Raw genomic sequence first — 60,948 nt, forward strand, 5'->3', positions numbered from 1 at the left:
TAACTCGTTAACGGTGCCTCGGAGGACATTTTTGTAAAGGAAGAAGTTGCTTCGAATGATCCGAGGAACCCGCCATTTCCGGATTGCGAGACATTTTTGGGACACCCTGTAGACTGTTGTAAATCGATGCGAAGACAAAAGAAGTGTGAAACAATGCATATGAAGACGATTATTTGGTTCAAACGATGAGCGAGTGAGCTACTAGAGCAAGCCACTATAGTGGCGCGTCGTGCCTAAAAGATTATACGTCAATTCGAAATATAATTTCCTTCGTTCCATAGAATTTGTTTTTTTCTAGTGACCCATTTCTCAAATCAAACTTAACCGTCCTTAATACGGCTTGAAGACGTCCCGAACTCGACGTCCGTTTAACGTCTGGAGTAAGACGTTTTAAAGACGTCAATTTTATATCCATTTTATGCCTCAGTGTCGTATGCCCTGAAATGGACGTCTTTAAGACGTCTTGTTTCAGATGTTAAATTGACGTCGAATTCGGGACGTCTTTAAGACGTATTAAAGACGTCCTAAATTCGACGTCCATTTAACGACTAGAATAAGGCGTCTTAAACACATCCATTTTAGGGCGTACGACTTTGAGACCTAAAATGGACGTAATATGGACGTCTTTAAGACGTGCAATGCTTATTGGAATATATATGTTAATACTTTTTTGCAAAGAATACCAAGATACATTACTCGATGCAATAAAAAATATCTATCTATATATATAAACAAAAACGTTAAAAAATGCTATTAAGATCAAAATGTACTCCTCTCGAAACGATACAACGAACTATTTTTCACTATGGATAATAACAGTCATGTAGAATCGAAGTTGTGAACTACCCTGTATATTCTTTTGTGTAGTGAGAGAATTTAATATACACGTGTGTCCAATTCCGTGTGCTCCGGAGAATTCTTCTCACACCAATTCACTGTTCCACCACGGACCCGATTGAAAGAAATTCTCAAAATTTCTCTGAAAAAGTCTTTCGATTCGTCTGAAAAATTGCGATTTCTCGAAAAGCTGAGAACAACGTCGAATAAATCATCGAGAAATGAACGAAGCGAGAATTTATCGGGCAACGTTATATCACGATGTTCTATCGGGAGACTGAATATCCACGTGGATCGCGTCTGCCAGACGTGATTTTCCAGCGGAAGCTACCCCGGGAAGCAACATAAACGAGGAAAAGAGCAAAAATATCGGGCGCTAATTGCCGATTCGGCCAAGTATTTCTGAGGAATTATCGAGCACTCGAGGTTTCTTCGCTGCTCAATCCGACTCCATTAAACGCACAGGCAGCCGGGTAAATTCAATAAGCGAATCGTTTTAGCGTGCGGAAATTAATCGTTTCACCCATTAAGCACCGCCATTGAGTGTAATTTAACCGAGTTTCTTTTATCCGCCTGCTCGGGATAGAATCTTTCGACTTTCGAAAATAGAAAAAATGAGATCGCGTTCGAGCTGTGCCGCGGGTATTTTCGTGGAACCTGTTTGTCGGACGTTGCCTCCAAAAATATTACGTTATCCAACAAATTTATATTATGACGTTTACGTTAATTTATAAAACAAAGTCGTAATTATTGTTAAGTATAAACTATATTTTTGTTGACTGTAAACCCTGTGCGAGAAGCTATATTTACCAATTCAAAGCAATCTGACATCATTTAAATTGTTTACGATTTTGATAATCTATATCAGTTTCCGTATCGATGCGCCTAATCGAATGGCTAGCCTAATCGAACAAGCTTTACTTTCAAATAATTTTATTGATCGAACAGAAAGCAATGAAAAATTAAGTAATACTATCTCAAACGTGCTATAAATTGATCCTCAATTAATTAGTCACGTCAATAAACATTTACGGTCTGGTAGACTAGTTTCGCTATCATCTAAAAAAATATTCAAGTCCAGTTATAAAAAAGTGATTGCGTTTTAAAAGCTGTTCGCTCAATTTTATGAGCAACTGTATACTATAACGACTCGCATTAATATTCGCACAGGTTTTAGAACGTGATAACTTTTTCCAAATTGAACAAAATCACTTGATGTTTTTTGAGATGTTAATAAGAACGAGTTTACTGTTCAATGAGTAATGCTTCTTTTTTTTTTAGTTTTGCTATTACTTGGCGTGACAAATAAAATAAAGAACAACTGAAATTTAAAAAATGCGTTTTGCGTATCTCTGTCACACTTTTAAGGGGAAGAAATGTAAATATGACATTTTATTAGAGCAGTTCTCTCTAATGTGAACTTTTAAATAACTTATTATATTATATATTATTTTATTTATTATATATTTATATATAATAATATATTATTATATTTATATATATTTTTTCATATATATTTAATATATAATTAATATAATATGTAATATTTATATATAATAATATATTATTATATTTATAATATATTAATATAATATTTTTATATATATTTAATATATATATTATATATATTATTTTCTAGAAAGAGAGAGAGAAGGAGAGGGAGAGAGAGAGAGAGAGAATAAAATTTACGAAAGCATGTTGAATATTAAACAGTTATTGGGGCACAGTATCCAGTGAGCTGTCGCAGCATTTGAAGCACAGTATTCAGAGAGAAGGCACAGTATTCAGAGAAAGGGCACAGTAACTGGCCGCAGAACTCTCTGTTTCTTTCTCCTAGTGTTCGAAGAATATTTGAGATACTCGTTCCACGAGAAAATTCATATCGATTAAGGAAACTTGGAACATAACCTTTATGTTCTTAAGGTAAATGTCAATTAAATTGCCGATGCCGCGTCGTGTTTAGCAGCGAGAACTCTCGAAGTCCGCCAACACGGCGAAGTAATTGGCTCCTCTGCCCTGCACTACTTCGATTCTGTATAGAACGTTCTTTCTCGTACGAAAGGTATCTGGCAATCGCGCAAAGCGATGTGCCAGAACCGAGAGAACAATTTTCGCGAAATTACGCACCGTTAGCGAACAGCGAATTTTTCGGTCCCGGTTCTTGAACAATCGTATCAGATTGGAATTTCGCGGGTTTCTTGCGGATAAGAAGGCACCCATTCGCCGGGGCAACGGAACCACGATTACGAGACGTCTGCAATCAGATTCTGCATTCAAGGCAATCGATGACTGGGAGAACAACGCGATTCCGTCTTGCAGCGCGATAATAGAGATGGATACTCTCGTGCGGATAATTAGGAGAGATCGATTCGCCGAGCAACGTGTATCGCTGCGCGAGGCTGGGCAAACTTGTGTTTCTCGCTCGCAGTATTTGACGCTCGTTTCGATTCCTTTCCAGCCTGCAGATCGGAGTTCACGGAAAATCTGATTCTCGAAAGCGATCGGTTTTATTCAAATTATTTTGCTCGCTAGTTGTCACACTGTAATAATAATATATATTATTATTATTATATTATTATATTACTATATTACTATATTATTATATTATTATATTATTATATTATTATATTATTATATTATTATATTATTATATTATATTAATATATTTATTCTCATATCATTATATTATTATATTATTATATTATTATATTACTATATTACTATATTACTATATTACTATATTACTATATTACTATATTACTATATTACTATATTACTATATTACTATATTACTATATTACTATATTACTATATTACTATATTACTATATTACTATATTACTATATTACTATATTACTATATTACTATATTACTATATTACTATATTACTATATTACTATATTACTACATTACTATATTACTATATTACTATATTATTATATCATTGTATCATTGTATCATTATATTATTATATTATATTAATATATATTATTATTGTAATAATAATACGTAAGACTGTAATAATAATTTGCACTAGGAAATTACGTAAAATAAAATTCGCGTACAACCTAACGCGATTATCGCGATTAAATGCGTAATAAACTGATTGATTTTTTTGCAAACTCTAGAGCGTCAAGTTAACAATAATGAACATTTACGATTTAAGAAAATCATGTCGGAGATGTTAACACGACATTCCATTGTTTGCGAGAGATTAATCGTTTCGTCGCTTGCAGTACGCGACCTTTAATTGTCAGGCAATTATTATGCGGAACGTATAAATCAAAATTGAAACCGCATAAGCTTATAAACGCGACCGAACACACACACATCAATAAATGGAAACAATTAAAGCGCATAAAACGCGTGAATTATAAACGGTTAGTTCGTTTAGAGTAGTTTTATTCGGGAAATACAATGAGTTTTCATCGGTCAGTCTGCAAGCCCTTTTCCGGAGATGTAACTACATCGAACATTAGCCTGACTCACGAAGATTATGGTTGTTATAATACGCTTGTGTCCAGAAGCATTTCAAAGCACAACGTTGTCTCCTTGAACCAGCTAGATAATTAATCATGCTTCACGTGTTAATTTTGGTATCGTATATTTTGTAAAATCGTTTTAAAAAACAATGGTTTCGCAAATAATAGCGTAAACATGAATTTCTTTGCGTAGGTCGCATAATAACCGAACGTATTAACAAACATCGAAATACATTTGATACGGAATCTACATTAATACGAATTTATTTTAATATCCTCTTCCCAATGTAGCGCAACATTCTATTCATGCATCTGTTGAATAATCGAATTGAATTATTTCGACTTTGTCGAATCAATAGAGCGTAAACACGACCGCGGCGTGTATATGTATAATAACTCGAAAATGATTCATGAACGACAATGGCACCGCGCCCCGTTTCTGCAAATTTTTATATTCACGGAATAGTTTGCGGCTAAAAACACGGATCCAAAAACTCGTTTTACAAAACACGTCGACAAATTATTGTATTTTATTATGACAATCATTTCGATCAGGGCGATCGATTTGAATTATTATTCATAGCAATCGTCGGTGAGGGAAATGCTGATTTCGTCACTCGTAACATCGAATTATTGTAGGAAATTTTATTTTGGCCAGCAATGATCGATCTTTTGGTCGACGAAGAAAATTGATTTATCTTTTTAGGTAATTTGAAAAAAGCTACTCTTTATTAAAGAAGATTCCAATATTATATATAATATATATATAATAATAATATAATATATAGTATAGTAAATAGAATATAGTATAATAGTACAGTATAATAGTATATAGTATAATAGTATAGTATATATAATAGTACAGTATAATAGTATACAGTATAATAGTATAGTATAATAGTATAGTATAATAGTATACAGTATATAGTATAGTAAATATATATAATAATATAATATAAATCGCTTTCTATTCGAGAGACTTCTCAATATATAATATATATAATAATAATATATATAATATATATATATATAATACATATAATAATATAATATATAATATTATATATATATATATAATATAATATATATCGAGAAGTCTCTCGAATAGAAAGCGATTTATTTAACATACAAATACTAACTTGAACTGCTGACAAGATTTCAGAGTGATTGACAAAGTTACCAGATTACGCTCCTGACCAAGCTATACGCTCTGTATGTGATGTTTATGAAAGCTAACCGTTGATTGGATAGAGCTATGCTGGAGAGGTATCCCATTCTACGGAACTGTACTGATTATCTTTATTGCCAAGTTCGTAGGAAATGATTGTGAGAAGTAATATGTGTGTGTCGCACAGGACATCGATGCAATCGCGTAGCATCCGTTTGATGAGTCGGCGTTATCTCACCGCGCGAAAAACGATACAGTAATTTCATGCTAATTGACGTTCAAATTGTGCAGAGAAATGGACAATTTGGGAAGTTTTTATAATGATTGAAAATCGGTAACTATATACAAAACGAGGCTCGAATAATCGTATCTCCTGTTCCCAAATTGTCCATTTCTGTTCGCACAATTCGAGCGTCAATTAGGGAGAAATTACTGTGGTAATTAGAAAAAATATGTAATTAAAATATGTGTAATTAGGAAACGCTGAAATTTCCATTTGAAAGAGACGATTAAGCGTGTCCAAAAGGAAATCGAACAGTAAAGGTGAACAGCGTTTTTCTGAAAAATATCACTCTTACATAGTAAAAAAAAAGTCCAGAATGTTCACGCTTCGTGATTTGTTCAATACTTCGAGCGCGGCTCGAGTCCGTCCCTACCTTCCGTCAAAGCCTCGTGCTGCGGGCTCTCGAACTTCGCGCGCTCGCCTCTCATTGGTCAGCGTTTTTCGCTAATAACTCGTAAACGAAGCCGCAGATCGCATTTTCGCAAAGGAAAAAGTTGCCTGGAACGACCTTAGCTACCCCACATTTCCGTATAGCGAGACATTTTTGGGACAGCCTGTATATACTTATGAATAATTAATTAATAAAAACAAGGTCAAGACTATCGGCGACTTGTCCGCGCTGCATCGAGTGCACACAGTGCATCCTTCCGATCCCGGCTGCAATAGTTCACGGCGCGCCGGCGCGCACGCTTCTAATCCTCGATATCGAGGCCTCGCGCGCGGCGAGCATAAACGAGCGGGTAGCGGCGCGTCGAGTTCGCTCGTTCCGATCGTACCTACAATTATTTTTTTCCTGTTCCACGCTGCGTGCCGGCAGATAATAATTACTTTGAACGCGGGGCTCGTGATTCTTCGGGAAGTCGTCGGTAACACGTGAAGCCGCGCGTTCGCCGGGCCGTGCCCGCTCGCAGCGGCGTCGCGCAGAGAGCCGCGCGTATTGTAGTCGGCGGCGGGCTCATTCCGCTAATCTTGCGTAGGCACGCATGTTGTTTGTGCTTGTCGGAAACGCGACATCGTCGACGTCGTTCGTCACGGCACAAGAAGGCCTTTCGTGGCTATGGTTGCGCACTGCACACGCTTTTTTCTCTCCCACACTCTCTTTTGCTCTCTCTCTCTCTCTCTCCCGCTCTCTCTTTTGCTCTCTCTCTCGCTCTATATCTCTCATTTGCTGTCTTCCTCTCTCTCTCTCTCTCTCGCCCTCTTTTGCCCTCTCTCTCTTTCTCGCCCTCTTTTCCTCTCTCTCTCTCTCTCGCTCTTTTTTGCTCTCTCTCTCGCTCTCTATCTCTCTTTTGCTCTCTTTCTCTCTCTCTCTCTCTCTCTCTCTTTTGCTCTCTTTCTCGCTCTCTTTTGCTCTCTCTCTCTCTTGTTCTCTAGCTCTCTTTTGCTCTCTCTCTCTCTCTCGTTCTCTAGCTCTCTTTTGCTCTCTCTCGCTCTCTATCTCTCTTTTGCTCTCTCTCTCTCGCTCTTTCGCTCTCTTTTGCTCTCTCTCTCGCTCTCTATCTCTCTTTTGCTCTCTCTCTTTCTCTCTCTCTCGTTCTCTATCTCTCTTTCTCTCTCGTTCTCTATCTCTCTTTCTCTCTCGCTCTCTCTCTTTCTCTCTCGCTCTCTCTCGCTCTCTCTCGCTCTCTCTCTCTCGCTCTCCGCACACAAACGCGCGCGATACCAAGCGATCTCCCGGTTCGAGGCACACTGTTGCACGGAGCGCAACTCGGCCGACCACCACCGGGAATATCGTGAATTAAGCCCCGCCGACGAAATACGCCCGCCATCCATTATTTTTCTAGTCTGATCTCTCGTGGGTACCCATTGTTCCCGGGCCGAGATTTTCGCTGGATTAACGGCGATCCGAGCGTGCCCGATTCCCAGACAAATTGTTAATTGATCGGGAACACGCACCGAGCAGCCGCCGCCGCCGCCGCGCCGATCCCACCTGGTAAATATTAGGTCGGACCAGCGGCGCGCCGGCGTTCCCAAGATGTGTGCGGAATCGAGGAATCGTATCGATGCCGCTCGAGGTCGATCCCGGCTCCCGGGATCCGACATCCGAAGACACCGAAACTGGGTGGCGACTAAAGGCTGCATGGGGAACTGCAACGACTGTTTGCAAGACGCGTTCGAACGACCGAAACAGTTTTGCACGCCGGCTGCGCGTCACGCACCATGGACAATGACATTTCTTTGGGCTAGCTGTTTCTTTGTGTCACGAACGCCGCTCCTACGCTTCGTAACGTCGCCGACGACGTACGTCGATCGACGGAAGTTTCATGATTTCTTGGCATTTCGGCGGTGTAGGGCGAGCGCGGGTGTTACTGCGGTCGTCCCGAATACTGCGGTATTTTATTGAAGCGATGAAATGTAATATTTTGTAATGTATGGTCTTTTAGAAATGAATATACATTATTATATTATATATCGGTATTATGTGTCAAAGTATATTTAATATTATATATATTTATATATTATTATTATTATTATATTTATTAAAGTGATGAAATGTAACGTTTTGTATTGTGTCATCTTTCAGAAATGAATATACATTATTATATTATATATCGGTATTATGTGTCAGAGTATATTTAATATTATATATATTTATATATTATTATTATTATTATTATTATTATTATTATAATTATTATTATTATTATTATAATTATTATTATATTTATTAAAGTGATGAAATGTAACGTTATGTATTGTGTCATCTTTTTGAAATGAATATACATTATTATATTATATATCGGTATCATGTGTCAGAATATATTTAATATTATATATATTTATATATTATTATTGTTATTATTATATTTATTATATTTATAGGTTTGAAGTGTATATATATTTATATATTTAATACTGATAATTTATGACATACAAACAGATAATTGGAAATAATAATAACATTGGAAATAACTAAGTCACTAACGCGCAAATTTTTCTGTTGACAATTTAACAGTCTCGCCGGATTCGTGTGTTAATAAATTTGTTTGACACCAAAAATGACGAAGAAGCAATTGTCTTTTCACGGCGCTTTTATGGCACTTGCTGTCGAATTTTATCGTTGCATATTACGGACAAATGTCCGTTTTATTTTGCTGAACGATCGATTTTCTGAGTATTTTATACAAATAAAAACTTGAAAGGATCGCATTCACAACAATTGCGACGATGTTTTTTAGAATCTGAGAATATTTAGAATTGCATTCTGGTAGCATGAAAAGAGATACATGTATTGTTATGCAAAAAAACTTGGGTTTCTTTTCTTCATTTTATGTCAGGATCATCGATTTTCGTTTTCCTGACCAGGCGAGCGCGTTGAGGTTAAGATTTAACCCTTTGCACTCGAAGCCATATTAACTGGAAAATTTAAATTAACTTATGATATTTCCATTTTAGTGATATATATATATATATATCACTAAAATGGAAATATCATAAGTCAAGAAAGTTAATTTAAATTTTCCAGTTAATATGGCTTCGAGTGCAAAAATGCATATATATGCATTTTATGCATACGAAATCGAGTCTTGTGACTCGTACAACAGTTAGGCTTTTAACAATTCTTTATACCCAAGCTTTGATATTACAAAAATGATCTTGGAACGTGGCGTAACACTTTTAGCGGTGTCTCAGAGTCGCCGCTCGAGTGCAAAGGGTTAAAGTGGTCTATTCGACGGGCACACAACCTGCAACCCTATTCATCCCTTCGGCGCTCGCGCTCTCGCGTGCCGGCGGAATCAAGAATACGAATGCAAAAGTAAACACGATTGCGTGAAATCTGATAGAAGTTGCAAATGTCGCCCACATTAGAAACAAAAATATATATGCGAACCTTAATCTCTCGGATCGCCCGATCTCGTGCGAGCTCTCGGTTTCAAGAAATTGCCCAATCCATTCTACTGCACACAGGTATCATAGGTTTAGCAGCACAAGTATTGCTTCGTGACAGACTATTTTCTTTTTGAATTTTAAGTAGAAATTATAAGGCCATTTCAGATTACTCTGGCTAATGCTATATTATTACTAATAATAACACCACGTGGATATTGCAGTCGGATAGAATTATTATAATATTTAAGCTTGAACTTTACATAAATGGGTTTTGAAGCGGTTACGTTCTTGGACGTGTAACACCTTATTGACACGTATGCCGGTGTGTTTAACTGTTGTATAGTGTATAGGTGAGATAATAGTGTTACATAAATTATCTGATATTAAAATCTAAATTTTTATTACAACGTGATGGAACTGTAACTTTTGAACTGAACCGATGAATTGCAGTTATCAAAATTATTCAGTGGCCAATGTACTGTACAATATATACAAAATATATATAAAATAATACTATTATATATATAATAGTATTATTAATAATATATTAATATATATTAATACATTGTACAATAATTGTACAATAAAAATACTAATATATAAAATAATACTATTATATATAATAGTACTATTAATAATATATTAATATATACTAATACATTGTACAATAATTGTACAATAAAAATACTAATATATAAAATAATACTATATATTTTATATTATATATTATTATATTATATTTATTATATTATTAATATATATTAATATATTGTCCAATAATTGTACAATAAATATATAAAATAATAATAATATGCATTGTATATGAATATTGTGCAATATATATATTAATACATTGTGCAATAATTGTACCATAAACGTATAAAATAATAATAACATACATTGCATATTAATATTGTGCAATATATATAGAATTTAAGTATACTGCCGTGTTATTTCTGACATATGAATATAGTTGAGTGAAAAAGATGCACTTTCATCGAACTTCAATTATCGCGTATTTAATATTCAATTCTATAATAGTATCATTCGCTGCAGCGATTCTCTTCCTCTCGCAGCAAAGTTTTCCGGTTCGTGTAAATTTAACCGTGCGCCATCGCAACAGAAGCACACATTTCGTGGATTCAGGGCGGAAAGCAAAAATCTTGTACGCAACCGTGTTCAAGGTGCACGCGAGAATTAATAAGCCGAGCTCCAGTTACAATACCTTTCGAAAATGTTTCGCCGGAATCGGCACAGAGACGGCGGTCGATAGAAAATCCATTTCGCGGCGAAGACAGCGACGCTGTCAGAAAGAAACGGCATCGAAGCAACGGACGGACCAACAACATCCAGCAATCTCGCGGCGGACGTTCGAAAATGCTCGCGAGAACGCTGCAAAGCGAACGCGAGGCAACGCTCGCGTGTGCTGCAGACGCGTGGCGTGTGTTTGCCGAAGCGTCTTGGCAAGAAAAAAAAAGATGGTTCGCGAGCGAAACACGAAGTTCGATCTCGGCCGGGCTGGTGGACTCAATTTAAACCGGTGGAGGGCCGAGGAGGAATCGAAGTTCCCATTACGACGGGAAACAGAAGCAAATCAGTTGGGCAAACATTGTTTCCATTCGGCGATTCATCAATTAAATAAATTCGAAAAGAACGAGCCGGAACCGAGTATTAGTCTCGAGTGCCCGATTCAATTTTCTCGTCGACGACGCTCGCCCGATAACACGACGACTCGCCGATCGGCGGAGGTGTATCGAGCAATGTACATACATACATACGTACATACATAGGTATATCGAGCGAAGAGCTCGGGATCCGTTCGTTCGATCCTCGACGAGATCAGCTCCGTCGAACGCCTGTAGAACCAACCCGAGCACGATGCTACGCTCGCTTCCGGCGTCGATAAGATCGCGGATCCGTCCGCCGCGTGGAGATGCAATTAATAATCACGCACGCATTGCGTCACGCTATTGCGTATCGACGTGCCGGCGGATCCTGCGTCTAACTTTTTTTTACGCTCGAATCGAACACCGTTATCGTCGGCAACGCCTCCTATAATCGCGGAACATCGAAGATGGAACGCTTCGTCCTCTCGCGCTCGGGCAGACGAGGACAGCTCGCTGTTCAAAAGTTTTGTGTACGAAACTGGTGAAAGTAGAGTAAGCGTGCTAATTACTGTGCCCGTCGAAGCGACATCCGAAGCTTTAAATAGGTGATTATGTCGCATTAATATCATTATATCATTAATATCACATCATTGTATCATTAATATCAAATTAATCACAAGTCTCAATTTGTCATATCATCAATTTTTCATATAAAGTGGAATATATATATATATATCAATTCTTTGCACTCGAAGCCATTTTAACTGTAAATCTAAAATAATTCTTCTGACTTATATAGTATGTCAAGGTTATATGACAAAGTGCATTTTATGCGAATGAAATTGCGATTCATACAACAGGTTATACTTTTAACAATTATTGAAATCTAAGCTTTGATAATATAGAAATGATTTTGAAACCGTGATGTAACAATTTTAGTGGTGCCCCGAAGTCGCCACTCGAGTGCAAAGGGTTAATAGTAGTTATATATTAATATTATATAAACGTATATATATTTTATTTTATTATATTTTAATAATATATATTATATATATATATATATATATATATATATATATATATATATATAATATTATATTATTATATATATTACATTACATTTAACATATATATTTTAATAATCCCAAAAATGTCTCGCAATCCGGAAAAGGCGGGTTCCTCGGATCATTTGAAACAGCTTCTTCCATTACAAAAATGTTCTCCAAGGCACTGTTAACAAGTTATTAACGAAAAACAGTGACCAATAAGAATCGAGTACGGCTGACGCGAGGCAGCCCAGCCAACCAGCGCGCGAAGCCCAGTTCCGCTCATTGGCTCGATCGCCTCGCGCCAGCCGAGCTCGCCTCTCATTGGTCACAGTTTTTCGTTAATAACTCGTTAACGGTGCCTCGGAGAAAATTATTGTAAAGGAAAAAGTTGCTTCGAATGACCTGTGGAACCCGTCACTTTCGGATTGCGAGACATTTTTGGGACACCCTGTATATGTATGTATATAGGTAATTATTATATACGAAGAAATGTTAAAAAAGTAGTCTGATTTGCTTTGTGAGCTCCCTGTAGCATCTGGGTATTTTTTTCGACAAGAAGGAAGTGACCCGAGAAATTCAGGTCTGTTAAATTGACACACAAGATCCTTCTTGTAACAAATATTGTCACATCTTTAAGTTCTATTTCTTTTTTTCATTGATATTCATAGATACATGTGTTAAATCATATGTGTTAAAAGACATAAAAGTCATAAAGACAGAGATCAATTGTGCTAAAAATAGCAGAGAAAATTATATAAAATTATATATTATTGTTACAAGACCACTCTATACAGTAATGTTTCCCTAATTCGCGCTCAGATTGCGCACAAAAATGAACGATTTTGGAACAGGAGATACAGTTGTACACAGATATAGTTGTTGACAATCTTTTACTACAAAAATAATCGTACTACAAAAATACAAATAATCGCACTATAAAGATCAAAACAATCGTATCCCGTCAATCGAAATCGTCCATTTCTACGCGCACTCTGAGGAAGAAATGCGAATAAGGGAGAAATGACTCGCTAAATAAAACGCTCGAGATTTCAAATAGACCGTAGCTACCTCCGCGGTGTAACTAGAATAGTAAGCAGCGATGTGAATAAGACAATGATTCACCGCCGGCGAAGACAAGCCAGACTTCGCTATAATAATACAATATTATGTGGAAAATTAAACCGAGACACCGTCGACGACATAACATTATTATATCTGATTTCTCCCGTCGCCATGCCCCTAGCCGCAGTAGCCACGCTTTACATCCGTATCGCTACCTATCTATCTTTTCTTTCTTTTTGCCCTCCCTCTTTTTTTTCCATGATCGCGACGCCACCGGCACCGACGGATCGTCGAATAAATTTTTTATCGCCCCCACCGACGAACCGAGCTAGCAACGGCCTTTTTCTCCTTGTTTTTATCGATTCCTCTAGCTTCCTCTTCCGCAGCCTACCATGCCCCAGCCGTGGTGTCCCCTGTTTCTGTCCACCCCCTACCCCCCTAACCCCTCCGCCCCCCTTCATCCCTCGGCGCGTCCTTTCAGCAGCGCAGCCCACGATTCTGTTACACCGGGAGTCTCCGGGGTCATTTTCGGGCACGTTAAACGCTCCCACGGGATCCGGCACTTATTATCGATGATATCGTGATTCGACCCTGTTCTCCCATTCGTTCCTTTTCTCCGTTTTCTTTCCCGCCTTTTTTTGGCCCGGCCAGTTTCGTCCGTTACCGCGGACCGCTGGTCCGGGGCGAAACACGCCGTCGTCCGCTTATTGGCGGGAAAGAATAATGTTGCTCCGCCGGGCGCGCTGACATTTCCACGGACGATCGATGGGCCGTGCGTGTCTTCGCGAGTTGCGTGAAGGATTTTTGTTATTCCCTTAGCCTGTGTTCCTTACTTAATGGACACGCTCGATTCCAGCGCCGCGCGGAAATTCTAGCCGAGCTCGGGCTCTGAAACGGAGCGAGGACGGGCTCGAAGGATGCAACCAGGCTTCGCCACGTTTCAGACGTTTCTTTGAAATGTTATTTCGAATTTTTGATAACTGGCGCATGTATTACGCTGTTTTAAATTGCAGCTGTTTAATTTTGTTATAAATAAATGAAACTCGCAGAGTCGAATCGCGAAGAATCGCCGCGGAAATTTCCCTTCGTCTGGTTTCCATGATGCACCATTTTTTTGTATGTACTTTTATTAAGTACGAAATTTAGAGAAACACACACTCTCTCTCTCTCTCTCTCTCTCTCTCTCTCTCTCTCTCTGCACAAACGTTTAAACAGTAAACAGTAATGTCTCCCTAATTGACGCTCAGATTGTCCACGAAAATGGACAATTTGGGGAGAGGAGTCTTGTGACTTGTTTTTATAGTTCCCGATTGTCAACGATTATAAAAACATGGTGCAAAATAATCGTATCTTCTGTTCCCAAATTGTCTATTTTTCTGCACAACCTAAGCGTCAGTTAGGGAGACATTACTGTACATTGGATTTAACACAATTTAAATGTCATTCATTTGTAAAATTGCTGCTTTAATTCAAAAGGATGTTGGTTTTTTTAATTTATTTTTCTAATTTATTATCTCATTCTATTCATTTTTGTGCAAATGAACAAAGTATTGTTCGACGCTCAGCTTTATTATTTTAATTATAAATATGATTTCAAGTTGCAGCAATGACTGCAGCAAATTGTGCGAAACAACAATAATTTTTATATAAGTTTTGTACAATTAAATGTGTATCGAATTATGCATTGACTAGTGTAATTCAAAATGTACAACTTAAACTGTACTTAACAATCTGTATTGAACAGTCTGTCGTTGCAATATTGCAAAATAATTGCGATGCTATGAAATTGTCGAGAGATTAGATTCTTGAAAAATGCACCAGTCGTATTAGCGAAAGATTTTCTTATGGTCGCTAGCTTTTCATTGACAAAGTAACATTGAAAAGAAATAACATGAAAATTAACAACTTAAACTGTATGTAACAGTCTGTCGTTGTAATATCGCAATGGTATGAAATTGTCGAGAGATTAGATCCTTGAAAAATGCACCAGTTATATCGGAGAAAAATTTTCAAGTCGTCATTAGTTTTTCATTGACAAATTAACATTGAAAAGAAATAACATGAAAATTAACAATTTAAACTGTATGTAACAGTCTGTATTAAACAGTCTGTCAAATTGTCGAGAGATTAGATTCTTGGAAAATGCACCAGTCGTATTAGCGAAAGATTTTCTTATGATCGCTAGCTTTTAAATTGACAAAGTAACATTGAAAAGAAATAATATGAAAATTAACAACTTAAGCTGTATCTAACAGTTTGTCGTTGTAATATTGCAAAATAATTGCAATGGTATGAAATTGTCGAGAGATTAGATCCTTAAAAAATGCACCAGTTATATCGGAGAAAAATTTTCAAATCGTCATTAGTTTTTCATTGACAAATTAACATTGAAAAGAAATAACATGAAAATTAACAATTTAAACTGTATGTAACAGTCTGTATTAAATTCTTGAAAAATGCACCAGTCGTATTAGCGAAAGATTCTCTTATGGTCGCTAGCTTTTCACTGGCGAAATAACATTGAAGACAAATAATATGAAAATTAAGCGATCGGCTGAAAACAGTTTCGCGCATTAAAATTCTGTGATAAAAAAAATGTACGCGAAACACGCGAAAACGTAGAAACAGCGTAGCACGTATTCTCCTAAATAACACCCTTGGCGGGTTTGTATACTCGTTGAAAGGAGAGTAATGAACTACTCGAGGCGTTCTCAAGTAGTGTGTAAAGTGATACCCTTAAGCATTGCGACCCGCCATATGTTTTTCGCCACTCATTACAGAATCACGATACCTGCTGCAGTATGATCAAGCGGTTAATGCGCAACTGCCTAAAAATTATATAGAATTCGTTGGAGGCCTTCCGCAACTGTCTGTAAATGGAGCTACTGTAAATTCTGCCTAATTGACGGCCCGGATTGTGCACAAAATTGGACAATTTGGGAAGAGGAGATAACGATCGTTCGAGCCTCCTCAATTAGATTGCCCTAATATTTTTGATCGTCCAACAATTGGAGCTACAAATTGATAAAATTATCTTCAGAAAAGCGAAGACAAATAAATGTGGTTATATTTGAAATTTTAGGAACATTTTTGTGCACAATCTGAGCGTCAATTAGGGAGAATTTACTATACTGTTTCCATGTAACCGTTTAACCATTTGTTAGAATCGAACTAAGAAGAATTACACGATTTGAACAATTTATATATATATATATATATATATATATATATATATATTTATTTATTTCGTCGTTTTCTTTATAATATAATAAATATATATATATATTTATTATATTATAAAGAAAACGACGAAATTTGTTAGCGTGTGGCAGGTGGTTTTACGGAAGTATTTTAGCGCGCTGCTTTTGGGACTGTTGCACGTTTGGCTGTCGAATTCGACGAAGTCGTGAATTCCGATTCGTTCGCTTGCGACAGTGTAAAGAACGCCGGCGAGAAGTTGGGCGGCAACAACGCCTCGTTGAAATGAAAGTACACTGTTTAATGTAATTATTGATATAATGTCTGAAACTTGAACGCAGTACTAATTCGCGTTTGATCGTTATTTATTGTTTTGTGATTCGTTTTGTTCTATTCGGTTTTCTGTTTTATGATGTTCTGTCGATTATGGTTGTGTTATTTGGCTGTCGAATTCGGCGGAGCCATAAATGGTTGTGTTATGTTCGTTGTCCGTTCGATTCTGACGTGATAGGCTGTTCTAAAAATTGTGTAGTGGTTGTTGAATTATGTTATTGGTGCTTAGGTGTGTTTGGAATCGTCTTCGTTAAAGGAGAGGGAAAATGACAGTGGAATTAACGCTGGATTTATGGAGCACAAGAAACAGCTGTTTTGTATTTAGTTTATAAACAATAAGGCAAGACACGATGAAACATTTAGCCTGATTTTTAACAAGTGTTATTGTAACATTTGTTGTAAGTATCATATAAATTGAATAAATAACTCATAAATGTATCTTTACGATACGAATAATCGTAAAGATAAAATAATCGTAAGATAAATCATCTGTATTAAGAAACTTGATTAACAAACATGATTCAATAGTTTAGGAGAAATTATCCAATATTAGCTACACTAGCGTCACGTTGTGAATCTTCAGAAGACTTGTTATTATATTATATATATATATATATATATATATATATATATATATATATATATATATATGTTTTATTTTTTATTATATTATATGTATAATATGTTTTATTTTTTACAAAGGGACAAGCAACTTCAACCGTGATATTTTGTAAAATAAGTTACTCGAATCACTAGATCCCATTAATTAACGCCTAGCAGCAGGTCATTAATTTCTGATAATTGTGAAGGTTTCCGATACAGAATTAATTCCGTAACGCATAATGATCATTACCGAATTTGCGTATACGTAAAAGGATGTTCAATTTAATGATAATTAGGAATATAATTGCTGTTCTATTCGATAATGCCTCTTCATTTTCAAATACTTTTCCATAGTTTTCGCATGAAATTCCCGATCCTCGTGTCGAAGAGCAAACGACAATAATAAAATTCATTTGTTGAATACTTCAATGTCAACCAGCAACGAACGTTAACTTAAACTTAAGTTAAACCGTATAATTTATTCGATGCGCTTTTGACGTTTCTATTGCAACGAAAAGTAAACTAAGTTATAGCAATCAAAGCTTACAATATATATATATATATATATATATATATATCAAATGTTAATGATGTTTGTATTATACTTTGCAAATTTTTGTAAGCTTTGATTGCTATAAATTAGTTTACTTTTCGTTACAATAGAAACTCTTCTGCTCTCTCTCCCTCTCTCTCTCGCTCTCTCTCTCGCTCTCTTTTGCTCTCTCTCCCTCTCTCTATCACTCTCTATCGCTCTCTCTCTCCCTCTCTCTCTCTCTCTCTCTCTCTCTCTCTCTCTCTATATATATATATATATATCAAATGTTAATGATAAAAATTCGCAAAGTATAATACAAACATCATAAACATTTGATATATATCAAATGTTAATGATGTTTGTACTATAATTTGCGAATTTTTATAACATATATATTACAAAAATTTCCTATAAACATTAAAAAACCACCACTTTCCATCACGGTAAAGTGACTTATGCCACTATCAAAATAAACGGCCCAATCGTTGACCAGCATCGCCGAGGCTGCCCGCGAAACCGAAGCCACGTGTCCGTCAGATTTTTCACCGGGCCGAAAGTCTTCGGCGGCTCATGCATAATCAAGATCGATACTCGGCGAAGGTGCGCGGCGTATCCGGGTAGCAACAATGTATGCCCCGGCATGCGCCTCTTTCCTCGTTTCTCCATTACCGCGGGGCTCTCGTTCCCCTCTTAATCATCCAGAATACGCACCGGCGGCCCTGTCCAGCAATAAATAAATTCCTAAGCAGAATCCCCGGGCCGTCGGCGGCGCGCGGCGGGAATATTGGCCGGGAATTACGCGGGCCTCGAATCAATGTAACGATAGGAGGCAGAAGACCCGGCGCGCTGCCAGGCGGTAGCCGTGGCCCGACCCGGCCCGGCCCGGCCCGGCGCGCCGCGCCGCGGCCCCTCTTAATTTCCACGGATCGGCTACCGTGTGCGCCACCGCATCGCATCGCATCGCATCGGATCGGATCGGATCGCAACGTGCCACGACCCCGACGATAAGTCGAAAACAGCAGGCTTTGCCACCTGAAAGTTCCGGGGCCACGCGGACACGGGATAAACCCGCGCGCCTCGGCTTGATCGCCGGTCGAGTTCGTCCGTTCGTCCAGCGATGCATAATCGGTACCGCACGGCTACCAGGCCAGCCCATCTTCGTGTGATCGAGGATTTCCGGAACTTGGCGCTGGGCACGCTGGTTGGCTGCCGCAAGAGGCTCTGGCTCTCCCCGTAGAGGCCACTTACGAGAAGTTCGAGTTCGGGTTCGGCTCGGCTCGGTTCGCACGGTCCGCCGGCGCGATAATCTCTGAAAATTGGCGCGATCGCGAACGACGGGCCGCATTCCAAGCCCCCTGTGTACCCGAAGAAAAATCGCAGCCGGAGAAGAGCCCGCGTATTACGCCCTCTGCCTTTCGTTATATGCATGTGTGCACGCCCGGCGCATCAAGCGTGTTGCGAGCGGGCTGCCGAGCCACGTCGGGCCTGACCGGGCCGGGTCTCGCCGGGTCGGGCCGGGTCGGGCCGAGCCGGGCCGGCCCTCCTCCTTCTCCTCCGACACGGCGCGGCGCGGCGCGGCGTCGTTTCGCAAGTCAGGTATTTACAGAACCGAGCAAATAGTTCCCGGGGCCTCCGCGCTTCTCCTCTCGTGACTACTGTTTTCAGTTCGTGGTCGACTTCGATCGACCTTTGATCGATCGTGAATGCACGTTTAATCGAGCGTGCATGAGTCGCGCGGACATGCACGCCGTTCTCCCTCTCCACTATGCGATTTCTCTCCCTTTCCAGCTCTGCCTCTCTTTCTCTCACTTTCCAGCTCTGCCTCTCTTTCTTTCGCTTTCTCGCTCTCTTTGCCTATCTATCGCTTTATTGCTCTCTTTCGCTTTATTGCTCTCTCTTGCTCTCTTTTGCTCTCTCTCCATCTCTCTATCGCTCTCTCTCTCTCTCGCTCTATCGTTCTCTCTCCCTCTCTATCGCTCTATCACTCTCTCTCGCTCTCTTCTGCTCTCTCTCCCTCTCTCTATCGCTCTCTCTCGCTCTCTCTCACTTTATCGTTCTCTTTTGCTCTCATTCCCTCTCTCTATCGCTCTCTTTTGCTCTCTCTCTCGCTTTATTGCTCTCTTTCGCTCTCATTTTCTCTCTCTCCCTCTCTCTATCGCTCTCTCTCTCTCGCTCTATCGCTCTCTCTCCCTCTCTATCGCTTTCTCTATCGCTCTATCGCTCTCTCTATCGCTCTATCGCTCTCTCTCGCTTTATCGCTCTCTCTCGCTCTCTTTTGCTCTCTACCGCTCTCTCTTTCTCGCACTCTTTTGCTCTCTCTCCCTCTTTTTCTCGCTCTCTTTTGTTCCCTCTCCCTCTCTCTATCGCTCTTTGTCGCTCTCTTTTACTCCCTCTCCCTCTCTCTATCGCTTCCTCTCGCTCTATCGCTTCCTCTCGCTCTCTCGCGCTCTCTTTTTCCCTCTATTTTTCTCTCCGGCCCTCGCACTCACTAGCTGCTATCCCCCACGGCTTTTTTGCCCGTGTCCTACGTTTCGCTTCTCGTTCTTACCGGCCCTTTTGTCCGCGCTCGACTTTACTCTGTCTTTTGCGTCCGCCAAGACGGCACTCACCGCGGCTACAAAGCGACGCGTTTTCTACCCTCCGGTACACACGGCCCCCCGCGTTTTTCCTTGCGCGGCTACGCGAACGCAACGGCCTTTCCCGGATATGATTCTCTATTGATAATTCAGCGCGCGTCACCGTGACGTAGCATCGATCAAAAGTATCGATGACCGGTCGGCGAACGGGGGTCGGTGGGTGGGGGCTAAGTTTGCTCCCCGGAATGTTTGGAATACGATGTACAATGTTTTCTTCGACGACGGAGAAAGAACTAGGACGAAAGAACTTGAGCACGGCATTCGATTCTATAGTCTTCATGTTTTACGCTGTTACCCCGGCTTCTTTATCTATCGCTGAAGCGTAAATGTTGCGTGTTCGCTAGATTATCTCGGGCGGGGCGAAACGAAATCGCTGCGTGCGTGTGTGTAGTGTAAGGACGAGAGTGGTAACGTCTCTTAATACTTAACGGACGGCTTGTTTTTTCGCTGTCTTTCTCGGGTTTTTCGGGCTTTATTTTTTAAAGGGAAGATAATGTACAGGGTGTCCCAGGTTTTAATGTTCAAACTTTGCCAGTGTATTCTATGGCACAAAGTAAGAAAAAAATGTTATGTGAACATAGGTCATATAGAGCTGTATTAAGAAGTTATAACAAAAATTCAGAATAGGGATAGTAATCAACTAAAAAAAAAATGAAAAATAAAAAAAAGTCTTCGATCGATGTCGATCATGTATTGTCAACAACGGTTATTAATACATTTCGAAATGTATTAATAAACGCAGCTTACATAAACACACGGCATGCGCTGATCTATTCAAGCCGATGCTCGCAGTAACAGCAAGTCGATTACTATTGCTATTCTGAATTTTGGTTATAACTTCTTAATAAAGCTCTATATGACCTATGTTTGCATAACATTTTTTTCTTACTTTGTGCCATAGAATACACTAACAAAGTTTGAACATTAAAACCTGGGACACCCTGTTTATGAAGATTGATATTGTATGACCATATATGACCACCATGACCACCATGGCCATACTATTAATGTCTGGTCATTTACAGACATCAATGCGAATATCAGAATTTTCAACGACGTTTCGGCATATTTGCTCGTTTAATTCGCCAATTTGAAATCCTCGACTTGTCGTGAAACAAACATGGCTATTCCTATTCTGAATTTTTGTTATAACTTCTTAATAAAGCTCTATATGACCTATGTTTGCATAACATTTTTTTCTTTGTGCCATAGAATACACTAACAAAGTTTGAACATTACAACCTGGGACACCCTGTATGTGTGTGTGTATGTATGGTTTTAGAGCGTTGCTGTTTTTTTTCGGATCAACACTGCTTTTGATAAAATTTTGCGAAGTTATTTATTTACGTTCTTGGTATTGATAAAATATTAATAAAGAATTAGTCAAGTATTAATAAAGTGTTAATAAAAACTCTAGAGGAAAATTGTGAATCTACGTGGCTCGTCCTAGGAAGTCAGAAGAATCGATATTCCTTATTTTTGCATCATCGTCAACGAAACCTTCGCCACCGTTTACGCGCCCCCTATTACAATCGTATAATTAATTATAATCGTATAATATAAATTAATCTTGCTCTCTCTCTCTCTCTCTCTCTCTATCGCTCTCTCTAGCGAAATTTTAATAATAATTAAAAAAATATAATTAATAATATAAATTAAATATAATCGTATAATTACACAAATAAAATTGATAATAAAATCACGTAAATTATAAGTTATTATTCCGAAACATTAACCGCTCGTTACTCGACCAATCACAACCGCAAGATCATGATTTCCCAAGAACAACAGCGCGAATGGAGATCGAGGAAGTCGATCGGCTGCGACGCGAGGGATCCGTGTCCCGTGAACGGTGTTCCCCCTTTTTGCCCTGATCCTGCAATAATTATACCGTGCTCGGTGTCGGCTTCGCCAGAAAAACAAGGCGAAAGCTATGGTAAAAGTTGCGTACAAAAGAATTCAATGATAAGAAAAGTAGCAGTGTTTTGCTTCGCCCGATGCAAGCCCCGCCGACGCTCCGCCGTTCGCTGGTGTGGTCGTCGAGCCTGTTTAACGCTTCGCTGGCTCGAGGGGTGACCACCCCGGGGCCCATTGGGTCCGGCTAGAATCCGGACAGTAACGAGGGTGGTCCCAGAAGTACCCGGGCTGAGGTGTAGATGGCGGTTGTCGTTTAAAAAACGATGACTATGGTCGAAAGTACCAACCTTGCGAAGCTTAAGAAGCTTAAGTTTCAAGTTTGAAGACGCTTTAGTATTTGTTTAACTGCTATTAACCCTCTGCACTCGACGCCATTTTAACTGTGAGTCAGACAATAATTTCTCCGACTTATAGTATTTCCATTTTATACGACAAAGCGCATTTTATGCATATGCAATTGCATCTTGTGGTGATCCGTAGTTACAATTACACCTTTAGCAATCTTTTTTTTAAATCTAAGCTTTGTTAACCCATTAATGTAGTTTTTTTGAAAAAGGCCGGCCAAGAAAAATCAATTTTTTTTAATGTAAAAAAACACAATTTAGAACGTTGTCTTGGGAAGAAAATTACAAAAATACAAAAATAATCAAAATTTTTATTGCAATTCTAATTTTCAGATTATTATTATTATTATTATTATTATTATTATTTTATTTTATTTTACATTATATTTTAGTAAAATATATATTGAAAAATGAGCGAATCAGAATCTGAATATGAATACGCTGTCGGAAAGCGGCTCACAAGGAAGAGATAAGTCGTAAGTGATAAGTAGAAAAAGGATATATTTTATACTTGAATAAGTAAGTGCTATAGCTTATACAATCCCATGTAAATGATAAATATCAATAAAACGATTGTTTTTCTTTTTTGCTTTCACATTGTTATTTTCAATTCTCGATTGCATTCGAGTGTGAAAAATTATAGCAACATAAAGTACAACTCCGCTCGAATTATCTCGAGTGTGCACAGTTTGGCCAGTTTAGCGCGCTCGAGTTAACTCGAGCGTGCACGTTAAGGGGTTAATACAAAGATTATCTTGGAACGTGATATAACAATTTCAGCGGCGCCTGAGAGCCACCACGCAAAGGGTTAATAGCGAACGCTCCCGGTGAGTTTATAAACAAACAATTGGTCATCGCTACGTGATACAACGTTTTCATTCGAAAGGTCTCGGTTCAACAAATATCAAAATCGAGTGTTTCTTCACGTTTTCCCGACGAGATCAAACAGTGAAACTGTCAGATCTACGGAGATCGTAAGTCTCCGATTCAAATTTATATGACAACCGAGTCTGCGCGATTCCGTGTGACTCTTTCCAATGATACGGATGATAGGTTGATGTAAAATGGTTTTAACACTTAGGTGACTAATTGTATTTGGTTTAGAATGAATCGAGTTGAACTGACACTGGCTGATCGATGACGGACGAATGACTAAAGACTAATCGACGATGAACTGACAAGTGACAACTGATCTAGAGAAGAATCGGTTTCGAGTTTTTATACAGTTTCGTGGACAGAAAACTCGAAATTCGTTGGCCAGTGACGCGATGGAAGGGGATGTAGAGTGACGTAGCACGCAGTGCCGCAGGTAGCAAGAACCCCTGGACGGTGCGGACCGAAGCGGTGGATGCTAGCGACCCTGTCGTAAGAAATGCTGCCGACGAAGGTGTGCATTGTTCAAAAATACAGAAATGGCTTTACTGCCGGAAAGAAGACGGCTCGAAAATCATAAATTTAGAAATGGCAAGGAAGAAGACTATGGCTCTACGAAATTGAAAGCCCAACGAACGTGACCCTCTGTTGGTTGCACGTTGTTCGTTGAAGGACTGCCAATTTGTCTCGCTGAGCCGAAGATTTCCCGTTGATAAATGTTCTTTAGGGATAAAAGGAAAAGGTCATTCGTCCCGGAGAGAGTTAGTCGGGTGCAGCACGAAAATTTCGTTGCAGGACGGAACACCAGCCTTACGAAGCTTAAGTTTCAAGTTTGAAGACGCTTTAGTATTTGTTTAACTGCCATATCATCCCTTTGCACTCGAAGCCATTTTGACTTTCCCTTTTTCAAGATAATCAATGAAAATTATTCCACGCGCGGGGAAGGAGCAGACTCCCCTAAAGTAGAATCTAGCTCGATTTTGATATTTGTTGAACCGAGATCTTTCGAATGAAAACATTGTATCACGTAACGATGACCAATTGTTTGTTTACAAATTCACCGAGAGCGTTCGCTATTAACCATTTGCACTCGAACGGTGACTCTCAGGCAGCACTGAAATTGTTACATCACGTTCCAAGATAATCTTTGTATTAACAAAGTTTAGATTTTTTAAAGTCAAACAATAATTTCTCCGACTATAGCATTTCCATTTTATGTGACAAAGCGCATTTTATGCATATGAAATTGCATCTTGTGGTGATCCGTAGTTACAGTTATACCTTCAGCAATTTTTTTAGAAATCTAAACTTTATTAATACAAAGATTATCTTGGAACGTGATGTAACAATTTCAGCGCTGCCTGAGAGTCACCGTTCGAGTGCAAAGGGTTAATAGCGAACGCTCTCGGTGAATTTGTAAACAAACAATTGGTCAACGTTATACGTGATACAATGTTTTCATTCGAAAGATCTCGGTTCAACAAATATCAAAATCGAGCTAGATTCTACTTTAGGGGAGTCTGTTCCTTCCCCGCGCGTGGAATAATTTTCATTGATTATCTTGAAAAAGGGAAAACAATAAAGGGCAAGTATTACGCGAATTTATCGCAGCGTTTCCGTGACAAAATCAAGAGAAAAACGGCCGCATTCGGCGGCAAAAATAAAGCGTTACCAAGACAATGCCCCAGCGATGGCCAAAATCCAGGGGGTTGAAGTTCGAATATCTCCCTCGCGCACCCTGTTCGCCTAATATAGCCTCCTCGGATTATTTTCTCTCTCCAAACTCGAAGAAACGACTCAATGTTAAAAAATTGTCCAATAACGATGAGGCGGAGTCCGCCGTTAACCTTTTAGGCACGACGCGCCACTATAGTGGCTTCTGCGGATGTCATCTTTCAGAACGACACGTCACTATAGTGGCTTTCGCGGATGTCATCTCTCTGGACGACGCGCCACTATAGTGGCTTGCTCTAGTAGCTCACTCGCGCATCGTTCGAACCAAATAATCGTCTTCATATGCATTGTTTCACACTTCTTTTGACTTCGCATCGATTTACAACAGTCTACAGGGTGTCCCAAAAATGTCTCGCAATCCGGAAATGGCGGGTTCCTCGGATCATTTGAAGCAACTTCTTCCTTTACAAAAATGTCCTCCGAGGCACCGTTAACGAGTTATCAACGAAAAACAGTGACCAATAAGAATCGAGTACGGCTGACGCGAGGCGGCCCAGCCAACCAGCGCGCGAAGCCCGGTTCCGCTCATTGGCTCGATCGCCTCGCGCCAGCCGAGCTCGCCTCTCGTTGGTCACTGTTTGTCGTTAATAACTCGTTAACGGAGCCTCGGAGAAAATTTTTGTAAAGGAAAAAGTTGCTTCGAATGGCCCGAGGAACCCGCCACTTTCGGATTGCGAGACATTTTTGGGACACCCTGTATATACAGTATCAGACTCTGCCGTCCAGAGAAATAGCCTCGCGCAGAATTTAGCCGTACCTAAAAGGTTAATGGCTATTTTGAGGAGTTCGATGGTTCTCGTCTATAAACAGGATGTCGAAGCTGTCGAACACCGCTGGGAAAATTATACCTAGCTAAGCGGAGATTATGTTGAAAAATAAAGACGCTTGTTCCCGAATATCTTGTGTTTTCTTCGTTAGAGATCGGCTACTTCCGGCGCCGTCCCCGCGCCGCGGACATCATTCGGACAGAAAGACGAAAGAAAATTCTCGCTCGTCGCGATAACGCTGCACGCCGCGGGAACGTTCCGATACGTGTCGTCGGCGCGGAAGTTGGCTAGAAGGCGATGGAAACGAGAGAACGTTCGTCCGTGCTGTTGCAGCTCGAAGGCCTGGCCCGGAGGCAAACGGATCGCCGCGTGCACGAGAACGTAAATTCCGGCTAAGGCGGCAGCGGCGGTGCGCGCGAAGGAACGCACGCAGTCGGGCTTAAATTTAATTTCGCGTTTTAATTCAAGGTTGCCTTAATTCCAGCTGGAAATGCCATGTGTCGTGTTCACGAATTTCTTTATTACGGTCACGTAATACATGGAAACCGGCCGCCGCCGGACAAAAGAATAGATCGCGAGGAGAGAAGCGCCGCGGCCGCCGGAAGCCCGTGTATTATTGCCGTGTCGACGGCGTAGCGGCGAAACGAACCGAAAGGTGTTACAACAATGCGCCCGGGTACTGGCACGCTAAATCACATTATAGTATTAACGATAATTAACGCGGTCTGCGCGTACGCGATGCGACGCGACGCTGCGCGGCGCGGCGCGGCGCGCGTCGGTAGGCGAGAACTCGAGAACGAGAGCCGCGGGGAGGAGGCCGCGGAAATATTATTACGCGTTACACAATTAGAATAGTGTATAAAACAAATAATCGAATGGATCGCGGTAATAGGCTTAATTGAATAGCGAGCGCGCGAGCTTTTGTGGAAATAATTAAGTTGTCCGTGGCCGGTGAAATATACGCGCGGTTACGGTTCCCCGACGAACATTTACAACGTTAGAAGGGGTGTGGAATGGAGGAAACGGGACGGACAGCCGAGCTATTGGCAAATATTTAAATGCTGTATAATCACCGGCACGATTAACAAACGTTCGGTTTCAGCCGGTCCGTTACGCGCGACGCTCTTATTATTTTATCGCGAGCCTAGCCGGGCCCGGTTTCAAGACGAACGGTTCGCCAGTTTCCGGCTTGCGTCAATGTTCTAATTTACGTTCGTTCCGCTCTTTTCTGGATCATTTTACCGACTGATGCTCCGATCGAAGTCTTTGGAATAATTCTAATTCATTTTTGCTGTACAGGGTCGGCTGTTTGAAAAGAGGCACCTGAATAACTCGCTTGTTTTTGATAATAGAAGAAAAAGTGTCAGACAAAAGTTGTTCGATTTCAAAGGGTTCATTATATAATGTCAATAATCTTTTTTTGGGTGGAGCCGTAGAGGACATTCGAAGGTCAAACTTGATTTTTTAAATGGGATGACCTAATTTTTTATTCACATTCTGATAGAGCCTTTCGAGACGAATACAATGACCTGTCAATGAAGGTCAATCAAGGTCACTACGCATTATCCTCCTTAGTTGAATTGTCCTAGCATTTGTGAACATCCAACGAACGAAGCTTGAAATTAATAGAATCGTTTTTAAATTTTTGAAAATGTATTACATTTGGAACTGTATAAAGTATACAGAATGTTCTAGCTTCGTTTAAATGGTAGTGAAAAAAAGCACGCGATGTTTCGAATACTTGAAAATACCCTGAAATGTGGCGAATTGATTGATAAAACATTTTCAACCGAGAACGGCGATTCTCTCTGCTTCGTTTTCAATTCTTCGTCGGCAACTCGTGTTCCCCCGTTTCATCGATTGTACCGCTGCGCACAGGAGAACGTTGTGCTCACGTAAATGCTGGTTTCCTTATTTGCTGCGAACGATCGATCGTCGATTTTCAGGATCACGAAGAACAAGGAGGTCGATTTTGCCGAGACCGAAATTGCCGGAATAGCCGGTGAATATGAAAGAGCGATGATCGTGCGCGATTTTGAGACAGTCCGAGCGTTTAGAGCGATCGCCCGAGGCCGCGCAGGTATAGGAGGCCTATCTTTAAAAACGAAAAATCCATCTGGCTCCGGCTCGGAACACTCCGGGGCTGCGTTTGAATAGCTAATGTTGCGTGCTCGATGCAACCGCGGCGCGGCGGCGCCTCTCTGTCTCTCGTATCTCTATCTCCGTTCGGCTGCTCCCGCAGAAAACGGCATGCGTGAATGCGTTCCGCCGATCGCCGATGCGTGTACAGCTCTTTCCAAACGAGGTGGACGCGCTGGATTCAACGGAATCATTTCGAATCGTCGTAGAAACTCCGATCTTTACGCGCGCACAACGAACTACAGTATTGTCTCTCTAACTGGCGCTCGGATTGCGCGCAAAAGTGGACAATTTGGGAAGAGGAGATGCGATTATTCGAGCCTTGCGGTTTATTTTTATAGTTATAAATTGTCCACAATTATAAAAACGAGCCGCATTATTGTACAGTATTGTCTCTCTAACTGGCGCTCGGATTGCGCACAAAAGTGGACAATTTGGGAAGAGGAGATGCGATTATTCGAGCCTTGCGGTTTATTTTTATAGTTACAAATTGTCCACAATTATAAAAACGAGCCGCATTACTGTGCAGTAATGTCTCCCTAATTGACGCTCGGATTGCGCGCAAAAATGGACAATTTGGGAAGAGGAGATACGATTATTCGAGCGTTGCGGCTCGTTTTTATTAACTGTCGACAATCGGTAACTATAATAAACGAGGAGCAAAGCTCTAAAAATTGTCTCATTTCGGTTCTTAGGCGAATGAATGCATATCATAGTTGTAAATTTAACGATTTGTGAAATAAAAGCTGCAAACTGTTTGTGTTAACAATAGGTCATTGAACCTGATGTCTGGTGTCATGTTCTCTCTTATGGTCTACAATAATGTCTCTCTAACTGACGCTCGGATTGCGCGTAAAAATGGACAATTTGGGAAGAGGAGATGCGATTATTCGAGCCTTGCGGTTTATTTTTAAAGTTGCAAATTGTAACAACAATTAACAATTGTAACAACAATTACAACCAAAAATCTAAGAGCAGACAAAGAAGTTTAATAAAGGATGAGTTTATTTTTTTAAACATTTACAACTAATTGCAACTTTCGCAAAAATCTTTTCATTCATCGTCTAGCAAACTGTCATTTGAATCTGTCTGTCATGTGAAACAGTTCAAATCATTTGGTCCAATTTTAGAATTTATTTTCTTGTAATGTGCTCGAATACTTTCGCGAGCCACTAACAAATTGAGCCTCGACACATGATCGCTGCCAAATAAATAATTGAATGGCGTCCACCGAAATCAGGCTCGAACGTTCGCAACGTATTTTCTACTAATCTCCCGGCGTTGCAACGCGGTTCGAGTAAACGAGAGGAAGAAAAGTCGAATGACAAACCGACGTCAAATTTCTAAAGGATCACGTCCTCGCGTGGCCTGCCCGCCACGAAAGAACCACTTGGCTCGTTTTAGCCTATCTGCACTGGGTAATACCCAACCTAACGGTCGTGTCCTTCGACCACGCAGGAGCCAGACCGCCTGGTTCGCCCTCGCAGGATCTTCTGTTCAGGGCAGGCACGCGATCCAATGCAGTCTGCGCCACACACCGATACCCCTTCGAGACCCTGAAATGTGGGACCCTATTCATTTACAGTATTTCGCTGGTTCTGCTATCTCTTAGCGGCGATCGATTCTAGAGGCAAAACGGAGAGAGAGCCGCGGCGCTGCTCCAGTTACGAAATGTTCCGAGGAAACAGGCGCGCGTTACGCGTCGCGCGCCTGCATACGCGCGTTTATTATAATGTTACAGAGCGTTAGGTGTGTTAACGCCGCCGTCGCGTCGCTGCTACACTTGTTACCGGTGGACCGTGAGCTACGCAAAATTACTGCCGGCTGTAATCAGTTCGTTGTACGCAATCTCTGGCGAAGAGTTTCCGATCTCGTGCACTTATTATTTACTATACGCGCGCATGGATCGGCGATTTCGGAAGAGGTGACGCGATTGTTCGAGCCTTGCGACCACTTCGAGACTTATTTGCCTTTTATAGTTACCGATTGTCAACGATCGTCGCATATATATCATTTCTCGCTTGCACAATAATTTTGGGACATCCTGTATATTGACAAGAATTTAATTTTGTATACAATTAGTATATATATATATATGCTATATATATTATAATATATAATATATAGTATAATATAATATATAAATTATTAATAATAATAATATATAGTAAATATATATACTAATTGTATACAAAATTAAATTCTTGTCAATATACAGGATGTCCCAAAATTATTGTGCAAGCGAGAAATGATTCCTCAGGTCATTTGGAGCAACTTTTTCCTTAGCGAAAATTCAATCCGCGGCTTCGTTTGCGAGTTATTAACGAAAAACGCTGACCAATGAGAGACGAGATCAGCTGGAGCTCTTCTCTTGCGGCCAGTACCGCGACGCGCTGACCGTCTGACGTAACGGCAGTAGTCGCGAGGGCGGGCCGTACTCGATCTCCCATTGGTCAGCGTTTTTCGTGAATAACTCGTGAACGAAGCCGCGGATTGCATTTTCGCTAAGGAAAAAGTTACTTAAAATGACCTCAGGAATCATAAATAAAATTTCCGGGTGTTATCATAATTATGGTACAATCTGTATATAATAATCGTGTCACCTCTCCCCAAATTGTCCATTCTTGCGCGCAATCTGAGCGCGAATTAGAGAGAAATTACTGTACTCGCGTTTTAAGGTTATAAAATGGTCTTTCATGCAGTAAAAACAAATGGAGAACGTAGGTGGGATCTAAATAGAATAAATAAATACAAAGTAACGCAGTTTTTCATTTATTATCAAATAGAAATTCTCGGATAGTGAACAATTTCCACAATTATAGAATTATCAATGTTTATGACCATTCTCAGGTTTATTTATTGATCCTTGGACGCCGGCACCATGTAAGAAAATCTAGTCGTGTTCAAAATAATTTATTGAAATTATGCTGTATAACAATGCCATATGATAATAATGCCATAAAAATAATATCATAATTAAAAATTAATTTCATCTTATCTTCTATAATCTTAGCAAGTTGAAAATGCAGTATTGGCAAATTTTATTCAAAATTAAGATGAACACGAACTATTTAAAATAATTAATTTCATATTAAAGATCATAAAGGATTCGTGAAAGATCTCGTTTTAAGAAATTTTTTAAGAAATCATTAAAATAATATGCAGCGAGGAGATTCTATTTTAAGAAATCATTGCAGCGATATGCTGCGAGGAAAAGCACACACACACACACATTCTTTCTCCTCGAAAAGTTCATCCTTAAGAGGTGTTTGTCCGGGCGTCGCGGAAGAAAATAATCGCGGCGAGGTACGACATCCTTTAGAAAAATGTTTTTTACTGTCGAACAATCATTCGACATAGACCGATCTGCAGTTTTATATCCCAGAAATGACATCGACGAGGATTTCGGTGCTTATAGATCAGTCTCGAAGCTGACAATTAGAATTATATAATTTTAATTATATAATATGTAATTTTATATAATTATAATATTATATAATTATATAATTTTAATTATATAATATATAATATATAATATTATATAATTATATAATTTTAATTATATAATATATAATATATAATATATAATATATAATATATAATATTATATAATTATATAATTTTAATTATATAATATATAATATATAATTTTATATATAATATTATATAATTTTAATTATATAATATATAATATATAATTTTATATATAATATTATATAATTTTAATTATATAATTTCCAATTATAGAATTTCACAATTGTCCCAAATATCGATTTCAAATAATTGTGAAATAAAGTAACACGTTATTTCAAAAAAGATATTTCAAATAGCGTTTTTTTCGTATTGACCGGTGATATGAAAATAACTGTGAAATGAAATAGCACGTCGCTTGAAATAATATTTCTGAGAATGTTGCGTTCGATAAGCATATCTATATGTTGTAGATACGACACGTTGCACCAGCAGCTTCCCACAAGTGAAATAATATCTGTGGTTGCGTAAAAAAAAAAGAAAGAAACGCGGTGCGTCAATAATTTCGAAATTGCATCGGTTGCGCCGCAGAATAGAAGATTTATGCATCCGAAGGAAACGCACGGAACGAAGTTTATAGACTAAACAAAAATTATGCAATCTAACCGAAGTCCGATATTCGATTCATGCGCCGCGATCTATTGAAATAAAAATGTCGTGCTCGCCGAAAATTTTGTCCCGCGTTCACATGTGTTATTTCAAACGAACCGTCTACCGCCGAATCCTTTAAATAGCCTTTGCAATATTTCCCGTCGTTTTAACGAGCTCCGCACGCGCCGTTATTACGGCGAGAGAATTTTTCTTTTATTTATAAAGAGCACATTTCGCGCGTCCATTTGTTTCATCGCAGATATTAAATATGTACGTACCGCGTAAAAAAATTGCCGACACACTTCGTATATTTATTTATACGGTACGATGTAGCATGCGTTGACAATAGATTTAACCCTTTCGCCACGGGCGGATTTTCCGCCGCGGTACTTCTGCTGGACGGCGCGCTGCGACATCGCTGCACGCTACAAGACGCCGATCGTTGCGGGGGTACCGCAGCGGAGAACCCGCCCGTAGCAAAAGGGTTAATCCAAATGAAGTTAAACAAAATTGAAAAAAATAAGGCATATCTATTTATCCGTTGTTGAGAGAAAAATAAGGTGAATTAGCTTTCTGCAGTAAGCACTGACTTTATTCGCTACAAACGATAGTGGCCTGTAGTACCTGGATGGCATCTTATGGAAGGCCACTATAGTGGCCCTTAGTACCTCGATGGTATCTTATGGAAGGCCACTATAGTGGCCCTTAGTACCTCGATGGTATCTTATGGAAGGCCACTATAGTGGCCCTTAGTACCTCGATGGTATCTTATGGAAGGCCACTATAGTGGCCCTTAGTACCTCGATGGTATCTTATGGAAGGCCACTATAGTGGCCCTTAGTACCTCGATGGTATCTTATGGAAGGCCACTATAGTGGCTCTTAGTATCTCGATGGCATCTTATGGAAAGCCACTATAGTGGCTCGTAGTACCTCGATGGCATCTTATGGAGGGCCACTATAGTGGCTCGTAGTATCGAAAGGGTTAATAGAAACTTCATTTTCGCAATTTCCACTTCGCCTTAGTTCGCTAATCGATTGTTCTCGATCAACGGCGATCTCCCAAACGTCTCTGAAAATTAGCTCTTTTTCTATTGGGCTGTCCGAAAAGTTCGTGCCGATTTTACACAGCCAAGCTTCACAATACGATCGTGGACGGTTGATTTTGATTTATTCGGCATTCCTGCTAATTGACGTAATGTTGAGCGTGGGTTATTCTCGATTTCTGTTCTAATCGTATCTTCGTCTGTGGTGGACGGTCTACCTGGGCGTTCTTGATCTTCAAGGTCGAAATTTCCAGCTTGAAACCGAGCAAACCACTTCCGCACAGTTCTTTCGGCTACAGCATCCTCGCCATAAACAGCGCGTATCTTATTTGCCGCTTGTGTGGCATTTTGGCCCTTTCGGAAAAAGAAAAGCATTAAATGCCTGTAATGCACTTTATTTGCCACCGCATTCTAAGGCGTACGAAACTGATAAAAATTAACGAATCGTAACCAAACTTTTTTCCAAATGTGGCTGAAGTTATCTCTTTTAGAATATGTACACGTGTCATTTGTTTTCTGCCCCCTAGCCTGACACGCTGTACAATTGCTGTCGTGTGGCACTTTGGGGGCAAAGCAAACCACAAAACTCCTTTACACGGACGCGGAGTTAAGACTGGGTCTTCCGTACCCAGCCTAATGAACGATGAGCGAAGGCGGCGATTTACCCACGTTCGGACCCCTCGTAGGTGTTCCGTCGGGGGGTGGGTACTAAATTTCTTGTGTATGCCAGATCTGGCGAGGAAACATATCTGCGCCACCTCCGCGGTGGCCAGATTCGCAATAAATGTCATTTGTTTTCAATGTTTTGTCCGTACGTTCGGTTAGTCGCCTAACGTACATGCGCGACCGAACTATTGTACGCTCGATTCGCGCTTCCTACGGCAAACTAATGACGTGGAAGGGTCTCTAGTAGTCTTAGAGAACTTTATTTTTTGTGTTGCGCTCTCTGCGAGCGCTGGTGGAAGAATGCTCTTCCAACGCTGGAAAATCGTGGAAGAGCACCGTGGATGGGGGTAGATTGTTTATTATTGGTCAAGGCACGAATCACCCCTTGGAGGGGGGTGTCTGCCTTGACCCTTGTTGGGGCCTGAGAGGGTTTCCCCAATGGTGGGACCTTTTTATGGCCCTTGTCTCTGGACGCAACATTCAATAATTGCGATATATTCGATCAGGTCTCTCACGCTACCCACCGAAAATCGGCACGAACTTTCCGGACAACCCAATATTAATCCCGACGAGTTTTTCATTGAATCGTTAAGAAACGTCCGGCGTTCAAATTCATCGCGTTATCTGTCACGTAGAAAATGCGATTCGCGTACAGTTATGCTCTTTTGATTTATTATACGTAATACATTATCTCTTCCGTTCCGTGGCATCGAATCGTAATTAAAATGCACCGCGGTGCGTCGGTTTTATCTAGATACCGGATGAAAGCGCCTCGGCCGGCGCCGATGAATTAATTAAGTAATCACTCCGGCTGAATTGAGATTTAACCGTACGCCGTGTGTGTCGTAACGCGTCTTTAGCGCGACAGACAGGTGAGAAGTTGTACTTGCCGTTCCATTAACCTACAAGTAGGCGTTATTAACGTGTGTCGGACGTTACCGTGATAAATTCAATCGTCTTGTCTTGCTTAAAGCCCGACGCGACGACAATTTACATCGACGAAAGTGAAATGCGACGATTAAATTCGACATGTGTCCGTTCCGGTCCTCGGATCGAAGAAAATTGCATTCGATGTTTTAACTTGTTTGTGGTCATCGTAGCTTCGAAATCTGTGATCACTTGATATTTCAATATTTCACGGAAAATTCTGATGAAAATTGTGATGAAAGTTTTCAAGTTGTGCGTTACTTTGTTTCGTGAAAAAGTATAATTGTGCAAACGAAAGTGAAATGTTCGGTTTAATCGTGTCGACGCAATTTTTAAGAAAGTTCTACGTTATTATTAGATCTGGCGAATAGCTTAGGGTTTATTTAAACAAGATGCAGGGTTATTTTATATTTATATATTTTTATATTTATCTGTCGAACGCCGTGTTTGCTTCGCGACAAGTCGAGAATTTCAAATTAGCGAATTAAACGAGCAAATATGCCGAAACGTAGTTGAAAATTCTGATATTCGCATTGATGTCTGTAAATGGCCGGACATTAATAGTATGGCCATGGTGGTCATGGTGGTCATATATGGTCATACAATATCAATCTTCATATACAGGGTGTCCCAGGTTTTAATGTTCAAACTTTGTTAGTGTATTCTATGGCACAAAGTAAGAAAAAAATGTTATGCAAACATAGGTCGTATAGAGCTTTATTAAGAAGTTATAACAAAAATTCAGAATAGGATATATATATAATATTTATTAATAATTAATTATTATATAATATTTTTATTAATAATTATTATCTATTATATTATATAATATAAACGTAGATTATAACAAAAATTCAGAATAGGAATAGTAATCAATTTGCTGTTACTGCGAGCACATTGGCTCGAATAGATCAGCACATGCCGTGTGCTTATGTAAGCTGTGTTTATTAATACATTTCGAAATGTATTAATAACCATTGTTGACAATACACGATTGACATCGATCGAAGATTTTTTTTTATTTTTTATCTTTTTTTTAGTCGATTACTATTCCGATTCTGAATTTTTTTTATAACTTCTTAATAAAGCTCTATATGACCTATGTTTACATAACATTTTTTTCTTACTTTGTGCCATAGAATATACTGACAAAGTTTGAACATTGAAACCTGGGACACCTTGTATAATATCATATAATGATCATAGATGATACTTAATAATTGAATAGAAAAGCCAATAAATTAGCCAATAAAATAGCTTGTTTCGTATTTTAAAAAAAACTTCCTATAATCTATTTTGAACAACCCTGTATAATTACTGTAAGTCTGTTAATGAATTCTCAATGATCGTGCTCTATCAGAGAAGCAATTATTTATCGAAAGAGAAATTATTAAAATTCGATGCAATAGGATTTATTAAAAAGTCTTGCGTTGTAAATATCTGAATATTATAGAACAAGTGCTAGTTATTTAAAGTTCTCTTCGTGCATTTATCAGGAGCATACGTCGGACATGCACGGACAATGAAAAACGCGAATCACCGGCAACTGAAAATATCCTTGGTTAATAATGTCGCGAACGTTTCACGTTGACAGCGGCGTTTTCTCAAATTTCCGCGGTTCCGAATGAATCTTTTACCGCATTGTTCCTCGCCGCATATAGCTTCAGCGTGCCAGGTCGAACTTCGTGATCGATACCTCGCTGAAAACAGTTGCCAAACTTGTCGGCAATGTAACGCCAGATAGGTTTAATGCTCGACGAATGGTTCTATTTAGCGAGCAGACGAGATACCGATATAAGTGCATATACACGTACGTTCTTTCGGTGCACGAAGCTGTTCGAAGCTGATCGACGATCCACGCGCATGGTTTTCATTCAGTACTTTCACTAACAACGTGGCAACAAAATTATGAAAGAAATAATCGCAAAACGTACCTTTGTCTTTTCAGATATTCGAATCAAAGGAGTACAAATTACGAAGACTTTGAGATTATTTCATTATGTATTAGTTAAAATTGAATTAATATGATTTAGCTGACGACTGGATTGTTGATTAATTGATGGTCCTATATTACAATGAATCGAATTTGGTGTTGCAATCATGTTTGTCATTGTTCTAACGAAAATAACAAATTTTGTAAATTTTGTAAATTTTGTGAATTTTATTATGCCTTCTCTTCTGATACGTTTATGTTTTCAGGTAAACAAATGGGAAAATATATTGTTAAAATTTGCCGAATTTTTGCTGACCTGTTAATAATTTTGTTGCAATATTTAAAGCATCAAGTACAGGTGAATTTTTGCGTCTAAAAGAAGAAACGTTACTGAACCTGTTAAAATATATTTCTTAATAAAAATTTTAAAAGTTTTAAAGCGATGTAAATTATAAGTTGAAAGATGCGATTGTTGCAAGATCGTATACTTCGTACGAGAAGAAATTAGATTAAGCAATATTCAATGTTTGCTGTTCGTTCGTTATGGAAATTTAGTTTTCATTAGGCGTGTATGCGAATGAAGAAAGTGGAACATCAACAACATCATCAATAATCGCATCAATAATTACATACTATATCCGATGGAAATCTTTGCTTTCTTCGTGTACGTTTACTAAGAAATACTGCAACTCTGGCAAGCAAGAGCGCACATTTCGAAATCAGAGATCGCGAAGACATAATTCATTTCTAACCAACATTCATCACCGTTCACCAGTTAACAAAGATTTGTTGCTCTTGATCAAATTACGAAACGCGAAGCAATGTCTTTCGTCGTTTTAAATATTATAAACGAGCAAATATTGTCAAAGGCCTGATAAAATATTAATTTATGCAACGACGCGAACGGAAATGATTTTTGTGGAAAAATATATCTTAGAATTTTGTTTTGCTTGTTTTCGTGAATTTTTCAAATACCTATAATATAGTATATACTATATATATATATATATATATATATATATATTATATACTATATTATACTATATTATTATACTATATTATACTATATTATACTATATTATACTACTATACTATATTATATATATAAGTATATATTAGTATAATATAGTATATACTATATTATACTACACTTATACTATACTACTATATTATATTACATATATAAGTACATATATAAGTATATATTAGTATAATATATAGTAGTAGTATAATATAGTATATATAATATAGTATAATTCGTCGATTAGTCAACATTAATTGATGCAATCATCGCCGGCAATCGTTATTCCATCGCTTCCTATTCCCCTGCTAATTAAAAAGCAATCAAAAGGCCTAAAACAATAATGAACTGAATTTCGATACCCATGGGTAAGACCTAATTGTTACTTAGGCTAGCCACTGCTTTCTGGAGAGTACTATTAAAGTTAGATAGCTGTCGACGAACAATATCTTCGCGAACAGAGGGGAACACGGTTCAAGGTTGCCCAACAGCCTTGAACGTAATACGTGTAATTAACTCGATGTGCGTCAACAACTTTCAACAGATTTTTCATATCTACGGCTGTTGCGACGATGTCAGAAAATTTACGAACGTTGCTTGCAAATAACAGTTGAGATTTCAATGATTCTCTGAGATCGTTAAAAATTAATTTAACCGAGAAACTTAAAATCTGGTTAAACATCCGATTTCAGTTCTAGGAAACGATTATGCGATTTTAGTCGAATATTTTTCTGTCATGGCTGTTACTTTCTCGATTCTACATTTTTTGTTATTTTATTATTATTATTATTAAATTATTATTACTTTATTCTATTATTATTAAATTATTATCGAGCAGCAGATTAGTATACCAGGCGATTCTATAAGAATGGCACTTGAATGTTTCTGTTATTCTTGTAAATATGAAGAAACTTTATTAAAAGAAGTATTTTAATATAGCTATTTTTTTTTTTAATATAGCTAATTAATATAGCTATTTTTTATATTATAATATAATTAATAATGTAGCTAATTTAATATAGCTATATATATATATAACTCTATAATATGACGGTAATAATTTTCTTGCAGCTGGAAAATTTTCGTAGATTTTAAGATCGCCTTCGCTTTTTTAAATGGAATCATATATTCTTATACAGGGTGGGTCTTGTACACCTGAATATCTCGTTTGTTTTTGACAACAGAAGAAAAAGCGTCAAGCAATAGTTGTTTGATTTCAAAGGGTTCACTATATAATGTTAATAATTTTTGTATATGTGGAGGCCTAGAGGACATATGAAGGTCAAACTTGTTTCCTTTAATGGGATGACCTATTTTTTTATTCACATTCCGATAAAGCCTTTCAAGACGTGTACAGTGGCCTATAAATGAAGGTCATTCAAGGTCACAAATATGAACTACAATGGAAAACTTGGCCATTTGCTTTTTATAGTTAGAATGCTTGCTTGTTACAATTAGTCACGAAAATGACAACTTAAAGTGTCATGCTAGAAAAATAAAATCGTTCGAATCTTTATATCTTGAAAGAAAATTACTTTATGGATTATATTCGTTTTTTCGTGCCAATTCTATATAAAATTCTATATGAAATATATAGAATTATATAGTATAATATATAATATATATAATTAATATATATATATATACATACATATATATATAATATTATTAATTATATATATAATTATATAATATCCAAATTCTATATAAACAATGTTTAGGAAATATTCTTCTGCAAGAAATATTTAGACGCAAACGTTTCGGTGAACCACCATGTATATTTTAAGCATTCGCAACATTCCACATCTATGAGGACGTAAATATTACCAAGTATTTAGTATAAAAGTACAATATAATTAACAATAATTAATTACACACATTAAAACATAATATTCCTTAATATTCCTCTCTGTTTCTTCGCATCATTCGTAGGTCCTCGTTATCATCGAGCGGAAGCTTAGCTTAGATTTCACTGCAAAAATAGAACACACAAAAGAGCGGATATTAGAACTATTTCGAAACCGATATCGATTTAAAAAACGCGACCTCTCCAACAGCGATATGAAAACCAAATCAGAAACCGCAACCGAAACAGACGCAACGCAACGATTTTCGGCGTCGCTTGTTCAGCGTTAAAGGACTTCCCGCAAACTGTTTTAATCGAAACGTTTATACGCAACAGTTCCGAACAATTATTTTCGAAACAATTCCCAGCCCTTTAAAGCTCTCTCACTCTCTCCAGCGTTAAAGCGCATCGAAAAGACATCGGAGATGCGCACACGCGTCGCTGCAATTGATGCATCGCGCTCGCGCGCGAGCTGTTTAAAGGAGCATAGCGACATAACTTTGGAACAGTAATAGAACAACTATAGCCCGGACAAATGCGGTCCGCGGACAATGTATTCGGTAATAACGCTCTTTACGGTGGACAGAATTACACGGGAGAATTAATAATCGATAATGTAATTTCGTTCATGCTCCATAATTCACTGCCGGTAAAACTCTCCGGGCTCCCTCCGACTCGATTGTTCTTCCGACTTTCCTTTACTTTACTTTACTTAGATGAAAAAGATATTACTGCAAAGGGGTGGCTCGAAGCCGGAGAGAGAAAGAAAACTTTAATAGTCTTTGAGATTCTTTTCGGATGTAATACGCCGAACGAAAACGGATATCGCGTGCGAAAAAAACAGGCGACGCGAATGTTACGGCCGGTGGAAAAAGGACGGCGAACAATTGTAATAAAATCCGATGGAACATTCTCATTGTAAAATTTTTAATTCGCACCGAGAATAAAATTTTGCTATTGTTCGAGCAAAAGTAAAATGTATCGCGGCCTTCCCGTTCGGTCTGCTTGAATCGACATGAATCCGATTAGCGGATCCCGCGAAACGTATCCGAAGTTGCGCCAACATTTTTATTCAACGCGTTCACCCACACTCGAAAAATATTGTTACACGAGCTGTAATATTGTCACGCGGATATCTCGCTTCCGTCGAACCTGTCCATTCGAATTATCAAGTAATGTTGTGCCTTGAATATTATATTTATTGTGTACGCGTATTATATGTATACAGGGTGACGTCACGAATTAGCCACGATTTTTCAGACCCCTCCGACGGCCTCGCGAACAAAAATGTTTCCCATCGAAGTTAATTGGTGTTTAACCGACAAGATATTGCAATTGTTTCGTAATTTAATTCAAATTTAAAATCGAATTGATTTCGATAGAAAAATATGGTCACCGTTATATTTTTAAACGAAACAAGGTAATTTTCATTTCATTGTATCGTAGCCGACGTCACGAATTAGCCACGATTTTTCAGCCCCCTCCGACGGTCTCGCGAACAAAAATGTTTCCCATCGAAGTTAATTAGTATTTAACCGACAAGATATTACAATTGTTTAAATTTCAAAACGAATTGATTTTAGATTAAAACATAAGATCATTGTTATATTTTTAAACAAAACAAGGTAATTTTAATTACATTGTATCGTAGCCGACGTCACGAATTAGCCACGATTTTTCAACCCCTTCCGACGGTCTCGCGAACAAAAATGTTTCCCATCGAAGTTAATTGGTGTTTAACCGACAAGATATTACAATTGTTTAAATTTCAAAACGAATTGATTTTAGATTAAAACATAAGATCATCGTGATATTTTTAAAAAAAACAAGGTAATTTTAATTACATTATATCGTAGCCGACGTCACGAATTAGCCACGATTTTTCAACCCCTTCCGACGGTCTCGCGAACAAAAATGTTTCCCATCGAAGTTAATTGGTGTTTAACCGACAAGATATTACAATTGTTTAAATTTCAAAACGAATTGATTTTAGATTAAAACATAAGATCATCGTTATATTTTTAAACAAAACAAGGTAATTTTAATTACATTGTATCGTAGCCAACGTCACGAATTAGTCACGATTTTTCAGCCCATTCCGACGGTCTCGCGAACAAAAATGTTTCCCATCGAAGTTAATTGGTGTTTAACCGACAAGATATTACAATTGTTTAAATTTCAAAACGAATTGATTTTAGATTAAAACATAAGATCATTGTTATATTTTTAAACAAAACAAGGTAATTTTAATTACATTGTATCGTAGCCGATGTCACGAATTAGTCACGATTTTTCAGCCCCTTCCGACGGTCTCGCGAACAAAAATGTTTCCCATCGAAGTTAATTGGTGTTTAACCGACAAGATAATGCAATTATTTTGTAATTTAATTAAAATTTAAATACGAATTGATTTCGATAGAAAAGTAGGGTCACCGTTATATTTTTAAACGGAACAAGGTAATTTTAATTTCACAGTATCGTAGCCGACATCGCGACGAATTCAAAGACCTGGGACACGATGACCTTCGGATGACATTGAAGGAAAAACTGCCATTAATCGATTGCCACAATGTTTGAAATAATTCGGCGACACCACTCAGTTGTGTCGATGGAACGAAAATTTTTCAAATTGAAGCTCTCGATTTAACCCTTTACGCTCGAGTGGTGACTCCGAGACACCATTAAAATTGTCGTATCGCGTTCCAAGATCATTTTTATATCGACAAAGTTTAGATTTGAAAAATTGTTAAAAGTATAACTGTTACACGAGTCACCGTAAGATGCAATTTCATATGCATAAAATGCACTTTGTCGTATAAAATGGAAATACTGTAAGTCGGAGAAATTATTTTACATGTACAGTTAAAAATGGTTTCGAGTGCAAAGGGTTAATAACGAAGCACGCGCGTGGCATAAAAACGCGCATTAATAAAAAGACATTGTCTAAAGCGCGTCGTGTTTGGTATCATTTTAATTGCAAGAATCTGACCAATATATCAAAAAATAAAAAAAAACAGTTCATCGTGTATGAAAAATTAGAAATAAAAAAGTTATTAAAAGGAAAAGAATTATTGAAAGAAAAGCGAAGTCAAGATTGATTTTGTGAAGAGAGGAAACCGGTTGAACGCGATATTAATAAAAAGACATTGTCTAAAGCGCGTCGTGTTTGCTATCATTTTAATTGCAAGAATCCGACCACAATATATCAAAAAAAGAAAAATCATCGTATATGAAAAATCAGAAATAAAAAAGTTATTAAAAGAAAAAAAATTATTGAAAGAAAAGAGAAGTCAAGATTGATTTTGTAAAGAGAGGAAACCGGTTGAACGCGGCATTAATAAAAAGACATTGTTTAAAGCGCATCGTGTTTGGTATCATTTTAATTGTAAGAGTCTGACCAATATATCTAAAAAAAAAAGAGAAACAGTTCATCGTATATGAAAAATCAGAAATAGAGAAGTTATTAAAAGAAAAAGAATTATTGAAAGAAAAGCGAAGTCAAGATTGATTTTGTAAAGAGAAGAAACCGGTTGAACGCGGCATTAATAAAAAGACATTGTCTAAAGCGCGTCGTGTTTGGTATCATTTTAATTGCAAGAATTTGACCAATATATCAAGAAAAAAGAAAAATAGTTCATCATGTATGAAAAATTAGAAATAAAAAAGTTATTAAAAGGAAAAGAATTATTGAAAGAAAAGAGAAGTCAAGATTGATTTTGTAAAGAGAGGGGGCCGGTTGAACGTGGTATTAATAAAAAGACATTGTCTAAAGCGTGTCGTGTTTGGTATCATTTTAATTGCAAGAATCTGACTAATATATCAAAAAAAACCAGTTCATCATGTATGAAAACTCAGAAATAAAAAAGTTATTAAAAGAAAAGGAATTATTGAAAGAAAAGAGAAGTCAAGATTGATTTTGTAAAGAGAGAGGGCCGGTCGAACGCGGCATTAATAAAAAGACATTGTCTAAAGCGCGTCGTCTTTGGTATCATTTTAATTGCAAGAATCTGACCAATATATCAAAAAAAAGCAGTTCATCATATATGAAAAATCAGAAATAAAAAAGTTATTAAAAGAAAAAAGAAGTCAAGATTGATTTTGTAAAAAGAGGAAACCGGTCGAACGCGTTTAGAATATTTGTCTCTATTATCAAATAATATCAAATAATATCTCGAATATTATTGGCACTATTAACAGAGCCAATAAATTCTCAGAGGGTGGGGGGGGGGGGGGGATTTACGCATAAACCACGGGAACTGCCGAAGGATTACAAAACTGCTGAAAGAACCGGTCGCCGAGTCGCGGAACAAAGAACTTTCGTGGCTCGCTTTCATTCATCTGGAAGTCGTAGACGGTTGCCGTTGGACGTTGCAGCTCCGATTTTTCCTACTATGCGGCCAGACGTTGGACTCGATGATTTGTCGCTCACGGACAGACCCGACAATCGTACGAAAGTGGCTCCATGCGGCTCCGCGTTTCCCCCGAGTGGCTCTATCCCTGTCGAAGGTCTTTCGTTTCTCGCTGTCAGGCTTGGAAAAATTAAAGGTCCTGCGTGCACGAAGCTCGGACTACCGCAAGAAAAAGGTAAGCAAGAGGAAGAGGATGGTCGGAATGGATGAAAGCTTACCTGCTACGGCCACCGTCCAGTTTTTGCGGCTTTCAGAACGAAAGCAGTAATACCATTACGCTGTCCTGCACGCACTATGCTCGGAAAGTCCAGCCCCCTTTTGTGCTCGATCATCTTGTTCCTGTAATAATTGAGCCGTTTATTTTGAAAGTGGTGATTTATTAATGTTTATACGAAATTATTATTATTATATTATTATCAGTATCCTGAGATAACAAATATACAAGTAAATCTTCTCGGAAGTTAGCATCCGTATTTCGAAACGTGTTAAAACGCAAACCCTTAAATATATCGACTTAAAAACAAAGTGACTTATGCCACTTTCAAAATAAACGGCTCAATTGTGATCGTTCAACGTGTGCTTTACTTCACTAAATTAAGCGAACACACAAATCCACTAATTATGCCACTCATACAACAACAATACAGCAGAAGACTAAAAAGAAGATGGCCAATCGACCTTAAATGAGGTTCAGGAGGACTTTTCATTGGGAAAGCCCTCATCATGCTATTAACGGACTACACACCAAGTCCCCAGCGATCACATCGGCCCATAGAATTTGTATTCTGATTGCTGATTTCTAATAAAAAAAAAAAAAACGTGTGCTTTGAACCTTCAAATCGACTAGATTCCTTTTATTTGGTTGGCCGACGAATTCGCGTAAGTGGCAGATTTTTTTTATACGAAGAAATAGCTTTATTCAATTATTCCATGTATCTTTATTTAATTGTTTTTTTTTTTTTAAATAACTGCCTCGCATCTTTTGAGCAAATTCATAATCCTTCTTTTGTAAAATTTTATTGTCCTTGTCCCTCCAATTTTTGTCTCCATTTTTGTTTATAAGGTGAAGGACAATTGGGGAGAATTTATTGTAGTCCCCACGATTTTTCAACCCCTTCCGATGACCTGGCAGAAAACTTAATTAGTGTTCAACCGATAAGAAATTGCAATTGTTTAAATTTGAAAAGAAGTTGATTTTCGATGAAAGAGCAAGCTCATCAACGTTATATTTTTTAATGGAACTAGACATAACCTTTAATTTTATAATGTTGTAGGTGGATTCGAGACGAATTCAACGACCTGCCAATTGATCACCTTTAGATGATATTGAAAGAAAAATTGCCATGTTCTAAAATCTAACCTCGTTTCTGGATTTATTTAAAAAATATAAAAATATGTATAAAACGTAAATGATCTGAATAAGTAATTTGTACGAAAATCTTCAGCGAGCATTTCTTCGGTTTTTTTAGAAAACATAGTTATGTTATTTATTATTACTTAAATATTATTGTTACTTTATTATTACTTTATTATTACTTTAATATTACTTTATTATTACGTTAATATTACTTTATTAGTACGTTAATATTACTTTATTAAAACTTGGTTGTGTTATTTATAATTACTTAAATATTATTGTTACTTTATTATTACTTTATTATTACGTTAATATTACTTCATTATTACTTATTATTACTTTATTATTACTTTATTATTACTTTTATTATTACTTTATTATTACTTTATTATTACTTTATTATTACTTTATTATTACTTTATTATTACTTTATTATTACTTTATTATTACTTTATCGTTACTTTACTGTTACTTTCTTATTACTTATTATTACTTAATTTACCATTACTTAAACCCGTCAGAACTGTTCTAGCATCGACTGAAAAACATCTTAAAAATACATTTCAACACATAACAATCGTAATAATTCTCTCTAAATGTTATACATCGACGGATTAACACAATAAAAAACATAAATCACCTACATTCGTATAATACGAGGCACAGAAATTGCGACGTCTGGCCAATTCTAAAATTATTAGATTCCACAGGTCACACGATTGTTATCCTCCGATAAACAGCGACACCTATGGCCCGTTAAATTCGCCAAGGTTCCCGCGGCAAAACGCGGAAGCACGGTGAAATCGTATGCTCGCCTTAATCGTTGCATAATTTAATTCGTTCGCGGGATACCTGGCTCGGTGTCTCGCGCGCGCGAGTGTTGCAACGTTCGGGCAGAAATCTTTACGGCCCTATTATTTATCTTCGTTTTATTGCGATGTGGTGAAACGTTCTCGGCGGTGCGAACGTGTGTCCGAGCGTGTACACGTGTGTACGTGTGCTCGCGTTTTTCCCGGGGTTTTTATCCGAGAGATCGGTTCATTCGAAAATGCTTTCTTCCACGTTCGGTCCTTTAAATATAGCGTATCCATTTTTCGCTGGACGTTCGAATGGAAAAATTCGATCTCGTTCGAACACGATCATATCGCCTTTGTGCGGAATAACGGGATTGTGGTGGGAAAAAAGGGTTGGAAGGGGACCGCGGCGAAAGAGACAGAGACAGAGAGAGAGAAAAATGCAACTATGAATAAGCGGAAAGATCAACGAGCGAGAAGATCGATTGTAATCCAAGAAAACGGGATTACCATTGAGTGTCTGTCATCGAACGATATACCGATCCCGACGGCAAAAAGAGCTGTATTATAAATCAGTTCATTGTTGGTACGTCGCTATCTACCGACGGCGTGGGGAACGAAAAAATGAAAAATAAAAAAAAGAGAAAAGAACCAAAAAAAAATGTTCGCGCAACTAAGTTGAGACCCCGAATTCAATAACTCACGTCCCCCGGCTCCCGTTGTAATATTTAACCGCGACTTCTATGAATTTCATTCGGACGCGTAAATCGGTCTACTCCTTCCATATTTTTAACACGCATTGAAACCGCGGCGCGTCAATGGAATTTATGGTCGTCCCCGCGCGCGCGCTTTGTCTATTAACCCTGGCCGCGACAACGCCGAATGTATTACCCGGCATAAACATTGTTCGGAACAGTGGAGACCAAATTTTGACGAACGGCCGCGATTTACAGTAACTTCTCGGCCCTTTGATTTTTGTTATTGTTTGCCGCGGAGAAAGACCGACGACCAACAATGTAGCTACTCGCGGTCTCGCCGCCGGGGATATGCATTTTTCACGATTGAATCGCGTATCGATGTTCCCGTCGTCCCGGAGATTTTATTTATTCGCGAAGAGCTTAACGTCTTACGGGAATTTTCGACGCAACAACGCTCCCACCGACGCCATCTACGAACGGCTTCTTTTTCACGTCCGCGTGTTTATCCTTCGCTCGGAACGTTCGCGTTTGTATTTGTTAACCCTTCGCGATCGTGCGGTGACTCAAAGGCACCGCTAAATGTCTCCCTTACTGACGCTCAGATTGTCCATGAAAGTGGACAATTTGGGAAGAGGAGATACGGTTATTCAAATTTTGCTGTTTGTTTTTATAGTTACGAATTGTCAACAATTTTTATAATTGCTGATATATATATTAAAATAAATATAATAATAATAATAAATATATATATAAATTTCATCTAGGGTGAATTTACTGTATTTGCAAATACTATGTCTGTCAACTATGTTACATATTATGCTTCATTTGAAATAATAATTTATTTCTATATGAAATAATAATAAGTATTTAATACATGCATTTTGCAATACAAACCTGAAAAATACTCGATCAAAATAAATATTTTCTTTATTGTGCGTGCGAAATGAAACACTTAAATATCATTTCCATGAGGTATGAACATTGTTCAAGGCAAACATGTTGCTTAAAAAAAACCCAAGTAAAAGTTTATTTCTCAAAACAATATATCTTTGTATTTTTTTCTATAGGCTTCTTTTATTCTCGCAAATATTAATAGCAAGGAATAAAATTTCAAATAATTAATAGAATTAAAATAATTATTTCTCTCTCTCTCTCTCTCTCGCTCTCTCTCTCTCTCTCTCTCTCTCTCTCTCCAGTAAATCTAAATAACTATTTTCAATGCATACACACTTATCTCCATGTCATCGAATAAATCTTGAAATATTATCTCACACAAACAGGATTATTAAATCAGCTGTTCCCGATGCTTTTTCAAACATTTTCATGCAACTCCGGCGACGAGCTTCATCCGCAACATTTCCCTCTAACATCGATCAACAAATTTTTCGACCTGTAACGCATGAACGAGTACAGTAATTGACGCATAATTTATTCAATCGCGAATAATCTTCGCCAATGGTGCACAACGCGGAGAATATTTGTCCGACGGTTCTTTTCAAACAGCGTCGCACCGACGTTGCATAATTTATCAACATCGTTCATCGCAACGAAATAACAAGATTACCTGTTCCTAGGTTTAACTTATGATCGATCGCAAGGAACGATAAAGATAATATTCATTCCGTGAACCGGCCGGAAAAACGTGGACACCGGTAAAAACCGGGTGAACCACAATGACAGCCGAACTATTCATGCGAAAGACAGTCGACTCATACGCATGGTCGATCTGTTCCACAATTTCCTTAACTTTGCGGAACCGCGGAACCGGTCCCGAACAGGTTTTTCGCAATCGATTCGCTTCGGGCTAGAGGATTCAGTAACCTTCGGTAGGATCGGCCTCCGTTTTCTAGACACGTCGGTGGAATACGAACCGATTCGAATCGGTTCTTCCTGGCGTCATAGACGCCTCTTTGTATCGGCCAGGTGAAAAATCGTTGACCGCGTAAAAAGTTCACCCTTCCGCGATTCCCAGGCTTCTTTTGTTCGTACACACAGCGACGCTATAACACTGTACGCTCATAATAACCGTATAAATGGAATTGTTTGCAATGCGAATCAATATTTTAATAGATTAAGTTTTGATTGCTTTTATTTTATCGTACGACATAATGTACTTAATGCTGTTTTTACGTATAATCGCGTAAACATCTTGCAGCACTCTCAATTAGTTTCAACTAAAAGGCTTTAGCCGGTAAATAAATATTATTATTATTATTATTAAAATGTGCAGAAATTTATATTTATGACATGAAAGTATACGATTTCTTCTTTCCTTAGATCGCGAAATTGATAATTTAGACCGTCAGATCCAACCAAATTGAAACGCTTGAAACTCTAAATTAAAACATCAGAAATTCAGGGGTGTATTATAGTTGTACTAATTAATACTATAGTAAATATAATAATAAATATAATATATATTATATAATATATAATAATATATATTACATAATATCATATAATAATAATAATAATAATATAATATAATATATATTATAATAAATATAATTATACATCTATATGTATAATTGTAATATAATATAATATATAAATAAGAATAATATATATAATAATATAATATATAAATAATATAATAATAGTATAATGTATAAATAATACACCCCTGAATTTCTGATGTTTTAATTTAGAGTTTCAAGCGTTTCAATTTGGTTGGATCTGACGGTCTAAATTATCAATTTCGCGATCTAAGGAAAGAAGAAGTCGCAAGTAATCGTATACTTTCATATCATAAATATAAATTTCTGCACATTTTAATAAGAATAACAATAATAATAATGTTTATTTACCGGCTAAAGCATTTTAGTTGAAACTAATTGGGAGTGCTGCGAGATGTTTACGCGATTATACTTAAACAGCGTTAAGTACATTATGTCGGAAGGTAAAATAAGAGCAAACAAAATTTAATCTATTAAAATATTGATTCGCATTGCAAACAGTTCTATTTGTACGATTATTATGAGCGTACAGTGTGCAGTGAGATTTCTGTTCAAAGAAATACGTTTTAACTGTGCATGAAAGAATATTTTACAATTCTAAAACGCGAATACAGTAATTTCTCTCTAATTCGCGCTCAGATTGCGCGCAAAAGTGGACAATTTGGGGAGATGAGATACGATTATTTACGTTATTTGAAGTAACTTTTTCCTTAGCGAAAATGCAATCCGCGGCTTCGTTTACGAGTTATTAACGAAAAACAGTGACCAATGGGAGATCGCGTACGGCTGACGCCCCGCCCTCGCGACTACTGCCGTTGCGTCAGACGGCCAGCGCGACGCTGCATTGGCCGCAAGAGAAGAGCGCCAGCTAATCTCGCCTCTCATTGGTCAGCGTTTTTCGTTAATAACTCGTAAACGAAGCCGCGGATTGCATTTTCGCTAAGGAAAAAGTTGCTCCATATGACCTCAGGAATCTTTTATTTCTCACTTGCACAATAATTTTGGGATATCCTGTATATTGACATCGAGCTCTCTGAGAAACGGGAAATTAACCGCAATAATTTAATTAAAACCACTTCAATCGTCTTTTTTTTCACTATAAATTCATGTTTTATTTTTTTATGCGGTATTTCCAATTAAGTTTATTATCCAAATATTAGCACAAGTATTTCATTGATCTATAATAGATTAGGGTACAATGCTATCGTTCAATTTCAATTCGCTCACTTCAGAAGATATTTTGCATAACATGAAGACGTTATGCGAACATTTGGCTACATTTACGTCGACCGTATAGAATCCTAGCCAGTTTCCGAGACGTTTCATGTGGTTTCTACGCGTTGATCAGCGTAAAGTAAAAATAGTTTTATTCCGTTGGAAGGGACTAATGAGATCCGAAGGTCAACCTTGTTTTTGTAAATAGGGCTCCGTACGTATTATTTTTAACCGTACACGACAGCCACTTTAATCGACGATCTGCAACACTAACATAAGTGACACAAGGTCGTTAAACATACTGCGAACGTATGTCTGGTTTGACGTCCGGTGCAGCTGCGAAATTCTGTTCGATTTGTTCTATTGTTCGTATTTTACAAAGTTTGTAATCGCGTCGATGTCTTTTCGCCCGTCGAGGAAAAACATAGTCACTTCCTTATTGTTTAATGAGAAGTGGTCGAAAAACCGCGTGCAAAAAGCAAAGGAAATGGCACGTTCTGAAATTCCGAATTGAAATTCACGGTTTTCTAATTATTCTACGCACGTTTCCTCGACGGCTTTCCACGGCTCTCGTGTCTCGATCACGGGATGATTTCAACTTCTATCGTTGCCGAAAAGTGATTCGGCGGCGTTGCGAAAGGGTCAAGTTAAATGGTGTCGACGTCGAAAAGTGGTGGCGCGTAATTAGGAAATGATTTAATTTAATTAACGAACCGCGCGTACATTACCGAAATTAACGGTGAACACATATCTGTATCCGAAATCGATACGGCTGCGAACCCGCGGTTACCTTCCAGAACTTCGCCAATCAGATAATTGACACCAGATTATTGTTATCGTGCGTCGCGGCGTCGCGCGCGCGCGCGCGACGGACCGGTCTGTTTCTGTGTAATCAGAGGTGACGGTTCAGTGGTGCGGATCGGGATTTTTTACCGTAACGTCGTTTCCCTTCGGTTTTTCAAGGACCCGTAATCTCTGCGGCAACGGCGCGACCGTGCCCAACACCGCACGGCAATCAAACACAATTTATTAACGCACCTTTGAATTACAAGTTTTCCGCCGTAATCGTTCCTTAATTTCACCCGCGACACGCCGAGACGCCGGATGAAAGTCAATTAAATAAAAAGCACGGCTTCGGCCGCGCGACTTTATATTCCGTTGCCCGCGGAATTATCATAAAACCGATCGCGGCGCTGTTTATAGACGCTACGGGCATTTTGCTCGATCGTCGACGATCGTCGCGTTGTTCCTGTCAAAATGTTCTATTGTACGGTAAAGACGGTAAGTTCTCTAGAATTGTCTTTTTAGCTTGCGAACAAATATGGACAATTCGGGAAGAGGAGATGCGATTTTATTCGAGCGGCTCGGTTTTATAGTTCTCGTCGATCGGCCACTGAGAGACGTGAGTTTTCTTCTCTTCTTCTCTCTGTCATTTCAACTGATTACAATTTTAGAAAACAAGTTTTTATATGTCGCGCAAGCAACAGAAAAAAGAGGTCGCCTGATTTAATTGTAAAAAAGTTGTTCCGTTTTAAAAGGTGTATAAACGCTTTTGTATGTAGTATGAAATGTTATAATGACACTAACTGTATATAATGTGAAATTGTACTGTCTTTCGAATACGACGCGATAAGATAAGTATTATATATAAAATACTAATACTATAAATACTAATACTAAAGTATTATAGAATACTAATACTAAATACTAATATTAATATTAAGTACTAACACTAAAGTATTATAAAATACTAATACTAAATATTAATACTAAATACTAATGCTAAATACTAATACTAAATATTAATACTAAAGTATTATAAAATGTGTGTGTGTGTGTGTGTGTGTGTGTGTGTGTGTGTGTGTGTGTGTGTGTGTGTGTGTGTGTGTGTGTGTGTGTGTGTGTGTGTGTGCTAATACTAAATACTAATACTAATACTAAAGTATTATAAAATGCTGATACTAAATACTAATACTAAAGTATTATAAAATGCTACTACTAAATACTAATACTAAAGTATTATAAAATACTAATACTAAATACAAATACCAAAGTATTATAAAATACTAATACTAAAGTATTATAAAATACTATAAAGATTCATTACGAATCCTTAGCCATCCTTCCCCATAAAAATTATTTCGCAAAGTGGCCTTTCGCCGATAAGACAACGTGAACAAATTACGTTAATAACGCACCGTTTTATTTTTCTAATATTCGCTCGCGCAACGTGCCTGTAATTAATCTCCCACTGAACTTTTAGATCATTCTGTGTGTGGTCGTGTATGATTATTTAGTCTGAATATAGTACAAACATGGCTTTCAATCGACAGACAACAGTGACCTTTTCGATTTTTGTCCCCCGGGTTGTGGGTACTGTGCACCGCGGCGCGACGATTGTTCCGTGTCGCGCGAAATTTCTTTTTTCATTTCTCCTCTCCGGCTATCCGCGACGATCTTCCGAGCGATATTGCGCCTACCCCCGGTAACAGAAACGCTGGAGATCGGTCATTTGCAGAGGCAGTAGCACGCAGATGGCAGACAGCGTGACGATGAGCTACTTCTTTGCCCTACGTCAACGAATCGCCACGAAGACCGCCCTGTCCCTCTCGCTCTCTCTCTCTCCCTCTCTCTCCCTCCCTTCTACTCTCTTTCTCACTCTCTCTCTTTCTCTCTCTCTCGCTCTCTCTCTCTCCCTCTCTCTCTCCCTCCCTTCTACTCTCTTTCTCACTCTCTCTCTTTCTCTCTCTCTCGCTCTCTCTCTCTCTCCCTCTCTCTCCCTCCCTTCTACTCTCTTTCTCACTCTCTCTCTTCCTCTCTCTCTCTCTCTCTCTCTCTCTCTCTCTCCCTCCTACTCACTTTTTCTCTCTTCCTCTCTCTTTCTCTCTCTTTCTCTCTCTTTCTCTCTCTTTCTTTTTCTCTTTCTCACTCTCTTCCTCCTTGTCCCGTGAACCTCGTCCCCTGCGTTCTTCACCTTTCCAGCCAGCTACTCCAATCTTTCCTTTCACTGCCCCGGCTGGCATGGAACTCCGCGAATCGCGTTGTCAGCTGCCGCTTTCGTAATTCCCGCGAAAAATCCGAGAAGACGGCACTGTCTCGCGACGAAATAAATAAACGAACAAAGCGGAATATTTTAGCGTCGCTCGAACGACCGGAATCGATTAAACGGATGTGTAAATTCTAGTGTAAATTGCGTATTTGTCGAAGCTTCTTTGCAATTTCATTGCGAATATGACAGCTTTTGCAGTCGCATTTATAAGATTGATTTAGGCACGTATGAATATTATTTAAAAATTTGTTAAGTTATGGTATGTTAAGATTGATGGCATTGGCTATTTTGAAACACAGTCAAATTTCAAAAAGATTGTTTCGCATGATTGTGACTATTTCGTTTATCTGAAGCGAAGGAACGTGCTCTTAATTAGTACGAGTTTGGCTATACTAGATGAAAATTCTTGACATAATCGAAAATCCAGACATGTTCGGGAAACCCATTTTCACTGGGTTCGCAATATTTTGGGGACCACCAATCATATTTCTTATATTGACCAGACGTCTCTCTAATCATTTCCCCAGAATAAGGAGATAATTTTTAACTAGATTTAAATTCATTGCTACATCTTTATAACAGAATAATGTAATGTAATGTAATCCTCTGAACGACTCTGATTCGTTATATAATATAGTTTATAATATAATATAGTTATAATGATATATATATATAGTTATAATATAGTATAATATAGTTTATAATATAGTTATAATATAGTTTATAATATAGTTATAACATAGTTATAATATAGTTATATAGTTATAACATAGTTATAATATAGTTATATAGTTATAATAATATAGTTATAATATAGTTATATAGTTATAATAATATAGTTATATAGTTATAATAATATAGTTATATAGTTATAATATAGTTATATAGTTATTATATAGTTATATAGTTATAATATAGTTATATAGTTTTAATATAGTTATATAGTTATAATATAGTTATATAGTTATAATATAGTTATATAGTTATAATATAGTTATGTAGTTATAATATAGTTATATAGTTATAATATAGTTATATAGTTATAATATAGTTATATAGTTATAATATAGTATAGTTATAATATAGTTATATAGTTATAATATAGTTATATAGTTATAATATAGTATAGTTATAATATAGTTATATAGTTATAATATAGTTATATAGTTATAATATAGTATAGTTATAATATAGTATAGTTATAATATAGTTATATAGTTATAATATAGTTATAATATAGTTCCTCTTCCAAAATTGTCCATTTGTATGGACAATCAGAGCGTCAGTAAGGGAGACATTACTGTAATCTGGAGCAGAGCTGTTCGACAGGCCTCGCGATGACCAAAGGCAAAGCTACGGACAAGCGTCTTGGCAGAGCGAGAAAAATAAAGCGAAGTGTTTATGTTTTCATGTCATCCCTCATCTCTCGCTCGCACGCGTCGCCGTTATATGCCGATCGTCCGAGCGCATTCTATTTCTCTGAGTCACGTCGTAACTTTTACAGTCGATCTCTGTCGCCGTTATCAGCCGAATACAGTAATTTCTAAATAATTTAATAAAGTAAGTTCTAAATATAATGTTCTAAATTTCGGGTTCCATTCGGCAAATACAGTAATTTCTAAATAATTTAATAAAGTAACTTCTAAATATAATTTCTAAATTTCGGGCTCCATTCGGCAAATACAGTAATTTCTAAATAATTTAATAAAGTAATTTCTAAATGTAATTTATAAATTTCGAGTTCCATTCGGCAAATACAGTAATTTCTAAATAATTTAATAAAGTAACTTCTAAATATAATTTCTAAATTTCGGGTTCCATTCGGCAAATACAGTAATTTCTAAATAATTTAATAAAGTAATTTCTAAATATAATTTCTAAATTTCGAGTTCCATTCGGCAAATACAGTAATTTCTAAATAATTTAATAAAGTAATTTCTAAATGTAATTTATAAATTTCAGGTTCCATTCGGCAAATACAGTAATTTCTAAATAATTTAATAAAGTAATTTCTAAATATAATGTTCTAAATTTCGGGTTCCATTCGGCAAATACAGTAATTTCTAAATAATTTAATAAAGTAATTTCTAAATTTCGGGTTCCATTCGGCAAATACAGTAATTTCTAAATAATTTGATAAAGCAATTTCTAAATATAATTTCTAAATTTCAGGCTCCATTCGGCAGCAGGGCCTAAAGTCCTGAAAAATAACACCGATCAGTGTTTGCTCAGTGCTCGAAATCGCTGCCAGCACGGGGCAAGCTGTCGAACAGCTCTGGTCTAGACGGTCAAATGAATCTTTCACTTATTCTGGCTTTCAGAAAATGATTTATTTACCGCGCGATCAATGTCAACCAAATGATTTTGGTTGATTCCCAACACGTCGCCGTAGTCTTGAATCCTATTTTAGACCAACATCCGTTAACTCGATAAAATTCGATCCAACGAGTCTTCGTGTTATATTCGAATTTTATAAATCTCATTTTCAAGTTATCGAGCTTTCAGAAAGCACAGAAACTCGGCGATTAAATATGCACACGATAAAGGAAATGGGATTGAAACCTGCCGCCTTTCTCATTGCGGGAATTATGCGCGAACTCGATTCACAGTGGACAGCATAACTAGTAAAGTGAAAGCAAGATTTCGTAGTTGCCGTCGAATCGTAGTAAGAAAGTAAACAACATCATGAACAAAAATAATTTCTGCAAAATTACTTATACATAAAAAAAATAGAGCGAATTCTCCCAAATTGTCTCTTAGCTTCCCATAAATATATGTAAATATATATCCCATAAATGTTTTGTATATGCCATTCATAAACTTGGCAAAAATATTAAACATTTAACTCATTTAATTGCTATGATAAAAAAAGGTCTATTCGATCCCATATGTCAACGTACTTCAAGAAATAACTCAGTGAATGCAATAAATAAAAACTCGATCAAAAGTAGCTGTATTTCATATAACCTTAATAAATAAAAAATGAAATAAATATAACATAGTTATCTATTAAGTGGCAGCGACTTCAAATTATGAAGCGCTTAGATCTGTGTAATATAGTGACGAAACAAGTATGATTTTGTTATAGAAAGATTCACAATTTTTGCGAGACAATGATCTCCCATTCTTGATCGCTGTTTAAAAGTAATTAAATGCAATCTGCTGAAATCGTCTCGACATTCTCAACACCGATTAATTCTTGTCGATTTCCTTGTCGAATGAACTTGTCGTTGGCGCAAGATTATTGTAAGCGTCGCAAGGGATCGCAAAGGGCGCTCGAGTTTCATGCGTACATCGGGGAATAACTTTTGCAGCGTCGAATGGCAGTAACATTTTTACCGGATAGAGGAAACGCAGGCAAAGGTAGTTCATAACTCGAGCACCGTTTTAACTCGCCAAAGGAATTCCTTTGATCGGCTATGGAAATTGAAGAACAGTGCCGGTTTAGGAAGAATTATGCTGCGCGAGGGACGCGCACGGCGAACAAACCTTGCGTTCGGTGAAGAGGCATTCAATTTGAAAAAGTAGGGACACGCTATAAATATATAATAATATAATATACATAATATATATAATAATAATATAATACATGTAATAATATATATGTATATTATTACATATATTATTATTTATATCATAATAATATTATTATATTATTATATTATTATTATTTATATCATATGAATATATATTTATTTATATACTAAATATATAATAAATAAATAAAATATAAATAATAATATATAATAAATATATATAATATAAATAATAATAAAAACATAATACATGTAATAAATAAATATACGTATAATATAAATAAAAATAATAATATATATATAATAAATAAATATGTATATACGCGCTTTATTGAATTCAGGTTTGCGAAGGGCCACCCGCGACGGCTCGGTAAACGATTATCGACCTGCTCGCGCAATCCTTTTCGCGGTTTTTTACGAGTCGCATGCGTTCGCCTTGAATGTTACGTGGAATCGGCTGTAGATACCAGTTCCCTTTGTATCTTGCAGCGGGACATTATTCCGCGAACAATTGCCGTTCCGCGTTCGAAATGTATGCATTATCGAGTCTTTTTTCCCCCTCTCGCCGTTCCTCGCGGAACGCACGAACGCGAGCAGCTAGGCTCTTTAATTCTTTAAAGTGTCGCGAGGACAATTGCCGATGCTGTGAAAGCTGTTTGGTTTGACGCAGCACCGGTCTTTCGCGCATTGGTTACAAATAAATCGTTGTTACTTCTGCAGATGCGAATCGACGTAAACGAATTCTTCTTCGGACACATCTTTTGTAAGATCTATCGAGCACTATTCTGCAAGATTCGCTGCGACGCGACGTGATCGAAAAAATAAGGGTTTAAAAAGAGGACACAATTTCGAGGAGTTAAATTGTGTTTAATCCGCTTCTGGGATTTGTAGCTAAATGTGTGCTGTTTAATCGTGCAGAAAGTGAATGTAATCGGACGAAACCTAAACAAAAATTAAATTAGGTAAAGAACTACTACATGTATTGGGTTGGCAACTAAGTAATTGCCGATTTCAGTTATAGATGTCTCTCACTGCCATTTTTATGATATCCGTAAATGTTATATTAGAAAATTATTCTTATTCTTATTATTATGTTATTTTTAATTATCCGTTAATGTTAGCAACTGAACAAATGCAGCGGTCAAGGAAAAGCGACCACAATGCTATAGTTGGCTTGCTGACTTTTATAACACCCAAGAAATATAGTTCAAATGTTATTTGAGTTTTCTAAAATGGCACCAAAGTGGTACCACCGGCATACAACAGACAGTTTTTGCATGGCACCAGCGTGGTTCCACCGGACGGCATAGTGTTAATATTGAAACCAATAAAAGGATTAGCTTTAGTCTCAACGAGGAGGTTTTGATAATATATTGGGTTGGCAACTAAGTAATTGCCGATTTCAGTTCTCTCACTGCCATTTTTATGATATCCGTAAATGTTATATTATATTAATATTATAATAATAATAATATTAATTATATATATTATAATATTATATATAATATATAATATTAATTATTAAATATATAATAATATTAATTATATATTAATATTATTATAATAATTATATTAATTAATATTATAATTATAATAATTTTATATTATTATTATTATGTTATTTTTTATTATCCGTGAACTGGACAAATTGAATGGAGCGGTCAAGGAAAAGCGACCAGAATTGGTCAATCGTAAAGGTGTCATTTTCCAGCAGGACAATGCTAGGCCGCACACGTCTTTGTCCACTCGGCAAAAATTGATGGATATTGGTTGGGAATTGATGTTACACCGACCATATAGCCCTGATCTCGCACCATCGGATTACCATTTATTTCGATCCCTGGACAACTCCCTTCGTGATAAAACTTTTAATGACGATGACGCTGTAAAATCTCACTTAACTCAGTTTTTGGCCGAAAAGGATCAGACTTTCTACGAGCGTGGAATTTTCAAGTCGTCATTTTGTATTTCATTGAACAAATCGGCAATTACTTAGTTGCCGACCCAATATGTATGTACATCTCTGAATTTTTGGAAATTGTTCTGCACTTTTAAACCCTGTAAAAATGATGAACAATTGTAACGACGTTGTTCCCATTTTTTTGACTCATTGGATTTTTGAGAATTTAGTAAATTCTGCAAACACGTTTTACGTGAAGTGAAGATATCAATAATAAAAATCGATAAAAAGAGAATAAATAATTATAAAGAACAGAAGCTAAACGAAGTAAAAACCAAGTGAAAACAAATTTTTTATTTCATTGAACAAATCGGCAATTACTTAGTTGCCAACCCAATATTCTTCTGGAATAGACGTTTTATTATCGAATTGCTTGAAACACAATTCGTCGTGGCTTCTGGCAAAACTCGCGACGCGCAAAATATTAGTTCACGGATACAAGAACGTACATCTAAAATTTCATGCATTTCCGAGAAGGCTGAAAATTTGACTTTGGTTCGTGTTTTCGGGGATCCGTCCCGCTGCGCGACAACGCGCAACGAGATTCGTGAAGTCGGTTTATTCGGTGTCTATGATATAATCGCGTCTACAAAACGCGCGCTATTCGTAGGGCCGCGGTATTCGCGCGCCCGTGTAACTCGGTTGGGAAAAGTAGGAACTCCGCGAGTGAAACCGGAAAATTTGTGTGAGGAAGTTTGGCGAGAGTGAACTTTAGAATTGAAAGTGCTATAGGGAATTCGAGCAGCAGATACGTGTTTCGTATCGTTTCTGACGATTGTTGCAACGTGTAACGATACGAACGACGCGCGATTATGATCGTTGACTAATAACATTGACTTCGCATCGTTGAGTAAACTTATTTTGGAGCAACAAATTTCTTATGCCGAAAACGAAATAGAAGTGTTACTTGTGCTCTCGCGAAACTTACAAAATAAAGGTAGCAAAGCGATAAAGATTTACAGAAAACTTTTAATTAAATTTAATAAATAATAAATATTGTTCGAACAGACGTATTATCTTATGATCTACGAATGTTTATCTTTTGTAAATAAATTGATTTCTGTATGGAGGGTTTATTTAGAATGAATGTTCACGCACCTAATCACAATATAAATGACGACACGTATTTTTGCATGATGATAGTATTATTTTTCTAGATTCTTTGTTTCTTCCGAACGCTACATAAATAATGAATATCAAATGTTTACTTGTAATTGAAGTACATAATGTTAAATACTAAAAATAAGAAAGGTAAATACTAAAACTACTTGTAATTGAAATACGTAATGTTAAATACTAAAAATAAAAAAGATAAATACTAAAAATACTTGTAATTGAAGTACATAATGTTTAATACTAAAAATAAAAAAGATAAATACTACAAATACTTGTGATTGAAATACATAATATCAAATATTAAAAATAAAAAAGATAAATACTACAAATACTTGTGATTGAAATACATAATATCAAATATTAAAAATAAAAAAGATAAATACTACAAATACTTGTGATT

General features: G+C 37.5%; 1 long non-coding RNA gene across 1 annotated transcript; it reads right to left on the reverse strand.

Moving 5' to 3' along the window:
* Positions 1 to 39,945: 39,945 nt before the first annotated feature.
* Positions 39,946 to 45,727, reverse strand: LOC117223923 (uncharacterized). The gene is made up of 2 exons (XR_004491043.2): positions 44,586 to 45,727; positions 39,946 to 40,084 (listed from the first exon to the last, which is right to left on the reverse strand). It is a non-coding gene; the product is annotated as an uncharacterized LOC117223923 (long non-coding RNA).
* Between the last annotated feature and the right edge of the window lie 15,221 nt (positions 45,728 to 60,948).

Source organism: Megalopta genalis, chromosome 6, assembly GCF_051020955.1.
Source record: "Megalopta genalis isolate 19385.01 chromosome 6, iyMegGena1_principal, whole genome shotgun sequence".
In the NCBI taxonomy this organism is placed as follows: domain Eukaryota; kingdom Metazoa; phylum Arthropoda; class Insecta; order Hymenoptera; family Halictidae; genus Megalopta; species Megalopta genalis.